Source organism: Apaloderma vittatum, unplaced genomic scaffold (genome assembly GCF_000703405.1).
Source record: "Apaloderma vittatum isolate BGI_N311 unplaced genomic scaffold, ASM70340v1 scaffold10061, whole genome shotgun sequence".
In the NCBI taxonomy this organism is placed as follows: domain Eukaryota; kingdom Metazoa; phylum Chordata; class Aves; order Trogoniformes; family Trogonidae; genus Apaloderma; species Apaloderma vittatum.
Window position 1 is genome coordinate 1 of NW_009699616.1, and position 53279 is coordinate 53279.

At 39.7% G+C, this 53279-nt stretch overlaps 2 protein-coding genes across 2 annotated transcripts in view; one reads left to right on the plus strand and one right to left on the minus strand.

Annotated features, from left to right (window-relative positions):
• Nucleotides 1–1556: 1556 nt before the first annotated feature.
• WFS1 (Wolfram syndrome 1 (wolframin)) lies at nucleotides 1557–33262 on the plus strand. The gene is made up of 7 exons (XM_009878459.1): nucleotides 1557–1750; nucleotides 20146–20228; nucleotides 24371–24515; nucleotides 25348–25518; nucleotides 26156–26236; nucleotides 29648–29793; nucleotides 31454–33262. The coding sequence occupies exons 1-7, from the start codon at nucleotides 1558–1560 to the stop codon at nucleotides 33260–33262; spliced, it is 2628 nt and encodes an 875-aa protein (XP_009876761.1). The 5' UTR covers nucleotide 1557.
• Nucleotides 33263–47670: 14408 nt separating this feature from the next.
• Nucleotides 47671–53279, minus strand: part of PPP2R2C (protein phosphatase 2, regulatory subunit B, gamma) — a 58586-nt gene continuing 52977 nt past the window's right edge. Inside the window, exon 9 of the mRNA XM_009878461.1 lies at nucleotides 47671–48160. Within this exon, the coding sequence (XP_009876763.1) occupies nucleotides 47869–48160 (292 nt within the window). The 3' untranslated portion in view covers nucleotides 47671–47868. The remainder of the gene's footprint in view (nucleotides 48161–53279) is intronic.

The window sequence follows — 53279 nt, forward strand, 5'->3', positions numbered from 1 at the left end:
CACACCTAAGCCCGCGGTAGGGGAAGTTGGTGGCTTTTGTAGGACAAGCGCAGTGACTTTTAGGAAGGGGGTGTTTCTGCCACCGAGGTAAGTGTTTCTGTGTTGGAGAAAGCCCTTTCTGGAAGGGGTTGGCCCGTGGCAGCGCATCCTCCGCGGCTGGCTCCGCCCGTGAGCCGCGTTTGCTCCAGAGCGCCCTAAGGTCAAGTTCAAACCGGCGCTGGAGTAACTTTTGTGACTGTACAATGGTTAAAAATACTCGTGCTGGTTTACTGGGAAAGTATTTTAATCTCTGTGTTTTTCCTAGGGGTGTTTGAAGGTTGAACGGAGCTGTGTCGGTTTATTTATAACTCGATGAAGAAACATAATACAGGAATGCATTTACTTGTATCGGTGAAATTTTGTCTGGTTTAGGGAAGCGAGCAAGTTGTCTAGATGGCAAAGAATGTGTTTTACAGTCATAATACTGATGGTAGTTTTAGCATCCTTTTGTGATCTTAGCGGAAGAAGTTATTGCCTGAGTTAAGTAGTATGTCTTTGGCTTTGGCTGTACTACTTTCATCTATTACAAGAACATCTTTAGGTCAGTATTCTGAACTTACTGAATTAAAATGTACGGTTTGTAGCCTGACACGTCCTACACTGTTGCTTGCGAATTGCTTGACTTGAGGGAAGTTGCTCTTAGGCAGAAGAGTTGCTGTGTGTTGTGCTCCACTAGCGTGTGCACACCTACTGACTGCCTGGCGTGTGTGAGCTAAGGTTTCAGAAAGCGCTTTTGTGAAAGTTCACTGATTTAAGGAACTTTTTACTGTAGAATAGAGATGGCCTCATCGTTTAGGAGGTGACTTACAGTGGAAGTTAAAAGGTCTTGTCTTGTAAGGAATTTAAAAGCCTTTCCCTCCCTGCCTTAGTGGTTTTGCGTGTGTAAATACTATTTTTTATGAAATTGGATATAGTAGTGGATAAAGATTTCAACAGGAAATGTCTGTAAGGAGCATCTCTGGTGGTTTTCCTCTCCTTATTTCCAGGGGCAGAGTTCTACATATTTTCCTCTTTTGCCTTCTTATGTTTCTTGTCTGCCTCTGTCACTGGTGGTGGCTGTGAACGAGCCCCTTGACGTTAAGTAAAACTTTCTGTCATTGTAGACATGTCAATACTGTTGCATAAAAAAATAGGGGCTAGTCTTTATTTCTTGCACGTGTAAGTAGAACATTAGATTTAGATAAGTTATTTATATGCAGTATTTACAGGATTGATTCATCAATTTTAGCATTTGTCTACACTTGAAAGTCAATTCTTATTTAATATGGGGAAAAAGGCAGTCACTATTGTGGCACAATGCTATAATGGTCAGTCTTAATTCAACAATAGCTACTTATGCTGGGAATTATTGAAGAATGTGTAAATATATCTTAAAGTTACTCTCAGCCTTCTTGCCCTTTTCTGGGCTTTTTGTTCAACTAATTATAGAAGTATATTCAGCTTTTAAATTTTTCTCTCTGGTTTTACTTTGTAACGCTACTATCTGGTAATTAATCATTATTCTCTGTTGCAGCTAAAATGAATTCAGAGCCTGATCCCCCCTCAAGTCCCTCTCACCCCCAGCTGCATCTTGGAAGGTCCCAGCTAAACGCAGCTGCTGGGGACCATAGTGAGAACAGTCAGAAATCTGGACCCCCTTCAGGAAATTCCGCAACTTTTTCTTCTTCAGTTCCTGGTTACTCCCGTAGCAGGGAGAAAGCTGAAAAAAAGGGTAAGTATGAAAGTGATTTTTATGCAAAATTTATTTATGTTAAACATTGGGAGATTATTGTGTGTGCATGTATTCTAAACTCTGTTTAAAAAGATGTGATAAAGTCAGAAATAAATTTCTTCAATTTCTTTTAACCTGTTGTTGTGAAAGATACTTTTCCCTTGTAGCTTACAGAGTTTTTGCACCCAATTTGACTTATGTGTACAGAGCATCAGGAAAGAAGTTTGACAAATTGGCAGGAAGAATTAAATGCAATTTAGCATAATATGAAGGTTTCATTTTGATTTCTTTAGTTGGCTAGATTGCATGCTAACTGTAGCTTTAATAAGAATTCTGATGTGGTTGAATAGATACTACTGTCATGTAGACTGAAGGAATAGTTAAGATGATAGATGAAACCAGAGCGACAGAAGCAAAGTTGAGATTAGCAGGCAGGTAGGAAGTTGGATCAAAAACCATGATACACTGAATGGCAGAATGATACTCTTTGCTTCACCCCATTCACTGTGAAACATTTGAGTTTCAAAGGTTTTGAAAACTGATGGGATGAGAAAAATGTCGCATGCAAAAGGTAGAAATTAAAATATCTGGCTCCTGTGCTCAGCTGCTGAGTTCCAGTTTTAAGTTCAGTTTGTAGTCTAACACTTGTGTGAGAGGGTCTTGTGTTCGAGGTCTAGCAAAATGACTGCTCTTCAACTTTAAAATCAGGCTTTTGATTCTCAAGAGTGTTTATGTGCATTCTCTTACGTTCATAAATATGAGTCACTCTATTGAAGGTAATAAGTCTATCCAAGAGTTTAAAATTATTAAATGTGTGAATATCTACGTGGCATGTATTAGATGCAGCAGAGCTTTGCATGTAGTTCAGGCCAATATTGTGGCTGTTTTGGCACATCTACTGTTTGCATCTAATTCAGAATTGGCTGTTGAAACCTTCTGGGTTCTTTGTTACTAAAGGGCACGTTCCAGATGGAGGAGAATTTTTGGAGGTTTGAATTTCTAACATGTTTCAGTGTATCATTACCAACTTTGTTGTCTCACACACCTGTAAAAGAATTCAGAGACAGTGGAGAATTTACACTCCTGACATTAATTACGTGATTGTTAATTTGGGATCAGTGTTAATGTGTATGTTTTACTTTCTTCATTCTCCAGTTTCCTAGTATGCTTCAACAGGGAAAGAATAGCAACAATATGGTATGGAGTTACCTTGGGCTTTGTTATGATTTGAAAGAGGAAAACATAACTTTCTGTCGTTGATACTCACATTAATGCAAAATGAATACAAGCTATCAGTCGAATGGTATTATACGCAGGGATTCTGTAAGGTATTCTTCTCTGGCTAATTTGTAGATTTTCATACTCCGTGTAAATATTGGACTTTTAAAATCATACAAAGATTTGCCTTAGTATGCTTTAGAGGCCTGTGTATTTACTAGTGATCCCTAAACAGTTTTGTATTATAGGTGCTTTTCTTTGTGTCCCTTTAAAGGAGGAATTTTGAGCATTGATTTATTTCTTCATTTCAGTTGTGACTTATTCCTGATTGCTTTAAATCTCTTCCCATGAAAATCTTCTCAGTGCCTGGTGCCACCGTCATTGCCCTTTCCATCCCCATCTTAATATACACAAGTATTTAATGCCTAAGAAGGAGCTGCTGTTGCCATTATGTCATGCCAGAGTCTCCAGCAACCAAGATTTTTAGTTGCAAACGTGCTCAGTAAGTTCGTATTTCTTCATGCAGTATTTTCTTCTACAGTCACTTTTGATTTATGTTACTTGTCAGTACTAGCAGTTTTGAGAACTGAAAACTCAAAATAAAAGCAGCAGAGAATTTTTCTTCCACTCACAGCAGCATTGGTCATCAGAATTCACAAAAGGATTATGGGAGGACTTCAGCAAGAAGTACAAATTCAAAATCACTTATGTGTGTATGGAAACTAATATGAAAAAAGGTGTCTCAGACAGGAAACTGTAACTTCATCAATTTTCAGAGTATTTGAACTGACAGAGAAGATCTTCCTTGGAATCCCCAGAGCCTTTACCAGTAAATAGCATTCAAGTTCCCGATAGATCTAGAAAGAGTGAAGATTGTGGTCCCTTAGCTATGGCATGTTGTGATCTAGTTGTATGAAAGGACATATGCACTAGACCAGATTTTTGGGAGAGGCTGTCCAGACTTCTTTCTTGGAAGATGAAGAAGTTGGTTACTTTGAGTAGTCGCTATATTTCACCGTGTTGATGACTGTAACTCTGAACGATGTACAAGAGGACAGAAAAAAAAACCCACATTGCTGTACAAAAAACTATCTCAATAAATATTATTCAATATCACAGAATGTCAGAGGTTGGAAGGGACCTCTAGAGATCATCTAGTCCAACCCCCCTGCCAAAGCAGGATCGCCTAGATATGTAAATATATAGAACAGTTCTCTTTATTGTTGACTTAAATATCTTGCACAAAATTCTATAAACTTAAATTTGTAGTAGAAGTGATTTAATTTTTTTATAAATTGCCTATGACTTACGTTGGAGAAAGGGAGATATGACATCCATCTCACATATTATCTTGAAAGACAGTTTTACCTTAAGCCTATCTGCCACATGCCCATGTGCCCTGAATGCAAAGAAGGGTAATGGTATCCTGGGCAAAGAGTTGCCAGCTGGTGGAGGGAGGTGATCCTTCCCCTCTACTTGGCACTGGTGAGGCCACAGCTGGAGTCCTGGGTCCAGTTCAGGGTTCCCCAGTACAAGAGAGGCATGGACAGAGTGGCGAGAATCCAATAAAGGGACACGAAGATGATGAAAAACTGAAATACAGGAGGCTTTGTCTGAACATCAGGAGGCACTTTTTTTTTTTTTTCTCTATTGTGAGGGTGACCAAGCACTGTCACAGGTTGCCCAGAGAGGCTGTGGAGTCTCCATCCTTGGAGATATTCAGAAGCCATCTGGACACAGTCCTGGGCAGTCAGCTGTTGGTGGCCCTGCATGAGCAAGGCGGGTTGGAGCAGCTGACCTCCAAAGGTCTCTTCCAACCTCAGACATTTGCTGATTCTTGAAATATTCTTGCTATTTTATCTATTTTTGGCTTGGGCTTTTTCTTCCAATCTCTGCTTATCTATGCTATGTTTAAGGTTGTGGCACCAGCGTGAATGAGAAGGGATAGATTTCCTGGAAACACCCATCTCCTACTGCCGCATTACCCATATCTTGCAGCATGATCTAGCGAATTAATGACTGCCCTGGCTCTGACTCAGTAAAGCATTTAAGCACACACATATCCTTAGCTACAAAGATGCTTCATTTGAACTCCTATCCTATAGTTTTTTTCTTAGCAATTTTTCAATCTATCTTCTGCTAATGTATCATTAGGTAGAGTTTTGGTTATTCCTTGTATAATTCATTTCATGATGAGAGATAACAGTGCTTTGAGAATTTATTGTGCAAATCAAATCTAGAGTTAATGAAAAAAAACCACCAATGTTCAGTTGTTGATCTTGAGATGATTTGTAGGTATTGTTTTTGTTGCTTTAAAAAAGGAGGCTATTCCTATTTCTGCTCAAAGCCATTGCATTCTTTAGAAAAGTTCTGCTTATATAAGTTATTGGGGTTTGTATATGTGTTAGGAGTGGAAAGAATATCAATACATCAACTCTTGTCTGAAAAATAAATTTTAAAAAGGGTTACTCTTTCAAGAGTCTTCCTGGAGAGGAAGTTTATTAGTGACCAAAGCATGTAGACTGCTAATTAGGGCTTCTGAAATTTTAAAACCATTGAGTCATCAGTATTCACATAAGAAAATTACAGGAGAGTTGCCAGTTGCTTAAATAAAAAAGTTCTGCCATAATTTTGTAGTCTGTGCAAAGAGGAGCATGACGTATAGCAAGGAAGACCAGGGGCTGCTTGCTAATGAAGTCTGGTGAAGTTTATTAAAACAGACTAAGACTCAAATCTCCTAAGACACTTTCAATGCCTTTTATGAGGTACACAGGCCCCTTCAATTACTGTCCAGCTGCTACATACCCATTTTTGGCATCTATATTTCATCCACTCTGTGCATCCTCCTTCCTTCAATACAGCCTTAAAGCAGTGCAAAAAGAAATGGCTCAGATGAGCGCTCTGGAGGTCCCAATGCCAGATTCTCCAAATAGGCTTAAAAGCAATATTCTTGCTAGTGAAATCATTTCCTCTATGTGGACAGAGACCAGAGCTAGGAAAAAAGCACCTTCAACAAGTTCCCTCAACGTGCGATTATCTGAATACTCCTGCTATTAATATAACATTTCTGAAAGAGAGGCATGAATCCTTGCTCCAGGTAAGTGCTGTGTTGCTGAGCTAGAACGTAGCTTTCTGTGGCCCAGTGGATATTTTGCTTTTGATTCAGATGAAAAGAAAGCAGATTTGAGAGAAATTTCTCACAATAAAATAGTGGTCTAATACTTGCCTGGGATATCTAGATGAGAGTAACTGCTTCAAGTCAAGCTATAATGGTCTCTCGAACCAGACTTACTCACACCCCACGTAAGTATTTCTTGTCCTGCAGGTTATCTGGAGATTTCTTGCAGTGCTAAAGGACTTTCAAGCATGTAAAGTGTCTTTCTTAAAAATTAAGTGCCAGTCCACCAGTAAAACAGGACATCATAGGATAGTTGAGAAATCTGGGAGGTATTGTGAAGTGATGATCTTTCATATGTGGATGAAATGCTTGGATGTGGTCCTGTGTGACTGCCCTAGGGCATCCTGCTCTGGCAGGGGCATCGGGCTAGATGATCCCTAGACGTCCCTTCCAAGCCCTGACATTCTATGATTCCATGATTTTACATCCTTCATTGTAAGTATGCTGGCCAGTAAGGTTGGAGAGGAAGAATCAGGTAGGCATTCAAAGGTGAGAGTTTGGGAAGTTTCAGGAGCATTGCAGAGTTAAGTTGCAGTGCTTGAACAAGCGTCTCTGGTTAAGGAACTAATTTCTGGTTTGACCATGTTTTTGCTGTTAAGAAAATATGCACAGATCTGTTCCTCAAGAATTGAGAACATATGGAGAAAGTATTTGTACTGAGAACTTTGCGTGCAGAAATTGGTTTCCTATGTTTTGTTTGTGGATGTGCAGAGTTCTGCTTGTTCTTAGGAAGGTTATAGGGTTTTTTTTGTTTCTCTTGGAGGAAATTATTTTATAAATTGTGTGACTTAGAATTTTTAAACAGTACAAAAATTTCTTCTAAACGGTTTATAATGCGTTGTAGCAATGTACAACAGCGTATCTCCAACACATTGCTAAATGATAGCGAATAGGGAACTTCTCTAATTTACAAATATTTTCTGAGTGTTAGCCTCTTCCACTTAATGTTACAAAGAACCTCTGCTTCAAAGCTCTATTTTAGTACTTTATCTTCGATATCTGCCAGAATGCTTGTACAGACTAACTGTTGAGGCAAACTGAAATATTTGTGCATGCCTTGAAGAAATCTCAGAAAAATCTTTGATTGTTAGGAGGGGAGGATTATACCTTGAAGTATTAATTAGTTAGCAATTTATCTGTCAGTTTATTAATGCCCCTTCAAACTTTACCTGTAATTACTCAAGCTCCTGGAAAGCTCATTTGCCAGGCATTTTTCTGGGGGAGAAGTGATTCTATCCAAACAAAAGTTAATAACTAATTTCAGATAAAATTTTGGGACATAGTCATAGTTTGTGCAGAACAATGGGGATTGTCATTTTTAGATGTGCTGCTACTGTTGTCAATAACGTGCTGGTGTTTTTACTGTACATGGGATAGGATTGGGCACCCATTTATTTGAGGAAAGATTCTACATCTTTGCGTCTTTCGCTGTTTGAAATGCATGAAAGTTTTCTTCGGCTGATAACGAAGCTGTTGTTACTGGTAACAATTTTTGCTTTCACACAATGAACCAGGTTAAGAGAAGTGCACCAGCTCAGTCTTCCTCCATTATTTTTCAGGTAGATTGACTTCCTAATCTGTGTTAGTTTATGATTAAAAAAAAGTTTGTTCTAGCATAGTCCCAGGGTATCAGAAGGATAGAAATGAGCAGCCGAAGGGTAGAAAGGGAAGAGCTATATTCACATTAGTAAAATATGTAGTGAAATAGGAATAGCTCTGTAAATGAACTCAAATTCTGTATTGTACACTTTTAAAAATATGATGTAGTGGTTGGAATGCAGTCTTTCAGTTGAGTTTCCTTCAAAAGGAAGCCAGTGTATGTGTTCCACTGTGCAAAGGAAATGCATTAAATGGAGAAAAGCTGAAAATTTAAAAGCACATTCTTCCTCTAGACCAGTTTTCTAATATAATGCATCTGCATTCATCAGTAGCAAGAACTGCTAAATTCCTGGGGGTGTTTTGCAGTGGCTTTGGAGGAAATGATTTGGAAGTACATGGTACACTTACATTCATCTTCAAATAAAACGCTACAATAATCAAGGAGAAACTTGACACTGTTTTGCTGCTTAAGAGGGCCTCTTGCAGCCACAGAAGTCCCACTTCACTGTGAAAGTTAGGTGACACTGGAAACAGTAAACTGAGAAATAAAACTAATCTTATGCCAAGTCAGGTAATTTTTAGAACTGCTTACTAATCAAGGTAATAAGGCACCATGGATTTGCAAAACGATTGGGGTGGGTCTTTTGTTAAGAGCCACTCTATTTTGACAGTAAGCTAATGAACTGCTAGAGTGTGTAGTAAGGAGCCTAAACGGCAGAATTGCTGAAATTCCGTTAAGCGTTGTGCCAGTTGTTATGATGACTTTAGGTCTTCACCTACAAAAATATATGGGTTTATGACCCCAGCTCTTTTTTACCTTGCTTTTCTGCAGCTTGCATTTCTCTCTCTCTCTCTCTCTCTCTCTCTCTCTCTCTCTCTCTCTCCCTCTCTCTCTCTCTCTCTCTCTCTCTCTTTTTTTTCTCCTTTTTTGTGGCTGGGGTTAATAATGATTATCAACTGAGAAATGACAAAAAGCTTATTTATTTCTAACTCTTCTGGTTTGGAACAGGCTAGATTTATTGCAGCTTATCCATGAAGGATTTAATCAGAGATGCTTGCACAGAAAAAGCAGCAGGGCTATCTCATTAGTTGTGCATAAATAATTTGAATGACTGTAAATTATCATTGTACAATAATAGCTATACTAGAAAGAAATAACTTTTAAGAATAGTTTTCCTTCCACTTTTAAAGTTCATAGTCTTTTTATTATCACTCCTAGTCTTCCACCTCCGTGGCAGTTTTTTTTATTGCTCTTCTGACAATTTGCCTTCATTTTGTGGGGATGCAGAAGTTCCCTTTTCAGTTTAATGCTATCTGATGACTTGCATTTGTGGTGTAACTAAGACTGTTATCATACCTAAAAATGCATTGCTGGTCCCAGAGAAAGCAGAGCTGAGTCCTAGACCTCAGCACCTCTGTGAAAAGATATTATCCCCGTCTCTCCCTGTCCCTGTTACAACCTTGAAAAATAGAATGCCTGGCAATGTATGCCAATATAATTATTTTTAATTGTTCTTGGGGCCAGTAGGACCATCTTAAGTTCTAACCATGAAAGTTGAGGTGCACATAAGAAAAACGTGCAATGTACTCTTAGTTGTACCAACCCCTTATTTTGTGCTTAAAATAAGAATCTAGGAGGCTTCTGAATGGATGAAAGGATTCAACACTTATGGATAGAGCATATAAACACCTGAAGTTAATAAAACCATTTATCAAAACAATGATGTTTGTACAAAGTATTTCTCCCTCTCCAGTCAGTTCCTTCATTTATGTCATTATATTCCATGTGTACAAACCATGTTTATGATGTGATGCTTAATGCCTGCTTTTGTGTTGAATGTCAGTCTTTCCAGAAACTTTACTCCTACATGGGTACTGCACACAATACCACTGAACTTCTGGAGCAACTGGAAAGTGAGTAGGAGGATCTTATCAAATTCAACAAGGGCAAGTGAAGAGTTTTGCACCTGGGAAAGAATAACCCCATGTGCCAGTATAGGCTGGGGATTGACCTGCTGGAGAGCAGCGTCGGAGAAAGGGACCTGGGAGTGCTAGTGGACAGAGATGATGAAGGGAGTGGAACATCTCCCTTAGGAGGAAAGGCTGAAGGAGCTGGGTCTCTTCAGCTTGGAGAAGAGGAGGCTGAGGGGTGACCTCATAAATGTTTATAAATATGTCACGGGGGAATGTCAGGAGGGTGGAGCCGAACTCTTCTCAGTGATGTCCAATGACAGGACAAGGGGCAATGGGTACAAGCTGGAACATAGGAGGTTCCACAAAAACATTAGGAAAAACTTTTTCACTGTGAGGGTGACAGAGCCCTGGCACAGGCTGCCCAGGGAGGTTGTGGAGTCTCCTTCTCTGGAGACATTCAAAACCTGCCCGGACACATTCCTGTGTGACCTGCTGTAGGTGATCCTGCTCTGGCAGGGGGGCTGGACTGGATGATCTTTCGAGGTCCCTTCCATCCCCTGGCATTCTGTGTTTCTACGATTTCTCTAGAGATTCAAACTGGCTCTGCTGAACAGTGAAAGCTCAGCGGTACAATCCAGTGACACACAAAAGCTGGTAAAACCGATATTTTTGTTACACAATATAGAGGGATCAACTTTTTCTAAAAGCACATTGGTAATAGAAAATCTATCTGTGGATGAACAGTTTAAATCTCTTTTTTCCTGAAAGAAAGAAGTCAGACACTTTTCACTTTGAAGATGTGCTTACATTGCATCTTCTAGCAAATGAAAGGATTTTTATTTTGTTATTAATATGCATATATGCCTTTTCTCCTAAATGCATCCGAGATTCTACAAAGCTTGTTTCACAGTGAAAACAAAATTTGTAATAGAAAGTTGTGTGCTGTTCCCTGAAAATTTTGAATTTGTTGGATTTTTATTAACTTACGAGAACTGTGCTTGCAGAAGGAACTTTTCCGGCAAAAAAAATCCTATGTAACACTGCATCAGAATTACCATCATACACTTCTTGAAGGGACTAGAGGTATATATAGGACATGACTCCAAAAGAAATGCCATGTGGGGACATTTTGCACAAAATGTGTTCTGCTATATGTATTTTAGCTGATATTCATGGGCAGGTATGCCCTTAAGCTTTAATTTTCCTACTTTTTAAGCAACAAATAGTCAAAGAAACAAGTATGTTTGTTTGCATTATTTACTTTGTATCTGCATGCATTCTTGATGCTTCCTGCCTAATGTTAGAAAACCTTATTTCAACATTGTAAAATTTTCCTCATACTAGCAAATGAGCTATTTCTGAGAATCTGCAAGATTAATTTCTATAGCTAGTATGTTTAATTAGTGAACTTCATAAAGCAAATTCATTCAGTCTTCTAACACATATAAACTGCTTCACATTTGTGACAGGTGGTTATTTCTGATCTTTCAGTCATGCTTTGTTTATTTTTTTTTTTCCTTTTTTGGGGGGGAGGTTAGCCTTACAAGGCCAGATAATTACTACACAGTCCTATCATGGTTTTGAACTGTGTAAACTGTGTAGTAATACCTCTGCTGATCTCACAAGAGGCTGTAGCAACTTCTCTTTCTGAGAAGCAAAGGTAATTTTTGAAGGAATAGAGAACAAGACTGTTGAAAGCTGAGGAGTAGGAGACAGAATGCTTTTACGACAGTGGTTTGCGAATCGCATTCAGTTGGCCAGAGCCAAAAGGCACAAGTGCTTCAGAGCAGTCTGCAAATACAGTGGTTTTGCGGGTAGGTTGTCTTTAGCGATTGAATGCTTGTTTTTTAAGAAGTCAAAGGCTGCTTTTTTCTCTTTTAGTTCATTTTAGCTTTATTCTACACAAGGTGTTGAAATACAGGGGACAAGAACGTTTTTCGGGGCCCCTGAATGGAAACTGAGAATGTAAAATAAATGGTAAAAAATTGCTGGCTTCTAGCAAGCTGATTCTCTTTGTGGATGTTTATAGTAATAATTCAGATGATATGCATCCTTTCGGTGCACCACCCTGACTTCCTTTGGGACAGGATATATAGTATGGTTTTGAGCTGTTACTGACTGTTTCTTTATCAAGCTAAACCAGCGCTAGGTTTAGCTACAGTTTAATATAAGTTTTAGTTTTCGTGATGAAGGTCATGGCACAGAGTGCATTTATAACTCTGAACTTAATGGTAGAATAGTTCGACTCCATATTAGAGTACTACTTAGGCACTTTTATTATCTTGCGTATGGGATGAGGCATGTTTTTGTCAAATTCTCTAGACATAAATGATACAATAAAAAACGAGCTTCATGTTCATCATAATGAAAGCCACGGAAGCAGCTTTTTCCAATACAGTAACTAATCCCGTGTCTGGTTTTTTTGTGTCATGTCTGTCTCCACGTACATGTTTATTTGTTCAGCTTCTGTCATGGAGCACAGTGGGAGGGGTGGAGTTGAGCAGCAAACGTAGGTTATTCATATTAGTACCCTCTCAAAGTAAAAGCAAGTGACTTTATTTGTAGTTCAGAGAGTACTCAGTTTCAGATACAGTTACAATAAGACCTTCTTGCTAAAGCAATCAAGTGACGTACACCTGGAGCTTCAAGTAGTTACGGTGCTGTACAGCGTGACAAAGATCAGTTCAGACATCAGTACACTTCATGATATATGAAGAATTTGTTCATGTGTGTGGGAAGATCAAATATAAAAGAAGATATTCTTCCCTCCCTGCTCCCACTCCAGTGAATTAGCTGGTGGAAAGACCTGTGAGTGAAAGCTTGTTCCATACTACTCTTCGTCAAACGTGTAAATTACTCTTGTCAGTTAATAACATGGAGCCGAGGGAAACGCTGACATCCTGTGACTTCTTCTAAGTACTTATATTAAGTAGTGAGCTTATGAGGGATAAAGCTAATGAAGATACGAAGTGGAGTTTTTGTTTGCCTGGAAGCTCTCCAGCTTTCTTCTCTCCTGCCCGAACTAGCAGTGGAGCGGTACACTTTGTGAGCTCTGTGTGAAGGCTCACAGAATTTGCTGTCAACACTCGGTATTATTTGAGAACCTGAATGCCAACAAATTTCTTCAAGGTTATTCTTTTTTTTTTTTCATGCAAATCATTTGCACTGTTATTTACAGTGTGCCTCTAAGGCCAGAGAGCTTTTTCTAAATGCAGTGCTACTGCTGTCCCTGCTTGATTTTATTCATGATTTACTGAGATGTTAATGGCATTCAGTAGTAGCTGTTTCCTTCTCAGAATGTTCTTGAGCAACTTGCAGCCTAGAGACTTCCTTGCTCAGTAGTGAGATTTTTATATTTGATAGTGATGTCTGGGTTTTTCTTATGCTCTTGATTTGTCCAGTTGTTTTTTCAACTCATATAAATACTTGGCATTGGCCACATACTTTGGCCTGTTGATGCCCTTTGGTCTCTCTGTCTGCATTCCCTAACTGTGCAAATTCTTAATGCATCTTTCTCCTCAGTTTCTTGCCCAGGTTAAAAAGCCTTGATAATAGCATGGAGCTGACTTTTTCGTAAGAAAGTGTGTTACAACTCTGAGGTTTTATTCTGAGTGGTAATAGGTCAGAGCTTATCACTGTGTGTACAACGATAAAATATCCTGATTTGCATTTACTCCATTTCATCTCACTTTTTATCACTTAGTGATTATTTGCATTTGTTTGGGGGGGGTGCATTAATTGCTTCTGAGGTGGTTTTTTTTTTTGGCCTGAATAACACAGAATAATCAAAAGACTGTCACATCCATCTTAGTCTTTCTTTTTTTTCCATTTACGCACAAATGCACTGAATAATATAGGCCTTATTGTATATACTTGCGTGTCTAAACTGTTAATCTTTGCTCAAGTAGAATGAGAGCTGTATGTTTCTCTTCTTTGTTCTTCATTTCTTAGTCTCTTACTAACCCAGGTAACAGCCTGCATTCTAATGCATTTAGAGGACTACTGTGAGAAGCTGTACTCACTGTCTTTGGAAATGGAAATGTGAGCTGCATCCACTTGTCCTCCAACCTTTTTGGATGCTTCAGGGACATCTTATTTCAAGGCTTTCACAAGATTTTCTAATTTTACTCAGTTTCTCTTTTTTTGCCCCTTCCATGGGGGGTTAAGATGTTTTGAGTTGTGGGGGTTTTTATATATTTGCCTTGTATGGATATCAGATTTAATAGACTCTTTTCGTGGATCTCTATGGTATCATACTTGCAGCTTTCCATTTCTGAGTTTTAAGTGAGGGGCTATACGCTGCCCTATATAGTTCAACAGAACTTGGATAAACAATTCAGAGAAACTACAGTTTTAAACACAGTTAAACAGAGAAGCTACCGTTTCTTTTAAGTTTGAAATTTCAGCACAAGAGCTTCTCAATGCTATTTGCTGGCAGGGAAAAAAAGTAGTAATCTTTAAACACAATTAAAAGAAATGGTAGCTTCTCTGTTTAAGTTTGAAATTTCAGCACAAGAGCTTCTCAATGCTATTTGCTGGCAGGGAAAAAAAGTAGTAATCTAACATTTTTTTGGTTTATCTTTTACTGTAGCTTTCTCTTTTTCAGATATCCAATTGTCCTTGAATTGTCTGTAGGCCCTGTAGTCTACCTGATAAGCTAGCTACTCCTGATGTGCTTGCAAAAGCCATAAAAATGTAGTGCCAGGTTCTGCATTGTGTTGTTCTCCAAGTCTTTTTTACCTTGATCTGTTGTGGTATGTGCTTTAAGTTCATTGGTTTTTTTGTATTTTTCTCTGTTATAACATGACCTTAGCTTTACAGTGTGCATTCTTATTTCTAAGAAATATCTTTCCCCTTTTTTATTATTTTTTTTTCAGTCTGACTTTGCTTTTAAATAGGAGTGTAAAAGTTGTTGGTGTTTTGTGTTTTTGGGGGTTTTTTTACTTCTGAAACTCCTGTTGGTGTACTAAATCTAACTTTCTTTTGTAAAAGTGACTCACCAGACTCTTAAACTGGGTTGTGTGCATTGTTCAGTTAGAAGCAAAAATTGTTTTCTGTGTTTTGGTTTCTCTGACTGGCTACCTCATGAAGTTATTTATTAAATATATCTGAAATCTTACTCTCATATCATTCTTGATTGTGATACTTTCTGGGAGGTAGTTGAGGTCATTATTGCTGCTTTCTGGCCTTCTGCTCTGATTTTTCTCTGTGTGTCTTAATCACCTTTATTCAAAAGATCGAGGAAACTGCATTTAAAATCCTGTGTTTAAAAAAACCAAAAACTAAACTAAAATTTGCAAGATAGTTGTGAGATTGACAACTTACTGTTGTTTGTCTCACTTTGCTGGGCCAGCTTGGTAGCTGACTCTTCAGTTACTTCATGAACACTTGCTGTGCTAATAAGATGGGAAGGCCAGTCCAGAAATCTTGTTTTGTATCTTGTCATCCCAGATTCTTTGTTCTTTCCAACACATATTGTAGGGTTGTGGGTTGTTTTTTTTTCCCTCCTTCTTCTGCATGTTCCTGTCACTTTATTTTCTGAGCCCAAATGAATGCTTGTAGTTATGATCAAATCCAGTGTGTGTGCCAAACAGGTTTCCTTCATACGTAGTGTGGGTGTTGCTTAATGCGTTAACTTTTGTTTGGCAGAGCTTCCATGCAGCTTTAACTTTCACATGTAAAACCTGTAATTCCTTTAAACTTGCATATTTGCAATGAATTCTTTGTCTTCATTATTGCTTCCTGTCTGGGAAACTGCTTTCAGTTCTCATTTTATCCTGTTCTCATTAGGTTTCCACTGTTCAAAGCACTTGGAAGTGCCCAGCTTGTATTTGTGTAAAAATTGGTCTCTTGTGAATGGTAACTGTCTTGTGGCTGGCCCCTAGTGCCTGGGTGAACAAATAAGGTCTCAGGCTCAAAAGGCATGAGAAATTGTGACCCTTTAAAATACAAGTTTTTGGTTTTGGTATCCCTTGTTCATAGTCTTTTTCCTCGTTTTATCTGGAGAATTTGGGTGCTGTAGTGACCTGAGAATAAGGAGGTCTGTGCCCCTGGCCAAGGGGTGATAAAAGCAGGCAAAATACTAAAACTTCGTTTTTCTGGGTAGATCTGCTCTGCTGGGAGCTTTAATATGTTTATGTTGGTAGGACGGTAAATCAACAAACATTTTTATTATTCAGTATGCACTCTATTGACTTTTTTTTTTTTGCATTAAATAACTTCTAGATTTTAAAATTTTTTTTTTTTTTAAGGAATTTAAATGATTCCTACCACTTAAAAAAGCACTTAAAAAATTGTGGTGGTTTTATGTGGTGCTTGGGTGTGTATGATCCACTCCATGTTTATGAATATAACTTAAAAAATCTTTCCTTATATGTAAGCCTTATCGCTTATGTACCTTTAAATACTTTAGAATTCCTATAGTCAATATGTGAAGTAATGTATGAAGTTTAAAAAAGTAAATAGTAGTCATTAGTTTCAATTAGCCTGACTACAACCTTTTACAAACATCTGTGTTTAGACTAATGTATTCTGAGTATTTTTCTGGAGTTGGAAAACATACTTTTTACTAATAAACAGAAATGACTCTAGTAATATTTTGATAGCATCATTGAAGCCTATCTGCTAATAATACTCAGCTTTAGCGTACTCTTGTAAATGTTATATAAGACTGTGAAATGCATACTAGCTTATATCAATTTCATTGTATTGAGTCTTTTTTAATAATTGCTTTAATAAAGTACAATTTGCTTGATGGCTTTAACCTGTTAAATGAAAAGCCTAAATCTCAAATGTGGATATTACCATAGGCCTTCAGCTGTTTAAATGCTTTCTGTAGAAAGAGAACATAAACTCATCAGACTCAGAAATACATCTGCTTCATCCTTTGCAGATTGCAAATATTTTCTTGTCTCCTCACTTTTTTTTTTTTAATGGAACAAAGAAAATTAAAGGATAGAGTATCATTTCATATCTTAAGCTTAAGACTTAATCACACAGAATAATAAAAATAAAACTTTAAATTTTATTAATAATGTGATTGTTCAAAAACCCACTGAATAATCTGTGTGGGTGACCCCTCTCTGTGTGAGGGCAGAATTAACTTGTTCGTAAATTAGGAACTGAACCACAGAGCAGCCTGGTGATGAACTGAGATTTGCACAGGGTCTTGGCAGGGTCAGAATTACAGCCAAATGTGAAGTACTTACCACCCTTCTGTGTTGTGGTCCTATCTTGATTTGTTTCTTACATGTATGATACATGATATCTAAAACTTGGATGCTTTCACTTGCCTGCTTGCAGTTGAATGACTGCAGTGCTTGTGAACCTTGAATAACTGATAGATTTCATTGGCTTATATAAATTCACCTGACACACAACAGCTCATGAAGTCTATTTTAATTGTCATAAAAGATGCATGAAGTACTGCGAGATGAGTGTTCCTCCCTTCTGGAAACTTTTATATTCAAGGCAGTAAATTTTGACATTAAATAGACATGATTTTTTAGCAAAGCTGGAAAATAAAAGCTTCCACTGACAGCATTTCCATTGCAGTACTCTTATGTGGGAGGAATACACATCAAGATATTTTCTGACTAAAAACACAGTTAAGAACAAGGGCGATAAGTTACAGATCACCACTTTTTATATTTTTATGGTGGGTGCATTTACTCTTACGTTATATTTGTTCTAATGTTGAGCTCAGTTGAAAGAAAGTATGTGTTGTCCATCCTTGTTCCAAAACATACTTCAGCTGTGTTTTGGACCTTTTACCTTGAGACACTGACCTAAATACCTTAAGACAAAGTAAACTCATATGGCAGTCATAGAATTTAAGTCATTCATCCGCTGTCTTTTACTTATCCTCTTGTTTGTACTTTAAGCAGTATTGCCACTTACGGGAACGCTATGCTGCTAAAGCCATTCTAAATTTGATCTCCAAAACACTCCACAACCTGCTCTTCTGCCTTTGCCCTGTGACTACAGGACCAACCCACAGACATAAATAAAAGATAGTTAATTAAAATTATATTAATAGGTCACATGTGAGGGTACACAGAAGTAATAACCAGGCGGGAGATACAGGACAGTAGGTCGAAAATAATGATAGAAAGCATGTCTTTCCTCTGGCAGCCAGCTCTGCGAGAGCAAACATTTCAACAAGTTTGCCCTGCAGTACCAGCATGTTTTATTTTCTTTTCTCAGTGCAGGTGATAGTTGGAGCATGAGGCTGCACGTTTTTGATTTTTCTTTTTACCATCTTCACAAAGAGCGTTATTTTCATTTTAATCCACAATGCGATGACAGTAAAGTAACTGTATTCTGGTGCTGAAGAAGTAAAATGGGAATGCTCTACTGCTTCCTATTGCGGTAAGTGTGTTCTTGTCTAACGTGCATTGATCTGAGCAAGAGATGGAAGGGATCAGAGCCATATCATGCTCCTAGGTGTGGTGACTGTAAGCTGCCAGAGAACTGCTCTTCTTACTAGGGCTTATATCGGTTTAGCATCTGCTTTCTATAGTTTGCTTTCATATACCCGTGTGTAAATTCCAGTTAATTATTGAACACTAGCCTCCGACTGGTGACTCCTATCCAGAGTGTCACGGAAATATTTGTGGCAGTCTCATCTCAGTATGTAGAAAACCCTGAAGAGAAAAAATTAAAAAAAAAAAAATAAAAAATCCATAGCCAAGACTTGTTGCAGAAATTTCACATTCATGAACTTATTTTGCATCGAAAAAAGGAAGAAAAAGAGTACTGTGTCACCCAGCTTTTTCATTTGGGTAGGGTAGACGGGTGAATATTATTTCTTTCAGACAGTATGCTCTTTCCTCTAACTTCTTGTTTATTATAAGCAGAAAGCTCGAGTGATGTCTGTTGGTGTGAGCGGTGCCATCTGGAGAACAGCTTCTGTCTTGTTTAGAGTTCAGTCCTGTTGGTTGAGAGCAAGGAGATTAAGTAGTTAATTTTGCTGCGACGCTGTTTGCCTGTTATACAATAATATTTTTACAGCTTTCTGAAAAGACCCAGTACTAAATGAAAATTAGTTTTCATTATGTGCCTTGTTTAGGCAGACAACATGTTATAATCTGGCATTTGTATATTTCCAAGTAAAGCTTGGCAGACAAAACTGTGGAATGGTGAAGGAGAAAACTTACTTCATGGTTTACTCTTGTTAAAATGCATCCATTTTAATGAAAGTATTGGCTTGTAGCCTGTTCTTGTTTGGAAACAGTCCCAGTACCAGGAATGTTAAAGAATGTAAGTAGCTCTGTTCTTCAAGAGATTATTGGGAGTGGGGTTTATTTCTTCCTTCCTCCCACCTTTTGAAAAAGAGCTGATCCTGAATAGCACCTCAGGTAGTGGAGCTGCTTACCAGCTTCTGCCCAGGTTAGGGAGAGGCTGAAACCTGTGAGTGGATGCCAGAAAGCTTCTCTGTCGGTTTCCTATGTTTGGAAACTGCTTCCTAACCACATGTTCTTCTGCTGTTTGTGCCCACAAATCTGAAGCTATGAAGAGTCACCGTGTGTTTGGTGATCTTGTGAGATACTGTGGTACGTACGGGTCAAACTTCGGCACTTACTCTTGAGTTTGGATCTTCCTTTCTCTCTGCTCTTTCAGGTGGTCTGATGAGGCTGTTGTACTGAATCGGTGGTCTATTGTCCTTCCTTAATGCTTATCCAATGTAAAGCATACAAGTTCTGTTGGTTTTTCTCTTTAAAACTATTTCAAACTAATTTCTGAGAAGTCATATCATAAAAACTAGCAGTTCTAGCCTTCCTCAGCTTTTCCACTAAACTTATTCTTCATTCATCAAGTCTCATGCAGCATGACATTGTTTGCAAACACTGGATGTCAGATAAAGCTATCAAGATTTTTTCTTTATGGTTAACTGGTGGACCAATATGATGCTATTAAGTCTGTATGCATACTGTATATAGGAAGGGAGAAAAAAAAAAATACATGTCAATATGGAGCTAGACACACAAAAGTGAGGTTTATAAGGTGTAGTCATTGTTAGTTTCTGTGTGCTCCAGGGACTGAGGAGCTGAGCTCTCAAATGTCCCGGGAATGTTTTAAAAGCTGGTTAATCTTTCAAAATTCTTGAAAAGGCTCCATTATTAAAGAGACTGCCAGGTGAAAATCAAGAATAAGAACAGTAGTAGTACAAAAGCTGGTATATACTACGTGTCCCACATGTGCTTGTATTTATTGTAATGAATATTCTATTGAGAAATTCTGTGGAAGTGATGTATGTGTTGCCCTGTGGCAGGTACCAAACAATTAATGGTAAATATGCTCATGTACAACACTGAGATGGAGCGTAGATGTTGTAATGAGTTAATTTTCACTATTCTTGCAAAAAATCTCATGTTGGATTTTTTTAGGTATGATCCTTTAATTCATCAACCACATATAGGAAGGATTTATAAAGTAATTTCAAATATTGCTAATAAACACTTTTCTTTACCAAATTAATTTATAGAGGGCATGAAGGAAGAACCTGAAGTGCTATTTGAGGAACTGCTTGAGCGGGCCAAAGCTGGAGAACCAAAAGCACAAACGGAGGTAATTTTATGTGCTCTTTGTCCTGTCTTGTTTGCTCTTAGTTCCCAAAATAGCCGCTGCCTGCTGTAGAACTGTTACTGCTTCTTTCGTTGAACCGTATCTGCTTTGATCTTAAACTATTCAAAGAAAGGTGATACCAGATGGTTCCTCTGTCTTGAAAAATGCTGCTTGCTTGGAAGTGTTATTGGATTGAGGTCCAACTGTTGAGTAAGCCTTTAAGATACATATGAAAATGGGGAGGGTAGTCTGAGAGCATGGAGAAGGTACAGAACTGCATTTGTGCTTTTTTTTATTTTTTTCTTTTCTAAATCATGTGCCAAAGAGTTGGTATGGAGAGGTGCAGGTCGGGACTGTTAAATGCTGTTGGTTCAGCACTGCACTATTTGCAGGATACCAGGACTCTTAGGCTGCACTCTTGCAGAATGAACTGCCACTGAGGTGCTTTAAAAGGAGCAGAGGCTGACTGATGTTCTGCTTTTATACAATTTCTCTGTTGAAATAGCCTATTTTAGAAAAGAAGCCCCTCCTTGTTTGTTAGAATTAGCTATGCTTAGTTGTGTAATGGCAGATCTAATTGAATTAATAATGACAATTCTGTTACTGTATGCGTTAGTGCTTTCAGTGTCTCTTCGGTTTTAGAAAAATTGTACTGGCTTTCTGCTGCATTCCATTGTCTGCTGTATTGGTCTAGTATAAATAGCTTAAAATTATTTAGAAGGACTTTGTATTTAAATTAGTTAGCATTTTACTCGAGCATTCTTCTCCAGCCTCAGCTTTGATGGCAAAAGGGAATGGTTATGGTCTCTTGCATGCTTGTTGGTGGTTTGAGGTTTTTCCTAAGGATTGCCAGTCTTTTTACAAGTAAAAATAAAAGGTGGGCATGGGAAAGAAATTCTTTTAAAGCTATTAAAAATAATATGGCAACGCCAGGCTGGTTACCTACTCTATCTGAATGAGTTTGAAGGGCAGGCTGTCCTTGCAGTTGTAACACCAGATGGTAACAAATTCCTCACCTTTTGAAACAGCTGTGGTCTTGAGGAGGATGAAGCTTTAGCCTTGAGGCAAACACTGCTGTAAAATCCACATTTTGGCTCTGTTACTCCACACAAAAGTAAGCAAATAGCATAAATATTCTTTCAGGATATAACTTCCCATTGAGTAAGAAGTATCTTATGTAATCAAAGCCTATGATACGTGCATCTGTATCTATGCAATTAATATTTTTTTTATCTTTCCCAATTCATTCCACCTTCACTCCCTTCCTTTTAGCTCTTTAACTGTGTACACTTTCTATTCCCACACAATAGTAGGATTCATGTCATAAAGATTTCCAGCATACAATTTTGCTTTGATAGGCATTCAGGGTGAATTGACTACCTGAAAAGGAACTCCAAATACAGTTGTTTCTTTTCTATGCAATCACTTGTGGAGAAGGAATTAACTTTTAGCTTTTAAAACCCTAAAAACATATTTCTTCTCTATTGTTACGTATGTCCCTTTGGAATCAGTTAGAAAAATTTGGTTTTAATTCTTGCCTTTGTAGGCGTGCAAGTAAGAAGCTGCAATGGCATTGTTGTGCTGTGTGCTAATAATTACAAAGTCAAACACAAAAAAAATGCTCGGTTCACTGGGTTTTGTACTTATTGCTGTGAGTTTATTCAAAAATAACCCTGCGATGACTATGGAAATAAATGCACTCAGAGTGGCTGTCAGTCTGTATTACTGTAGCTTTGTGTAGATTCTTTACTGAGAAGTAACTGTACAGTAATTATGTAAATGAGACACCCACAGCTGGGATTCTGTAACGGAGAAGAGGCAGCTCTGTGTCTTTAACCAGAGGATCTCTGCAGGAGGAACGCTTGAGATGACCACCTCAGTTAGCGAAACCCACAGGTGAGCCCAACCTTTGGAGAAGGACAGCATGAAGATCTGTGTTAATCCGTTACCAGCTCTGACTTCTTAGCTCGTGGTAAAGAGAATCCCTGAGAGCCTAAGTGACAAATCTGAGGTTTGCACCTCCTCCCAGCAGTTTTTCCTCCTTTGATTGCTGTGGGCCAGAGCTTTGTTGTTGTCTTCAGGTGGTTCCATGGAGGAGCTTTGCTGTGACAGTGAAGGTGGCTGTTGCACAAGGCTTATTCAGAGAGAGTTGGTAGACCTTCCAGTAGTATTTTGTGGAAAGCCTTGATGTTTGTTATGGGACTTGGAGGTGTGTTTGGGGTTTTTTTCTGGTTGCTCAGATTTTGGGATGTGTTCTGTAGGGTTGTTTGGTGGTGGTTGTTTTTTGAGGTGGTAGATGACTAACTCTTACGGCTGAACTTAAAAAAAAATCACCAAAAAAAACCACTAAACCCCTCTCCAGCCTCCCCCCTGCTCCAAACCCCAGACAACAAAACAAGTAAACAAATGCCAAACAATAAAAAGGAAAACCTACAGGCAAGCCAAAAAACCACTTCTTTCAAAAGCAGGGGTTATGCTGTCGCTTTACTTGTGCAGCGTGACTAATTTGGAAATCTGCTAGTTTGTGATCCAATAGGAGTTTCTATGTCTGAGAGATCCTTATGAACTTAAGAGCTGTGTCCTTAAGTGCTACTACTCTAGTAGCTTTGCTAAAAATCTCAATTGCTATAAATATAAACACACTCAAGAAACATCTGTTCTTGTCAGAGGCTGTTATTTACCATGCAACTTATTTTAGCAATTCCTTTCTGAAATAAATAGCTGAAGGTACATGAGCAGTTGGGTCATAAACTACCAGGCAATTGCTGAATTTTAAATTTTTTTTTATTATTATTTTTTCTAAGCCATTTCATGTAGTCTCTTCCTGGTGTGGTCCTGTACCTGTGCACTGCCTGTTGAACTCTGGCATGACTTTCTAATCAATGTGCAGGTCTAGCTTTTGGATTACTTAGTCCATTTTTTTTTTTCTTATTTCTGTATAGTTTTGGGTAGCTTCACTGTGTATGCTGTGGGTATAATCATTGTGATGTCTAGCCAGTAACTATCTCTGTAGAAGACGTTGGAGCACTCATTTAGGTGTATGAAAGCAGTTGAAAGGCTGGAGACCCAACCTTTAATGGAATAAAAATATCCTTTTTAAGTTGTACAAGTGTTTAATCTACATGGGAATAATGCGAATTATTAATCTTTCAAAGGTATTTCTTTAGTCACCTTTAGTGATAATACCAAAGGCAAAGTTTCAGAGAAACTGTCAAAAAGGAGTTTTTTTCAGCAGGTAACACTGTGGATTTATGGAGCTGTACTCTGAAGGTAATACATTACTCCTAGAACGTAACTAAAGTAACAGTAGGGAGAGAGGGAGTATGGTGAGCCAAGCAAAAGCATTGCCCATATTCTCTGGGCATGCACACAAAATGTCCAGTGGTTTTTGCTACTTTCTAGCATTTAGTCTTTCATTGCCTTGTGCTATGACAAGCAGAAGTGTTTCATGCTATTGCATAAATATATTTACTAGTATGTTGTCATATATTTCAGTTTTATTGAAGGAAATAAAAAGGTGGTGTCTTTTTCTTATCTGTAAAACAGTAATAGAGGTAACTGCTTGGTAATTTCCATAATCCTGAATAGGATGATTTCTACAGGCTATTTCATTCAATTTCCTTGATGCTTAAGCAGTATTAGTTTTATTCTATTCGCTAACCAACTGTGAGTTTGCTTGGACCTTCAGCGGCTAAACTGCCACGAGTCAGGGATTTCACTGCTGAAGCCTTCTTCCATGTTAAGGCCCTTTGCAAATAACATCATCTGAATTTCTGAATGTCACTGGCACTGGGTTATAGGAGGAAAAGAATTCAAGAAAATTTAGAATTCAAGAAAACTTTTTACAGCAGGAGCTATACCTGATCCTGCTAGGTGCCTGCAGACCAGTGGCACCTAATTCATTGCCCTCACCGAGTGTGTTGAGAGTCCTTCTTGCTTCTTGTTCTGGAACTGATCTTTCCCTGCAGAAGATCGACTTACAGTTATGTTCTTTAGTGCTAGGAGCTAGTGTTTTGACTTTTTGTTCAAAGAGAATTTATTCTCTTTATTAACTCTATCTGAGTTCCAGGGGGTGGGAGGAGAGAGACAGAGACAGAGGGTATATTTCAGTAATTGAAGGAATTCTGTTGCCTACTTAATTCTAGGTGGGGAAACACTTCTTAAGATTAGCAGAAGAGGAGGATGAAGAACTTAACAATTGTAGTGCGGTTGACTGGTTCATCCTTGCTGCTAAGCAAGGTCGAAGAGAAGCTGTCAAACTGTTGCGTAGGTGCCTGGCAGACAGAAGAGGTATGGGTTCTCTGCTTCCCACTTTATCTGAAGTAATACAGTATTTGTTTCAACACTATAAAAAAGGGGTTAAAATACAATGGGAATGCTCATGACAAAATTTTGTAAGGAGTAGATGGCAGCATGTTCAGATAGGTAATTTTAAAAGCGTTGATTACTGATAACTGCTCATATAAGCATGGATATTAATTGTTTGCTTGAATTCCTTAATGGAATTCATACTTGTTCTTCCCCTCCCTTACTTTCATTGAAGCTTCTTTTCTTTGTCTGTGGAAGTCACATATAATCAGACACCACCTACATATCTGCTGTTGTTTCATTCTTTTGCCCCTCTCCAACCTCTCTCCTAATTGGTTTTTTTCACTGTCTTTTCCCACTCAAAGATTCAAATCTTCCTTCATGCTGCTTCCCACACTTGGAATGGTCTCCTCTCATCTGCCAACTATCTGAACTCTTAAATACAAAAAAAAAAACCAAAAAAACACCAAACCCCACACCACAGCATTTTTTTTTAAAGAATTCTTGCTGCCTTTTACTTGCCACCCAGGCATATCCACGCCACCTTTTGCCTGAATTGCTGCACTTCCAAAGTTCAATCAAGGCTTATGGATAATGTGTGTCTTGCACAGTCTTTGAAGTACTTAAGCAATGTCATTAGATTTTGATGAGCAATGGACACAGAAAGGCATTTCTGTAATTTACTGAAGTGGCCAAGATGTGAATGAAACTTGAGAAGTTTCAGACTAAACTGAGAAAAATAAATAGTAGTCAAATCTATCATTTCTGCATGAGTGTGGGATAATAGTATGTAATGTATTTTTCTTTTCTTGAGGCATCACTTCGGAGAATGAGCAAGAAGTGAAAAATTTATCATCAGAGACTGACTTGGAGAGAGCTGTGAGGAAAGCTGCCTTAGTCATGTATTGGAAACTAAACCCCAAAAAGAAGAAGCAATTAGCAGTTTCTGAACTACTGGAAAATGTTGGGCAAGTTGACAATGAAGGTTTGTTCATTAATTGATTTATGGTGTTGATAAAATGCAGGCTTACAGGCTGAATACCTAAGGGCTTTATAAACAATCAGGCATGAGATAACAGTGTATGTATGATCTGCTTAAGAAAAAATGTTAACAGCTCTAACTCTCTTTTAATAACTGTGCTCTCTAGACCAATAAAGTTAATTTATAAAGACCCTGTAAGCTTTTGCTGTAGGTTGTGATTCAGTTAAGCACTCATTCAAGTGACCAAATATTAAAAGTATCGCTTGCTGTCCTTGGAAAATAAATCTTTTATTTTCTAGTATCTTTTGTGTGTTGTTTTGTTGTGTGTTTTTTTTTTTTTTCTTAAACAGTTGTCCTGATGATACCTTACTAGGTATTTCAATTTACAATCACAGTTTTTAAGACACCTGGCTCACTCTCTCATTACAGCAGTATGGGCTAACTATATCAGTGCTGTTCCCTTTTCTAATACAATAATAGGAATATAGAAAGCTGTGTGGCCACTTGTTAGCTGTTTGTATTTATGCTTAATTTTTTTCTGACTTTGAGGAAATACCGTTCTCCAGATATTGCAGCTTGAAGTTATTGTTTGATCACTCTGACTGCTTTGACTTTACATAAACTTCTCTTATTGAAACAGATGGTGAGAAGCAACCTGGCCCAGTCCCAAAGTCCGTGCAGAAGCAGAGAAGAATGCTGGAGCGATTAGTGAGCAGTGAATGTGAGTGCATGCTGCTGCTTTCAGTCCTTGCCTGTGGTTTTGATTTCTGTTTTGTTTTGCTGAGCAGCTTTGTGCTGTCAGAGAAAGAATGTATCGGAAGTTTCAATTGTTGTGAACTGCTGGTGTCATTTCCTTACCTGTGCAAGGTAAATAACTGATCTGCATGTGGTATCACAGAAGACATCACCGTTGCATTCAACTTGCCATTGATAAGTATACTCAGAAGACTTTGCATGTCATTTGGTTTTTTTTAATTCTTGCCCTTTCAGCACATCCACGTCTATTTAGGAAAATAAAAAAAAAAAATCACATTGATTTATTTTATTTTTTTTTAGTTCTAAACTGTAGTAAGCTTTCTGATTAAGGGAATTAGTTATAATACCATTTAATATAGATAGATCCCTCATTCTGTTTCCCTTACTTATGTTAGCCATTCCCTTATAATTAATGTTTGTCTTTTCATATTTGTTCAAGAATTGATATAGGAAAGATGCACCAAGATATTTCTTTCATAACTTAGGAGCAGCTTACCTGATGTGGTGGGGATAATTAAACCACTCAACACACAGAGTCACATTTGTAATGCCAAATCTGTGAGTTTTGTAACTTACGGCAGAGTAGAGGGTTGAAATTGAAATAAAATTCTCCCTAGCCTTGGGTACCTAAGAAATGTTGGTATGCTGCTTGGCCTTCAGGAAAAAAATCAAATTATTAAATTGAGAAAAGGAATGATAAACAGTGCAGCATGTGTAGTTTTTCAAGAACGTTATCTAACACAAGGTTAAATTAGTGGGAAAAATGTCACTTTCTTGAAATGCAGTTGATCATATGAAGTAGGTTACATGCGATATAGGTCTGTTCTTGAAGAGCACTTTTTAATTTTGTAAAACATATTACTTAGTAATATATCTATAGTTGAGAATATGAGTAACTTAAGTCCCATGTGTGGATTAGTGAGCCAGATCTGGGGATTTGCAGGTTTAAACTCCTTGACAGATGAGATTTACATTTCATTAGGTGAGTTTGGCCTTTACCCTCAAGGATTGCGTTCGATATACAGGTGACTTCTGAAAACAACATTCCTAATAAGAATGGAGTATTTCAGTTGTATGTTAACTTTCATAGAAGTAAAAGAGGAGAAATGCATGCCTGAGTGTATGAGTAAGGGAGCAGGTGATGGGAGAAATAGTTCTATATATGTATTATTATATATCGCTGTTGTGTTTCATTGTCCAGTCATTGTATGGTAACACAGGTGTATCTGGGTTCATTGGAGCTGTGTTGAATTGGTACTTGGGGGACAACACCACTGTTCTTTCCATCCCTTAGCTGAACTGTCACGTGCTGATAGAGCGTGAGTGCAAAGCAAGTAATTTTCTGTATTCTTCAGTAATTCAAAGAGTGTCAGAAAGGGAACTGGCATTTTTTTGATTTTTTTTAGAGGCTTAAATGGCAGATAAAATAACAGGAAAGTAAATGAACCTACATGTAAGCGTAGGCAGAAGTTGATGTGCATATTTTTCTTTTCCTGCAGCAGATGAGGGAGGCAGGGGAATTTGTCATAACCAAATCGAAGAAAAGAAAAATCTATGAATAATAGAATCTACAACATGTGCTTTTTGTATCAATTTAAGAAACACTTGGGTGATAATACTAATAACACTTAAAACAAAAAGTTTTCATCAGACATTTAAAGTAAGAGTTAAACTGTTACCTCTTCTCTAGAGAACTTTTATCTTTTCGTGGGTAAGACAGCTGTTACTCTCCAGGATTTACTTCTCAGATCCACTGAGTTTCTGCATTTATCTTGCCAGCAGAAGTTTCTTCCTTCAGTTTTAATGCATAGCCAAAACTTGGAAGATAATTTATATGCCAGATAGGTGTTTGCAGATATCGGATCTGGGCTATCCTTGATGGGAGGTATAAACAGAAGATTAGAGCTGACATTGTCAATGGACAGTTGTTGTGTGATAAGTGGCATCACATTTGATAGGCCATCTATATATAGTAAGTTGGTAACTCCTTCTTCTCAGGATGCCCCGTGGTCCTGTAAATGTGCCATTAAAGAACTTTTGTGAGGTTCTAGCCACATCTGCTCACTGGCAGGAGGGCTGGACTAGATGATCTTTTGAGGTCCCTTCCAACCCTTGACATTCTGTGATCCTCTGATTTTAAATTTAGTGAAGCATTTCAGTTTTCTGTCTCTTTAAAATCTAAAACTACTATTAAGCAGGCCGGCTTTCATATCTTTGTATCAGCTGACTAGCTAAGCTTACTGTGTAGGAGGTGTGTTACAGATTGTTGTAATTCATAAGTCTTTCATTTCTACAGTAGTGTCATTTGCTCTAGTGTATGGAAAAGAGTTATGGCTAATTATCTTCCTTTACAAACAGCATCAAGCCTGTCTACCATAGAAACTAGCTAATCCATGCTAATGTAAGGAATTGGCTGTGAAAAGAGTTTGAAGTAGTTTATAAATTATTTTCTGTCTTGCAACATCCCTGGAGTTTTCAGAAGTAACCTCTTGCCTCCTTTTACTCAGAGGAGTGGATAAGGATCTTCCAGGGCAGAGTGATAAATTTTGTCTCTCTGTACAAGTATACTTTGGTGCTGGCTATCTGTTTTATGTCACAGTTGATATGGTTTGTGGTAAGCCTTTTGTATAGCCATGTAGCATATTCAATTAATATTGGAAGTAAACTGTATTTAGTGTTGTAGGTGTGAATAATTGGACATTTCCCATAATTATATGTCTGTAACTCCTGAACTCAGAAAAATGGCTGTTAAATGCCAAATAAGTCAGTTTTTCAGTTAATAATGTACAGATAATTCATTACTGTTCCTGTACAACTCTTGCTTTTCAGTGTGGCTGCTAATGAAAGATTTCTTTCAAGCAGTTACCAAAGCTTGTAACTTAGAACGGTGTGACCTAATCCACTAGTCTTTTTTGTCCTTGGAATACTTGCAGATAAGCTACATTCACTAGCTCTGTTCTTCTACTTACCATTATAGTAAACTTACCTGCTCTGACAAGATTTAGAGTAGTCACATATTGCTGGCACGAGCAGCGTGTTGTTTAGAGCACAGATCTCAGGACAAGTCGCAAGGTAAGCCTGTATTATCAGTAATTCAGTTTTTGAAGCCCAGAGTAAATCAGCTTTAGTATCAGGAAAGAAAATTAATCATAGAATCATAGAATGCTTTGGGTTGGAAGGGACCTTCAAGATCATCTAGTTCCCACCCTCTTATGGGCAGGAACACGTCTCAGTAGACCAGGTTGCTCAAAGCCCCGTCCAGCCTGGCCTTGAAGACTTCCAGGGAGGGGACATGCACAACTTCTTTATTCAAACTCATAATCAGTACAGTGTTGTGCTGATACTATTTGCACAAAATCTTCATTTTATCTTGCAGCTAAAAAGTTTATTGCTTTGGATGACTTTGTTGAAATTACCAAGAAGTATGCGAAGGGAATCATTCCATCTAACCTGATTATGCAGGAAGAGGAAGATGATGAACTGGCAGGGAAGAGTCCTGAAGAGTTACCCCTGCGACTGAAGGTAACACGACAATACTGAACAGGTCCTGTTGACAGGCTCTTAATTTACTCGTTTCAGACAAGAGGTGACTTGCACTTGATGCTCAAAGCTGATTTTTAGCCTGTATGGATAAGTACAAGAATTGTAGCTATAATTTCTCTTCGGATTTGACTTTATGTATATGGTTACAGTTTGATCTATATGAGTCATATCTTTAAGAGAAAGGGATAATGGTTTTCCCTGGAAGAGGGCAATCTACCTTCATTGCATCTTAGTAGGGATTTAAATATCCCTATCATAATTGTTGTATTTTTATTATAGATGTTATTTCATGCTTCATATCTTTTTCTTATTTAAACAGGAGCAAGCAGGTAGGCAAAGTTATCCATAGTCTTGAGGTGTGAAAAATTTCTTTTATGAAGGAAGTCAAGAATGGTGGAACTTGCTGTTAGTGGTTTTCTGTACCAGTACTTCTTTAGACAGTGAAAGGAGAAAGGAAAATAAGGTGCATCTAATAGTGATATAAAATTCAAGCAAGGTAGGGGGTTTCCACTGCTGATGTAAGAGTTCTTGTAACTGTTGTTATCTGTTGTCATAACTGTTGTCCATTATCATATGGTAGAGGTGAAAAATAAAAGGATGGGCTGGTGAGAGGTATCTCTGAGTAACTAGTATTCTGGAAGAGGTGCATTTAAAAAGAACAGGGACAGATTTGCTAATAAATAAGCTTATGCCCAAGTCATTGTGCGTGTTGCCCCATTTCATCACAAGGCATAGATCTTTGCTGAAGCATTCTTGGCCTTTCTCTTGAACTAATTAATATAAAAGCCTAAGTTCTGGACAAACATAAAACCTATCTTTTTATGGCAGAATAGGATTATTTGCAGCATCTAACGTGCAGATACAATATTTGAACATGTATTTGAAAAAACATGTGCCTTTTTATTGATCCTGCATGAAGTGTGTGGTTGGTCAAAGGGAAAGGATTCAATCCAGCAGTTTTTCTGTTGGGTGACTGTGCTGGGAAATGCCACTTCAGACAGGTAAAGTGTTAAGATCCTGTGCCTTTACTGTTGTGGAGGTAAAAAGAATCCCGCAATGTGTAGTAATTACAGTGAAAGATATTTCTGCTGCTTCCAAACCAGATTTTGACAGCTGCATCGCTAGATGCTTGAGAAGAATTGTTTTAAAGGTAAACCACGGCTGTAAAGACTTTCTTTAAGTGCATATGAATCATATGCACTCCTTCCTGTATATCAGAATGTATAGCATAATCCTTTGCAGAACAGTGGAAAAATTAAATGCTTTTAAACTACAGTATTCACAGCTCAAGTAATGACATAAGATGGTAGAGGAGTGCAGCCGTGTAGTTTATCTTCAGTGTGAAGCTGGCAGAGCAGAATATTTGACTAGGAAGCCATTTAATTATATGTGTCAAAGGTAATGAAATACATCTCTCCTGAAATCAAAATCGCCTCTGAGCTTCATCTGACTGAATTAATCAAAATAGAGCTAATCATCTCAGACAAAGTAATCTCATTTTATTGGCAACATGCGTATGAAATACAAATTTTCTTACGTCGGCTGAGGTTAGACAACTGACTGCCACTGCTTCCGCTAAGAATTTCTGTGATGTAAAGATACAAAACTGCTCATAAAATGCTTCTTTCTCTCTTTCCAGGTTGTAAAATACCCGCTTCATGCCATTATGGAAATTAAAGAATATCTTATAGATCTTGCATCAAAGGCGGGAATGCATTGGCTGTCTACCATTGTTCCAACACACCATATTAATGCTCTCATTTTTTTCTTCATCATCAGTAATCTGACAATTGATTTTTTTGCCTTCATTATTCCATTAGTCATATTCTATTTGTCCTTCATTTCTATGGTGATTTGCACACTGAAAGTTTTTCAGGACAGTAAGGCTTGGGAAAACTTCCGTGCTTTGACTGACTTACTGCTTCGTTTTGAACCAAACCTAGACGTTGAGCAAGCTGAGGTGAACTTTGGATGGAATCACTTAGAGCCATATATTTATTTTTTACTTTCAGTATTCTTTGTCATTTTTAGCTTCCCTATAGCAAGCAAAGACTGTATACCATGCTCAGAGTTAGCTACCATCTCAGTTTTCTTCACGGTGACAAGTTACATGAGTTTAAGCACGAGTGCAGAACCTTACACACGAAGAGCATTAGTAACTGAGATAGCAGCAGGTTGCTTATCCCTCCTGCAGGTATTACCTGGGAACTTTGGCTACTTGAAATTTCTGGGTAAAACCTTCTTTACTGTTCCTGTGGGCCACTTCTTTGTGATAAATGTAAGCATCCCATGCCTTCTGTTTTTGTACTTGTTCTATCTTTTCTTTAGAATGGCGCAGCTACGGAATTTTAAAGGCACCTACTGCTACCTGGTCCCGTATCTGGTCTGCTTTATGTGGTGTGAGCTCTCTGTGGTAATCCTGCGGGAGTCCTCTGGCATTGGGCTAGTTCGTGCATCGATCGGTTATTTTTTGTTTCTCTTTGCACTCCCAGTGCTGGGTGTGGGTATTGCGTTGATGTGTCTTATTCATTTCATTAAGTGGTTTGTGTCTCTAGAGCTCATGAAAATTGTAGTGACTCTGGTTTTATGTGCTGTTCCTTGGCGCTTCCGATGGTGGGCAAAGGTTAACTTCTCTGTAGTTGAAGTGGTTAAATCCCTCACGCGAAGCTCGATTGTGAAGCTCATTCTGGTGTGGATTACAGCTGTCGTGCTGTTCTGTTGGTTCTATGTGTATCGATCAGAGGGAATGAAAGTTTACAACTCTACCTTGACATGGAATCAGTACGCTTTCCTCTGCGGGCCCCGGTCGTGGAAGGAGACAAACATGGCACGTACGCAAATTTTGTGTAGTCACCTGGAAGGACACAGGGTGACGTGGACTGGGCGGTTCAAATACGTGCGTGTGACAGAAATCGACAACAGTGCAGAATCTGCAATAAACATGCTTCCGCTTTTTATTGGCGATTGGATGAGATGCTTGTATGGTGAAGCCTACCCTCTTTGTGACCCCAAAAACATTACACTGGAGGAAGAAGAGCTGTGTCGTCTCAAGTATTTGACAAAGCACAACTGCCACATGAAGATGTTTGATAGGTACAAATTTGAAATAACTGTGGGCATGCCTTTCAGTAGCAAAAACGGAACCAAGCCTATAGAGGAGGATGATATAACCAAAGATATCGTGCTGAAGGCAAGCAATGAGTTTAAAAAAGTGCTGTTGAACTTGAGGCAAGGGAGTATAATTGAATTCAGCACGATTCTGGAGGGTCGGCTTGGCAGTAAATGGCCTGTCTTTGAACTGAAAGCAATCACTTGCTTGAATTGCATGTCTAAACTCTTACCTGCAGGGAGGCATGTGAAAATAGAGCATGATTGGAGGAGCACAGTGCATAAGGCCATTAAATTCGCTTTTGATTTTTTCTTCTTCCCATTCCTGTCAGCTGTATAATGAGTTCTCACATTCGTTCAGTGGTATCTTCAGTGTACACTGCATTTACATTACCAAAGGTTTGGCTTCTTAAAGATCAAAACCAACAAAACCACCTTTCTGTAGCAATGCTTAAAGTGTATGCTTGTGTGGAGCACTGGTCAAGTTTTCTAAGTATACACACTGTATCCTGTCTTGAAACCCTTTGTGACTGAAGTAATATACACTACTTTATTGTTATAAATGAATGTAGGGGATTGCTGCTGACTAATTGCATGGAGACTGTTTTGTCCGAAATGGATATATATTTGCCTCTGGTACGCGACTAGATTCATTCACTTGTTTGGTATTGAAAGCACTTTACTCTTTAAAAATTCACAATGTGCCCATTTGTATTTTCATAGATGTGATTTAGAGGAAGTAGCTGACAACAGCTTATGTTGCATATATCGCTTGTATTTATTTGGTGTTTTCTAGGCAAAAGTGTTCTTATAGTCAGTACCTGGTGGTGATACCTGTGTACAGGACTCGGTGTTTCACTGTTTGTTCAGAAGATGGTGACTTTAATGGTTTGTTTGGGTTATTTTTGGAAGCACACACCATTTCACATGCCAGCAAGGTTGTAAAAAGACCTCAAGCTTCCATTTTGTATTAAATATTCTGCACAAAATAGGCTACTTGTTCTGATTGGTTATGATAGCTACATCTATGCCACAAAGGTGTAGTCCATGGTGGTGTGTGAAGGACAAACACCAGAGAGTAAGGCTGGTATATGGACGGTGCCAGTAATAGACAAGCCAAAGCAACTGAAAATAGTACCTAAAAGTCTGCAGTGGAAACTGAAATAGGTTGTTTGTTTAATGATTTGTGTTGTGCAAATAAACATAAAACGCAAACTTGAATTAAATGGGTACAACATTTGTTTGTTATGCTTTGACTTTGTAAGCAGTTGTTTATGTTGTGCTGATAATAGCTTTCACTGAAAAATGTGGTTTAGAATGTTTAAAACGTTCTGGTGAGAGATACTTGAAGTAATACTTCACATTATTTAAAGCTATCTGTAAAGTCTGAGTGTGCCAGGTGAAGTCTTTGTGGCTGTGAAATCTACACATACTTTCCTTGTGTCTTACAGCCTTTTTTTTGACCACTGGGTGACTGTTTCACAGATCTATCACACTATTTCCCCAACTGTCCAAAGCCATCTGGTCTTGTTTGAGCCCATCATAAAATCATGTCTTCCAGGTGCTTCTACTTTTGAAAACTTGTCAGCTGTCTCTCTGCTTGTGCCTGGGGAAAAGAAATTATGTGAGGTGGCAGGTAAATGCAAGTTTCTACGTAGGTTTGTTTACCTGGTCCCGTTTGGGCTGGAAGTAAGCCAAACTCTGACCTTTCTCCTTTTGTTAGAACATCCTTAGGCTCTTGGTAAATACCTAAACATTATTCCTGGTTCTGAAATTAAGCACAAAAGATGCAGGTTTGGTTTGTGGGATTTTTTATTTTAATTATTACTTAGATACACATGATTTCAAGACTTCTATTAGTATGTTTGTCAGGAGAAAAAAAGGCAACAGCCATAGTATTCAGAACTAATGTTAGCAATTCTTCTGGGTTTACTCTTTGTAAGGCTGTCAATTCACTGACTTACTGTGGTGCACTTCAAAGAAGTTATCACGTACACTGAGAAGGACAAATTGACTGAAGTCACATGTGGGAAGTCTTGCAAGAGGAGTATTTTATTGATTTCTTTGGAAGGAGTTGCTTTTTAAGATGAGACAAAAGGATTAATCCAGATACTTCATTTCCCACCTGTAACATAATATTGTTATGAGGCTTAGCTCTGAGACTTCTAGTTTTTCTAGGCTCATAGTTCAGTCTTTTGCATTAGTATTAATTAATTCAAGATGAGGAGGATAAAGCTATAACATTGCTATTGACACATCTAAATTAGGTTTAGCTGTTACTCTGTAAGCTCAGCTTTAGCATTTAGAATATGCAGAATTTAAAGTAAATATTCCTTATTTGAATTTCATCCTCAAAATAACATGAAAAAGTACTGCATGTTCTCCAATCTGATACATTCTTCTATAAGCACATAAAACCAACAAAAAACATATAGAAATTCTGAATAATTTAAGAGCCCACTCTGTAATGACTAACAGCCTCTTGCAGTAGGCAAGAATGGAAAGAATTTACACTTTGCATTTTGCCGAAGTTTTTCCAGAGAAGGAAAACGGCAGGCCTGTAGGAATTACATGTGGTTTTATCTCCTAGAACTGACTGGTCCTGTCTTAAGTGCCATAAAATAGCTTGTTAATTGTAAAATTGCTTGCAATTTTTTTTTTGTAATACTGAGTAATGTTACCATCGGTGTAGCATAGTGTCTTCTTACATTCCTACACAGCTGGTGATATGCTGCCTTCCAGAGCTCAGCTGTTTGTCTGCCTTTTGATTTCCCTATTTCCACTGAAAAAGGCACAAGAAGTTTCAGTAGTCTTTAGTACTTTTGAAATCCGTTGCAGCCTTTCAGGGTTAGGGTCAGTAAGGAAGGAAGGAGATTAAAATGCTCTCTGATCTCAGCTTCGCGGTTGGAATTGTTTGAACAGCAGATAGATATGAAGGAGAACCAGCTACTCATTAAGTTAAAACGCATTAATCTACGCAGCAAAATTAGATAGAACTCACCAAGTTGTACAGAGATACATACCTACTCAAGCAACTTCTTAGAAACATGCAAATGTTACTTAAATGCCAATAGCATGCCTAGAAACCAAACAACCAAATCACATTACTGTTTATATGCATTAATTAAGATGGTTCATTTGTTTTCATATCATTATTCAAAAGATTTAATTAGCTTTTATACTGAATAAATAAATCATTAGCATCCTGCACCTTCCTCTTATAAATTATAGCCTGATGTGGAAAAGATGAGAGATGTTCAGCACTGAGAAACTTGCAATTTCATCAACTCCAATAAACTTGAGCTTCAGCTATTGGAGCAGAACAGAAGATAGAAATGCTGCTGGCAACCTTCCTTTACAAAATATTTTACATAAATATAGAAGGAAACATACAGGGTATTTATCTTCCCACTGACACCTACAGGAAGCACCTTCTATAAGATTGCAGCTTCACCGTGCTTATTTCAGCATTATCTGACAAATTTCATTTACATTTGTGCAAAAAGGTGTTTTACTGCACGTTCTGATTTGAGTACGGGGTGACTTGGGCTGTTTTCCTCTGAGGGGCTGCACCTGCTGCTGATGAAATCAAGGATCTTTTCAATCCTACTGAAGAAGTGTGTGTGTATATACAATCACGCTTCCCAAAATGAAAGAGCAGGAGCTTGTTGATAATTAGCTTTTTAGCCAAGAAGCAGTTGCATGCCCAGTGCAAGTGTAATGTGGGGAATATCTCTGTATAGTATGTATAGTGAGTGCATACATTGTTTTTGCACCAGAGGCACCTGACACTTTGGTTTGCCCACAGGCACGTCAATGTGCCTTTCCTGCCAAAGCAGCACGTCCTTGGGACTGAATGTTAGCTGTCCCTCCCAGACCTTTGCCAGCTGGTAGGCTCTTTTAGCTGGGACTTGTCTCTCCCAGTTTCCCAGCTGACCTGTGGGTTAGGAGGCAAATTCCTCCTTAACTGCCTCACTTTGCAAAGAGGAAAACAAAGCAGTGAAATTCTGGTGTCTTCAATTCATTCCCACTTCTCCTGAGGAACATGCACCTTTTTCTACACTTGTCTCCAGACAGTGGGCCACTGGCTTCAAACTCACAAAAGAAAAATGAAGATATGCTACCAGGGCAGTGACAGTGCTAATAATTCAAGTATGACTTGGTGCCCTGTAGGGTTCGTGCTCCGCATTGGGCACCAATTTATTTGCTGAGGGTTAGTGCTGGGCCGGCCACTAAAGGCTGACAGATTCTCTCTAATCCACTCCTTCTCCAAAATGGGAAGCAACAGAGAATAAGACAGACAGGTTCATGGATTGGAAAAGAAAACTATAACAGCTTTAATAAAACAGTTACAGTACTAATAAGGAAATAGTGAACTGTATACAAATATGTACAAAACTGATGCTGAACTCAACTCCCCCTTGCTCCAATAGCAATGCCCACTGATGCTGCAGAGCATGCAGGCACCAGGGAGTCCCAGGCTCAGTGGCAGAGGTGAACTGGATACAGGAGCTGGATTCAGAAACTCAGAATGGGGATCAAAGGCAGGAGATGGGATAGAGTCCTCCTTGGATGCCGGCCGTTGAAGAAGGAAGTAGAAAAAGGAAAAAATGATCCCTCAGCTTTATACTGAAAATGATGTATGTAGAATGGAGTACTCTTGTTGGTCACCTGTCCTTTCAGTTACTCCGTAAAGGTGTAACCTCTTACTTCCTGGCAACCCCAGCGTGGCACCCAAGTTCCAGCAGTGCCCATGGTCACTGCAGGAGAAAGCATCAGCAAGAGCCTTCCTGCAGCCCAGTCCCAGGCAGTGACTGCAAACATCAGGTGTTATCACTGCCAGTAGCACACGCTGTGTGCACAGACATGCTGCTGACTTCAGAAAGTGCAGCCTCTTAGAAGAGACTGAGCTGAGAAGTCACTGGTTCTGTTTAGCTCAAACAAGTACATTTGGCAGCCCAGACATTACAGACTGACCTCGGCTGATAGGCAGGGATTTTGTTTTCAGCTGCAGTTTGATGTAGAATGCCAAAAGCATCGCAGTCCAAGTCACCACCCAATTGCTGGCGAGTTACTCTGCTTCAACATGTTCTTTGAAAAGTCAGAAAAAATCCCACTCCTGGGAAGCTTGTCCTCGCTTAGGGGGCACTGCCCGGCAATTGCGGGTGGCTCATCACCCTCCGGAGAGAGCACCGCTGGATCTGGAGCCTCAGTGCCCTTGGCTTTAGCTCTTGGGTACTTCTTGGCAGGGTAGGGGACCGGCCGGTGTCACAGGAGTTTCGCGTCCCCGCGCTGGTGGCCGCGCCGCGGAGCGGTTTGTCCCCGGCGCCACCGGGTGGCACTGCAGGCTCTGCGGAGGGCACCGCCCGCGAACAAAAGAACCAGGTTCTGGGTTTTTTTACTCTGTTTCGGTGAGGAAATGCGGTTGAGGGGGGGAAGGAAAAAAAAAAATCTCTTATGAAAAACAGATAATCATTTGCAGAGCCGGTTCCCCGCCTGTTACAAACAACATCACGCAAACCACTAGCAAAGGCATCCTTCCAGCGTGTGTCTGCCATCCAAGACTATGAAAACAGCGAAAAAATTGTTGTTACATTTTGATAAAATACTGTATAATGACAAACTAACAGTATAGGAAATGTGCAGCCTGGCTGCCTTGCATCTCAGCAGCTTTTTGAGACAGTTCCTGTCTCTAAGATCTTTTCACATGAATCTGACAGTGTTGATCTGCATTGTGTCCTTCTGTTGTAATGTGAACAGTAACAACACATTGGTATCGTCCTTCTGTCCCTTTTTCTCTTGTGTCTTCATGTGTCAGATGAAAAAAAGATTAAAAATTTAAAAAATAATTCAGGGCTTATCAGAGCTTAAATCTTTTTATTAACTTTCTGTTACCAGAACAATAAGAAAGGGAGAATTTTAATTAAAACTTAGGTAACAGGTATGTTTCTTTTAAGGGAAATGACAGCTGCAACCTTTGCCTGACATCTCTATGCACTATTAATTAATGCATAAATTCAGAGAAATCAGAAAGGTTGTGTCAAGATCACACACTAGGTGAAGGCCCATAGGAGAAACCCTGAAAGGCTGAATTGTCTTTTACAAATCAAATAGAGAGGTGACAGCAGGTTGTTACAGAGTTTTTGTTCTATTTTTAAAGATGGCAGGATTTTTCTGCAATAATAGCAAGTTTGGCATCAGAAAGGGCCTTGCAAATGTTGCTGTTAACCACAGGAGATGGCAGTGCTTGACAGCAGGAGCTGCATCAAGTTTAACTAGAAAGGACTTGAACAGAGCTCGCAAACCCCATAGTATCTCAAAAATCAGTGTGTGTTGATCTCACTGTGGCCTGTCTTTATCTGAAATAATTTCTTCACTTTAAAGAGCAAGGCATTTTGACAAAGCATCTTTTCTGTAGTACTCTCCTGTTCCTCCCTCCTATTCAGGGCTAGTGACAGCAAAGATGTTTCCACGACAACAAGCCATGCTGTTGCCTCAGGTGACAAACTATAACTTCAATAAATAATCACTGAAAATAGCTTCAAACAATTAATTAGGTAATGGAAATGTTATTTTAATAGGGCTTAGATGCTTTGGAAGTAGCATACAGACCGAATTTTGATGAAGAATCTGTCAACATTCAAAGCTGAAGCTACCATGTGAAGGTCAGGCTGGATATCACTGCCTGAATACACTAAGAGCTCTCTATTTTTTTTAAAAAAAAGCAATCAGCCTCAAAAGGAGGCAATGCAAAGTGAGTTTATTTTCTTGCTAAATTTTGTTCAAAGCACATACTGGTGGGAAACATGTTCAAGGAATTACCAACCTCATCACCAAGCACAGTCCATGGCCAGCCTGCTGTGGCCCCGCATCAGCGTAAAAGACAGATGATGAGCCCGACAAATGGTTTTGCAATAAATGGATTTTTCAGTCTTCCCTTTGCAGACAATGTTTTCCTAGAGTTATAAAGGGATGATGTGTAAATCTCTCCTAATGCTGCTTCTAGTAACAGTTCAATTGATCTTTAATTGTTGTTTAAAAAGTGAATCTCCATGGGAGTGTTTCAGTCCTATAGCCTCAAGTGTCTCTAGGCCAGAGCAGCTCTTTTGTCTTGTACCTCAGAGGTAACGTGGTCTTTGAGCACAGGTGGATACATGGAGTACCTCCTGTGCCTTATATCATGATTCTTACAGCATGGGTACTGTTTGGGACAGGTTGTCCTGGCAGAACTTCTTTTTTGCTTTAATTTTGCTTTAGTTAATCATACTAATATAGCACATCTATGAGGCAAGAGCAAGAAAGGCAATGGCTGTCACTTTTCTCTGTCCCGTTAAGTTATGCCCTTAGTCCTTTCAGAGGCTGGTTATGGATGATGGTTACAATTCAAGACCTACTTTTCTGGGCAAAAAAAAAAATCAGTCTGAGGATGAAGGACTCTGCACCACTCAAGCAGCAACCTTTTGGGGGATTCTGACCTTCTTCTTCAAAAAAATAAAGATGTCCCTTGCCTAAGGATGAAATTCATGTTTGCTGCAGGTGTGGTAAGAAGATCTCCCACCAGTTGTTGTGTAGGGTGTCCATGTAAAGCAGCAAGAGGCCTGGCTCTGGTCTGTCATCTGGCCCAAGTCTGTGGAACGAAATGGAGGGAAAAACGTATCTGAAGACTGAAAATTAAGGTATTACCCTGAACAGGAAAAGATTGCATTTCTAAGTTGTACAAATCAGGGAACAGATGCTGCATCACAGCATCTTCTGTAGGGCGACCACAGCACTGTGCCTGTTTCACTCTGAGTTTTCATTATGGGCCTTCCCTTTGGAAACACTTGATCTTGTTTTGGGTCTTATGGGGGTAAGACCAACATACACACCCTCAAACTTTCTCAGCAAAGCAATGTCTTTTCTCCACTTCACTTCTTGCAAGCGAGCAAACAGTGTAGGAATGGGCCATGACAGCATCTGCCTAATGTGTGTTGGGAGGGGAAAAGATTCCCAGGGGCTCACTTTGGCAGGTGGAGGTGCCTAAGGCAGTTGTGTCCCTCCAGGTGAATCGCTGCAAGAGCTTTGTGTCTCATACACAGCAGTTGCCTCTTTGTGGCAGAGTTTTTAATTGAAGGTTAAACAGTTAAACTGCTTTCTTAATGCATTGGTGGTTGCTAAGATACAATCTCTCAGATTCTGTAAATCCTCTACTCGAAATAGAGTATATTGGCAAATGGGGCTTTCCTCTCTGACAGCTGGGAGACAGGGAGATTACGGAGCAGTTACCATCGTGCTGATGAAAAATTGCTCCTGCAGCCTGCAGAGGTTGCTGTGGTTGGGCCAGCAGTGAGAGGGTCAACGGGACTTTAGTGGCTTCTGGCCACTGGATGTGGCCCAAGGAGGAGACTAAAAGCAGAACGTGGGGAGTCATAGGAGGAGCTGGAAAGAAAGGCAAAGCAGGGAAAACAGGCAGGCTGGCAGCACGAGGCAGACTGGGGAGATTAGGCTGAGGAGGGACTGTGCAGAGGGACCAGGGGAAATCTGTCTGTCCCCTTCTTTCGATAACTTTAGGCAGCAATTGTCCTTCCCAAGCAAGAACTATCTTCTCCACTATTTTACAATGAAGGGTGGATCTCTGCAGAGCCTGGCTTTGGGACTGGTTTGATAGGAGAGATTTTCCTTGGATATAGGCCTTGCAAGGAGAGATTTGTGGCAGCTCCACAAAAGGATTAGGAGATACCAGTTTTAAAAGTAGCACTGGATTCCTGGATGTTCATTAGCAATATTACAATAGCAGCTCAAAATAGTAAAACTTTTTGAAAAGAAGCCTAGCTGAGCCCCACTCATTCACAAAATACGTGGAGGAAGATAGAGCAGCTTATCTCTTATTTCATGCTAAAGTAAGTCTTTACCTGCTAAGATTGCAGCGAATATTTTTAACACGTTGACAAGAGTGCAATTGATGCAGCAACAGCTATCTGCGTTTGCAGATCAATACCGGTGAGAAACGGAGAGTGCAGCTGTTCATCTTGGAGAGGTGTTAGCAGAGATGTCAGAGGATGATAATTGAACCAGCAACATTCTCCTCCCCACCTCCTCCACCACACAATCTGAAATGTGCAGAAATTTACTGTGAATGTTGTCTCCTGTATTGCAAAGAGATCACAATGCCAGGATCTTTCCTATCCGGAGGAAACCTCTGCTTTCTTCTGCATCTTCCCACTAAAGGGAGAAGGAGCTTGGCCCACGGCACCAAGCAGAGGGTAGTCAGACCTCACAAAGGAGGTGAAAGCAAGAGCTGCTGGGGCTGGAACACAGGGACGAGTTACTGACAATGAGGTCTCACTCTAGTGTCCTGCTTGGGCAGCATTTATTTTATAGGTAGAGCGTAGAAGAAAGCCAACCTCTTTGCCCCCCAACCTGACATCCCAGTTCCAGTTTCAATTACTTACTATTTATCATTTACAGTGAAGACACTGAAGGCAGTGATGGGGTTTCTGGAGTTCTCCAAGCTAAAGACTCAAGCACTGCCAGTTTATTACCAGCTGAAGGATTTCAGCCTGTATTTAATTTGCTTGTTGAGATAATCTGGGTCCAGCTGATGCAAGACACATGTACACGCTACTAGTCTTAAAACATGGCTGTCCAGAGAACCACTCCGCATCCTTTGATAGAATCACTGTCGTAGGTTTTATTCTTTTTAGCAGTCATGTTACCAAAAAGAATATAGAGTCACCATGGTAATTAAAATAACTGTTTAATGGAATTGTTGGTTTAAGGATCTTGTCCTACTCATTGACTGTGTCCGCTTGGCAAACAGCAAGATAATTATCTCTACCTTGCCTGACTGATCCATATTCATGGCAGCTTTTATAGTTGAGGCAACTCTGAGGAGTTTGCTCAGTCCGGTGCTTCACATGAAATACTTTGCATCGTGGGCCAGATTTAGGATCTTTAATTGCCTAAAGAAATATCCTCATTTTCACATGAATAAAAGTTCAATCTTTGTCCAACTTCAGAGAGAAGAAAAAAAAAAAACACTTCTAAAAAAATGGTGCCCTCTGAAAGCAAACCTTTCTAGTAGGCATGACAAACTGTCCTGCACAGAATATCGAGACCATTTCATGGCTTCACAAAACCAGAGAAACATACCCTCTCCCAAGCATCTTATAAAATTAGGCCCACGTTTTTGAATCTCACCCACTCCAGTAATCCTGTTGCCTTCTGAGGTTCTACCACATGAGCAAGATAAGTGAATTCATGCTCTAATTTTAGACTTAATGCAATTTTCTGAGAAGACTGCAAATGGAAAAGGATTACTATTGGTAGTGGGAGCAAATTGATGATAGTGTTACTGAAAATTGGTCATAGAAGGCAAACAATCCTTATACATGCCCCCTCATCAGGGATTAATAACCATAACCTTGCCAGGCTCCAAAGGATTTAACTGTGCTTGAAAGCAAGACGCCTTGTTGGCTGCAAACAGGAGAAGCAGGTGGTTGATGCCAATATCACGCACGCACACCCCTCCCACCCACAAAGGGTTAAATTGCTATATGCAGCTACTAAGTATGTGTGTGAAAATTTCAAAAGCCTGAGAGTTAGCCATCTGGCTCCTGCTCCTATGGGGTATTTAGGGATGAAAAGGGAAACTGGAAAGGTAAATAGTGTATTGCCTGATGTGTTGATTTTCAGCTGAGATTTCTCTCTTCAGTGCCTCGTCATATTTGTCCGTCTAAATGAGGGGGATTGACCGTGTCTTCCCTAAAAGAAGGGGGAAAAAAAACAGCATTCAAGCTCTGGGAGAGCTGTGCAAAGCATCACACTGCCTAATCTAACAGCTGAGGCAAATTTATTCTGGTCTGGATCCAGAAAAAGGACTTAGCCTTGCAGTGTCTTCGCTTGTGTGTGCTGATGGCCAGGCAAATTTTCACACCCTGGGGCTCCATGTAAAACATGCAGGCAGGGTTAGCTACCTTAGACTGAGATTCGAAAAAAGAGCCCAAGATCTGGGACAAACAACACGATGACTGGGAAGGGTCAGGCTTCAGTTTGAACTGGGAAGAGAATACTTTCCTAGCTTTAAGTGTGTACACCAAACCAGCTTTTGTTTAGTTTTGTTTTCTTTAAAAAAAATTTCCTCTGTGTTGTGATAGAAAGAAAGAGATGGGGGGTAAAGAGAGATGCTGCTCTGCTGGTAGCTCACTGGTTTGTCACCTGGGCCAATGTCTGTCTCATCTGGGGGGCCAGGCCTGGACACATCCCAGTCGTGCCCTCACAGCCCACTGTGCTGGAAGGTCTCCAGCCTGTAATTGTGGGTGTCCTTCATATGATTTTATTCATTATGACTCTTTGCTTCTATGATATAGTGTGTGTCTCTTACTCCACCTGTAGGAGACTGAGACTCAAATCTCCTTAAGTCAATCTTTGTCTATGAACAGAAGAAAAAGCTGGTCCAAGGTATGAACCAAAAGTGTGTGACTCTTAGTGGGCCAGTTAGCTCAGTAGGGGGCTGGTTAGCTCAGTCAGTTGAGCGTAGTGCTAACAACGCTAAGGTTGCGGGTTCAATTCCCGCTCCTATGTGTTGCCTGATCTCGTTGCGAGGTGGCATACCTGGGGACAGGGAAGCTGGGCTAAAATGAAGTCTAAGGTCCCTTCCAGCTTAGTCCATTCTATGATTCTATGATTCATTATGCTAACCGCCCAAATCAGGTCCATTCACAGCTCTCTGTTTACTTTTCTGCCTGCCACAACACTTTCCAGTTGGAGCCCTCAACACAAGAAGGACATGGACCTGTCAGAGCAGGTCCAGAGGAGAGCCACGAAAATAATCAGAGGGCTGGAGCCCCTTGCTGAGAGAGTTGGGGTTGTTCAGGCTGGAAATGAGAAGGCTCCAGGGAGACCTTATAGCAGCCTTCCAGTACCTGAAGGCGGCTACAGGAAAATTGGAGAGGGACTGTTTACAAGGGTGTTTAGCGACAGGAAAAGAGGCAATGGTTTTAAGCCAGAGCAGGGTAGATTTAGCTTAGACATTAGAAAGAATTTCTTTACAATGAGAGTAGTGAAATAGTGGAACAGGTTGTCCAGAGAGGTGCTGGAGGAGGCTCCATCCCTGGAGGCATTCAAGGTCAGGCTTGATGGGGTTCTGAGCCACCTGATGTAGCTGAAGATGTCCCTGCCCACTGCAGGGGGGTTGGACTAGATGACCTTTAAACCCAATGACCTTCTAACCCAATGCATTCTGTGCTTCTATGATTCTAAGTTCATGTAGCAGCTTGCTCCGTGAGTCCCTATCCCTGTGACTTGGTAAAAGCTAAACAACTCTTTCATGTCTAGCTTAAAAATAAGCTGTGCCTTGAAGTCATCTATTTATGCCTTTTTGGTTGTAGTTTTATTGAAAAAGCTGGTATTAACATATTTTTATTCAACAACAGTTAGCTAATTTGTGCAACACAAAGAATGCAGCCATGAACAACAGCTTTCAAAACAACCAGATTTACCAATTTTACCATCACTTACTCTACACCACTGAAAGCTCAAACTAAAAAGAGAAAGAAAGTTGGAAACGTTCACAATGAAGATGTTAACTTTCCATACATTCAAGAAACCAGGAAACCGATCTGTAGTAGTGATGTCAAACACAGGAACGGAATACTGGTCTTTGAAAGGTTTCGATTTATTTCCTCTATAATCACTTCATGGTATTTTGGTTGGGTATTTAATTAGTTTTATAAAGCTCCAAAGATATAATTCTTTATTTAATTTTAACATGTTCTTTTTGGTACCCAAAGCTGTAACAGAGTAAGGTACTTCAAATTTAAAACAAAAAAATTGTTGTATTAAGATCTGCTTTATAATAAGTTATCTATAGAATCTTACTTGAGAATGTTAAAAGCTAAATATATGTTTTACAGTACTTCTAGCTGTAATTGCCAATATGAGCTGAGAGCATTATTTTGTTTTATTTTTTTGAGCAACAAAGGTTAATGGAGGAGGCCAAAATTCAAAGAAATTGCATGACACTCTTGAAGCAGTAGTTTGGCATTAACAAGTTTTCTATACAATTTACCACATTCTTAAACCTTTTTACAAGGTGGGGGAAAAAAAAAACCAATTTGTTGAATTTCATTAGAATAAATATGTACATATACTGTCCATGCCTGCTACAGCATACAGTATTTTATAAACAAACATTCGTCATTCCCTTTTAAATTAACCTACACATTTCATTCCGTATGTGTTTAGTGTGGCTGGAAACTGATGCACATGCGTTTGTGCTTCTACACACAAAATATACAGCACTGATCTAGAAAACTTCAAACATACAGATTTCATGTGTCGTGTTAAGATATCATATAAAAGCTGCAGACTTGGGGATTTTTTAGTTCTTATAAGCAGATTTTCACTCACCTTTCCCCAAACCAAAATATAAAAGCATGCATACCCCTTCATCAGTACATTCTCTACTTACCAAGAAATCAGTGCATAATAGCTTAAAGATGTTTTTTAAGACTTTTTTTTTTCTGAGGAGTTTTAGTGTGGGCAAATTAACAAGTCATCTGAGTTTTGCTCTTCTAATCATGGTTTGAGGAAACATCCTTTGGGATATTAATTTTTCTGACAGAGATACTAGGGATGCAGCAGTACTTTCTCTTCCTGGATTAAGATGACTCCCTGCACCATTCCCATATAATTCCTGTATGCGATAAACCAACTGTGTGTACCTTCCTTTGCCATTTACACAACTATTCATTTTAAAACAGAGATAGATTGAACAGTATTTATGTGGAAGAAGGTTTTGCTTGGTTTGGAGGTTTATATTTTTCATATTTCTCCAGGAATAATTTTGTCTCCCATCAGTGGACTCATTTAAAAGCACTGAAATTGACTGAGCAGTGCTGCATCTTGCAGCACCATTCTTTTAACAGTTACAGATACCAAGGCATTGGCTGTGTACCCCGAAAGCCACGATTAAAATAACCGTGCTGCAATCAACAAACGAGGGACTTTCTGAAGTGTCCAGCAGTGATGTAATTTTGTTCCCACTGAAGTCCATCATTGCCTTCAAGAATAGCACTTCTAGACATGGTTTGCCGAACTCCAACCACCTCCCAAATGGCAGGACAGGTTTGTGTGTTATTTGCCAGGCTGTGTCTGACCAGCTAGTCCCTCTGCAGTGGCAATATCAAGGGATTTTTTTAATAGTCCTCCATGTGACGAAGATACTAGTTATTGTTTTAAATGGAGCAAAGATATCTATGGAGATTAAACTTCTTAAAACAAGCTGGCTGAGTAACTATATCAGTCTGTCACTTATTCACTCAGGAAGTTGAAGCCGTAACTAATTTGAATAAATAAATAAATAAGAGGGTGTAGTAAAGAAGGGAATGGGATGAGTGGGACAGGGCAGCTCGTCACGAGCAGGGATTCTGCTTCCAGTTCTAGCTGTCATGAGGCCCCTCCAACATGCCACATGCTCTAAAGGGATGTGGCTACTCATTCACTCAAGACAGGTCTGGCTTGGTTGAAAGACAGGAAAACGTTACTGATAAACAAATAATCAAGAGATCAAGGCAAAAAGCTCTAGCAATGTGGTAAATCCCGTGGACTGCAAAAGCAGGCAGGGCACCAGAACAGCATGGTCCTGTGAACCACTGAGACCCTTGGAAGGACTGACAGGAGTTGAGGAGTCTCAGCCCTCCTCAGGAGCACTCCCAAAGTGAATAAATACCTCTGTTTGTTTAAAGGAACCGATACAGACCACAGTACTGGATTTGCAGTCGTGCCTTTTACTCATACAGTTGCAGTGATGGAAAATAGTTGGCTTGCCACCAATAATGATACAGGCTGAGGGGTGAAGGATGCAACCTACAAATCCCACCACAGAAGCCACAAGTTTTGTGAAGATCACATCCTTCTACAACTCTCAAGAGGCTGGTTTGTAAATATAGAGGGATATTGATAAATCTAGTGCATTTCTGAGTTCACTTTATCCTGAAATATGTACAGATTGTTTGTCGCTGCTATAGCAATGATGTTCTCAGTTGGGTGCCACGCTGTGTGCAAGATCTTCTTAGTAAAGTCCAAACTGTCAACGCTGATGTCATCTTTCCTCCGTTTGCCTCCAACGCAGACTCTCCGGGGCTTAAGAATAGCTCGTGGTTTACTGCTCTCTCGGGATGCCTCCAAGGTAACATCCCGTTTGGTATTTCGGTCAAACATTCGAAAAAAGTTGTTATATGCACCTGTCATTATCACACTGTAGAGAGAGAAACAGGGAAAAAAAAAGAGAAAATGAAGATGGTTAAACAGCATCTTGTGAGAAGTCTACTAATATGACTGGATCTGGACAGCTGAGCTTTAAACTTAGGATAAGATGCCTTCTGGTTTCAGCTGGGAAAGAGCATAAACCAGGATTTTTCCTAGTGCACCCCAGAGTGGATAGTTTTCTTCTGCCAATGTCTTTCCCTTCACTATTCAATGAAAAGAACAGTTACATCAAAACTTGCATCCTGAGGCACACACAAATGTCAAGACCCTGACATCATGAGATTGACTTCACAAGGCAAAGGAAGATGTTTTAATAACTCACTTTTAATTGCCCTCCAACTTTCTATGAGCATTTAAGAATTATATATTTCAGGATCTTTTCTTTCTCCAGGGCTTTACCATGATTCCAGAATCAGGCTTTAAAAAAAAAAAAAAATCCATTTTGATGTAATAGTGAGATTTAGTAATATTGAGCACATAATTACATATTTTAATGAGTATTTTGAAGAAATGTGTTTAGAAAGGTTCTGAAAAACCATACTGAGTTTGTACAGACAAACTCTTTCTAGAATAAACCCTTTTCCCTTCTGAAGCCATAGACCTTGCAAGTCTAGACACCATTAAAATTTGTATCTACAGGGTTTCTTAGAAACAAACACATTGATAAACAGGATTCTGTAATCTTTTGTATGAAGTTTGAACAAAGCTTCCTGTCAGGATATATTTCTGTGTCTGGGAGAAAGGAAGAGAAAACACACCTCGATCTGTATAAAAATTACTCCATTAATCAGCTTGTAGTTTGAAATAATGGATTGCTGTTTGCTTCATTCCCCTAGTCCCTAGGGGAGGATATTTTGTCACTAACTTTAATGAATTCAGGATTTTGTCTATGGCCCTCAGGTTATTGGATTAGCATAATCATGGGTTTCAGAGCCTTGTTCGAAAGCTCATCCCCTGTGAACATTTTCCATATATGACGCCAGGGCCACGCTCTACTTTCCTGTTGCAGCCCCAAATAGGGTGTTTGTTTCTGAATTTCCATTTCGGAAGTGAAACCTACCCCAAACTGTCAAATCTCCACAGAAAAAGCTGCACATTGCGAAGGCTGAGGCAATTGGTAACTATTTGCCTTTCTAGTGCAGCCCAGCAGAGTGTCTTTCACATGCTCTGCAATTAATAAACTAACGTCCATCTCAAGTGACAGTTGCTTTAGCACTTGCTGTTGTTTCCCATTTGGGGGGAATCTGCCAGGGAGACCACGACATATGCAACTGTGGGAGAATTCAAAGGCATAAACTGTACTCTCCACCGTACAGATGCTCACTAGCTGATTAGATTAGATGCTCCTGGATTCAGGAGCTGTCTTGGGCTACGTGCATGGCTTCCAGCCACTGTTGCCTTCATCTCATTTGGGGCCATTAGGAGCTAGTGTAATACAAATGAATAATACACTGAAAAATGCACAAATGGGAGCTCTGTGGCTAACTGCTTCTGTGCTACGGCTACCAACTGACAGCAGCTCTCCTTGCTTCAGAGCCACCGCCGGGTAGCGGGAGTGAGTGAGCTGGATTTGTGTGCTGTGAATCACTGGCAGGACTGCCAGCTCCATCCTGCTGCCACGTTTGCTGATGGCGTGCTGGAGTTTGATGACAGCTGATCCCACATTGAGCTTTTTGCAGCTCTTGGAGCACTAAAGGAAACTGCTGTGAATCAGACAAGGCATAGCACAGAGGCCGAGGAAGCGCTGCCCTCAGCGAGAGCTCACCTACAGCCTTTGCCCTCTCAAGAGGCTGCTCTCCAGAAGCAGCACCCACTCCTGGGTGGTCTGCGGTGAAGTTCCTTTCACCCTCCCCATCACAAAGGCCTGGCACAACCCTGCTTAGTAAGGCACAAGTTAACAAGCTCACCAGCTAAAAAAAAAACCACAAAAGAGCGTGACAGCTTGATAAAATGTATCCCAGAAGCTGCAGAAAGCCTATTGATCAAGATTAGTGCCCATTTCAGAAATTGAATCAACAGCAGTAAACCTAATATTTCACTCCTTCCAAATCACCATGTCTTGTCATTACTGCTCCTGCCGTAATGGTTATTCACAACACGAAAAAGTCGAGGTTATTTCATATCTCAGCGCTAACATACACAACTTGCGATGCAAACAGGCCAGCTGTGCTTTGCGCTGTTGTTGGGTTTTTTTTGCCAGTACTGTAGGGTATTTTTCCCCTCGAGGCAAAATTTTGAAACGGGTTCCTAACACTGGGGGACCCTGTGCCATGGGCTGCAGAGCTGCAGGGAGATGAGGAACAACCCTCCTGATGGGGGCAGGAACTCTCAGGGGAACCGTTTCCATGCAGGCAGAGAACCAGTGCACAGAGAGGTGTTTGTCAAGATCTTATTTTAGGAGGTTTTGCTTGCAATAAAACTGCCTTTACAGTCCATTTGCTTTTTAATTTCATGACCTCTTGCATATCTTTAAAATCTGCTTTCTTCAGTTGGATTTACTACAGCTAATTTTTTTACCATATGTAGATGACTACTTTTTATGCTGGCCCTGTTTTTCTGCAGTTTAATAGCTCAGTAAAAAATAGCATTATGTAAATGAGAAGCACCCATTCTTGTTCAAGGTCACAAACACATATGGATTACAATCTTACCTGCTGCTTAAAATAACAATAAAAGAGAATGTGAACTAGATGTAAGCCTGAAATTTATTCCTGTTCAGGAAAATGTAATGAACAATAAAGGAAGGTATGTGACAAGGAGAATTTTATATATATATGTATGTATGTATGTATGTCTGTATGTATGTATTAGAATACAAATTGTAGCTGAGTATAGGAAGAGTGTGTTCTCTATTTCCAGATGCTGCTCTGCACAACAGTGTTATGATCAACGCTTGCACAAAACCCCTGCAAGTGAGGATAAAGAAACCAAACAAAGCCCCTCACCCAAAACACGTCACACTAATTCACAGGTGTGTCAAGGAGCAGCCTGGGAAAGCTCTGCCTACCCACCTGTAATTTTATTTAGAAAGCAGATTTACTAGCTGTGCTACACACAGTCAGAGGCACCAATATCTCAGCTGTGCAGGGGTATTTAAGACACAGAACACACCTCAAGCCTGAGGAGCAGGGTGTTGATAGCTCGGGCTGGAGCAAAGCTGCTCATAGACTGCATCCAGCTCAAACCACCACAGCTACAGTCAGTAAAATACAAAAAAAAATTTAAAATGGCAAAAGAAGCAGAAAAAGATTGAATGGCATGGCCACTGCTGCCTACCCTTCATGCATTGGCAGCTTAGCCTGCGCTCTAGAAGGAGAGGCAACCCTCCGTACCTACAGGGCCCCAAATGCTTTTGTGCAGCTCCACGCCAACCCTCCTGCGCAGCCCGTGGGGGGAACACACTTTCCTCTCAGCACAGTCCTGCTCTGCAGAGCCCATGGAGGACTCCATGTTCCCTCTTCTAGAGCTGCTCCAAGCAAGGTCTGAGGGTTTCTGGCAATTCTTCAGGTATGAGCGTTTTGAGTGACAACACAAAATGCTACTGATGCATCCAGCCTGCACTGGGGCATTCTCGCTTATTAATGGCACGATCTGAGGCATCTCACTGCCAAACTTCAGTCCTCATGCAGGGTCACTATGGCACAAAGACTTATCCTTTTTTTCCTTTACAAGCAGGACAAATGTTTTTTTAAAGAAGGTAAAAAAGGGAAGGAGAAAAGCTCAAGGGCATCTGAATAGTATTTCATCATTTGTACTAAACTGCGTTGAGATCTTCCACAATAATTTTTAATATACCCTTGTCTTTCTCATATCTGTTATTTCCATACTTCTCTCAGATTTCCTTACTGCAAGCCAAGCTCTTAAATGTCACCCATGTTGCAGCCACCCTAGCACACAACAGCCTTGGTCAAAATGGTACCATCCAGCTGCCTCCCTGGATGTCAGGGTTTGCCCTGAAGCTCTGGAGTTATCAGCTGCAATTAAGGCTTGCTTAAAAAACAAACCATACCTGCTTCACACTGATCCATGTTGGTTTTGTTGTTGCTGAGATTTTTCTAAGACCCTTTTATAATATTTTTTTGGTCTAGCTCTGGCCCAGATTAGTCTTCTCAGATGCACAGAAATTCTTACTGCAAATTTCTATTGTCTAGAGCAATTCAGCTCATGTCATACTTTCCCTCCTTCACTGTTGCTCAAAAGACCAAGGAAGCCATGGGCTAGTGTGACAGACTAAGGCTGGGAGGGTCTTCAAGGACCAGCAAACACCAGGCTTAAGGATGACAGAAAAACTACATCAGCCCAGCTAACCTGCCCCTCACCACAAATGTGGCAGCAGAACATCATTCCCTGAGCCTGGAGAGGCAGGACATGGAATCCAAACAGGTGTGACGGGAGGAGACTCAGAGAGCAGCTTCCACCAAAGCCTTCCTCCAGACTTATAAATCTCTGCAAAGGAGTCCCTCAAGGCACCAGCATGAAAAGGGACCATTTCTTTGATGTGAAACTGTCTCCCCAGTTATATTTTGAGCCCCTAGATTTGCAAGATTTCACTACCGTGTGTACCAGTGCACAGCAGGACATTTGCAGTCTCCTGGGATTGACACGCAAGGTCTACCAGATAAGGTTTCATGACAAGCTGACCTTACCAGAAAATAGGAATTAAAAATGAGGTTTATTACAACTCAGTGAAAGGAGGAAGAACTGTTGCAAGTAGTGGGGGCCTGATGGCATATGGGCGATTTTTCCTTTATGCTGCACTGTGTGAAACAACTGACTCCCCATCACAAAGAAGGAACTTCTTCAAACCTCCTGGGGAGTTCGCTGATAGAAAACTTGAGACATCAGATTCAGGATTGTGGTACTCTGATACAGCTGGCTGGGATAAAACTGAGCATAAAAACAGGGGATCCCTAAGTCCTTCCAAGCTAATATTTGACATGCCGAGCCTTGAGAACAAAATGATGTCTTCTAGCTCTCCATCATGGAGCATGCTGCCAGACAGGAACAGACCGTTAACATCTCCTTCACCGGGACCTGCCAATTCTGCCTGATTAGAGTGAAGGCTGACAGATATTCAGTGGGATGAATGACAGTTGAGCCGGCAAGCA

Bases quoted from the DNA above. Each gene is read 5' to 3' on its own strand.
- WFS1 (XM_009878459.1), top strand. From the start codon at position 1,558: ATGAATTCAGAGCCTGATCCCCCCTCAAGTCCCTCTCACCCCCAGCTG. The intron at 24,516-25,347 runs GTATGGGTTCTC...TCTTTTCTTGAG, and splicing joins GTGCCTGGCAGACAGAAGAG to GCATCACTTCGGAGAATGAG. The intron at 29,794-31,453 runs GTAACACGACAA...CTCTCTTTCCAG, and splicing joins AGTTACCCCTGCGACTGAAG to GTTGTAAAATACCCGCTTCA.